The following is a 72,089-nucleotide window of genomic DNA, read 5'->3' as shown; positions in this document are numbered from 1 at the left end:
AGGGTCATAGTGGTTGATTGTTATACTAGTGAGGATAGTACAGTTGGAATGGGAGTGTGAAAAAGTAAATAATAGAAGACAGGAAGCAGGTGGTAAAATTGAAATAAAGATTCTATTAAGGAGTAAAAGAAACTTAATAGTAACCTGGTTTGGATTCTTGCTTGTTGGCTACCATTGCTTGGTGTCTAATGAATACTCATGTGTAGGGGAGTTTAAAACCCCAGATGGAGGCTCGTGCCTATCTGGCACTCTCAGGGGGGTGCCCATGTGTGCTCAGGTCTGATGGGATGAAATTCTGGTGGGACCAAGTAGAGTGTTGGGTCCTGGGGAGTATCTCACAGCCCTCTGAGGCACCAAGCAAATTGGGGGACCTTTAACCAGTACTGAGAGCCAGGGAGAGCTCCATGGGTGTGGAGATGGATTGAGGTTTTGCAGATGTTGGGCACTGGGTAGAGATTCTAGGAGGCCTGACACCCCCATAGAGACCCAGGCTGCCTAGGACCCATGCTGGATGTGAGACAGTCTCTGGTGGGTCCAGTGGAGGTGGTGGGATCATGAGCACCGTGTGCAGACTCAAGCAATCTCAGGGTGTCAGGTACAGATTCCAACAGGACCAATGTGAACTCTGTGTTCCAGATAGAGGTCCTAGGTGCCATAGGACCAACTTGCATCATCTTGAAGTGACTTGGGCATGCTCAGAACACTCAGTTGGGACTTAAGTGGACCCAGTATTGATGAGAGGAACTGGGTGGTGACTCCAGGCAAAAGCAGCTGTGTGGACTCTGCAGTTACAGGTCACTTGTTCATCCTCTCACTGCCTGAGGTTTGTCAGGTGGGGAGCGAGCTTCTCTTGCTCTTGGTGAACACTGGTAAGGGTGCTACAGGACTACAACTTTCCAGTGTTTAGAGAGGGGAAGAAGGAGAGACGGTCCATACACCTGGAGTTTATCCTGGGAGGAATCTCTGCAGTGCTTCTTGGTTCTCACTGGTTTTGGGAAAATTCTCAAGATGGTTGTGCATGGGATGGGCCCTCATATCTGGATATTTTGTTTGCTGTACAACTATCTTCTTTCAAATTGATTTTTCTGTATTAGGATTTGCATATGTTTGTCTCCTGCTTCCAGTTACCCGGGTGTTTGTTGCTCTCTGAGTCTCTTCAGTGTGACTCCTCTTCTATTCAGCCATGTTGGGTCCTCCTTATTTAGCCACTTAGAGTATGAAATTTGGTTAGTTGTGACAACATGGATGACTTGGAGGACATTATGTTAGGTGGAATAGGTCAGGCACTGAGTTACAAATACCACATGATCTCCCTCATTTATGAGAGATAAATCTAAAAAAGTCAACATTATAGAGACTGAGACCAAAATAGTGATAATGAGGGACAGAGAAGAATAGAGGAATAGGGAGAAGAGAGCTTCCTCAACAAGTACAAAGTTATAGTGAAATAAAAGGAATAAATTTTGATGTTTTATGCCATTCAGAGTGTAATTACTATTGCAGTATATATTTCAAAATACAAGAGTTTTACTATGATTATCATACAGAAGGTAGAATTTTAGAGATGAGGAAGGAGAACCATGAGAGGAGGGAGGGAAAAAAGAGGTGGGAAGTCAGTGAACACCATCAAAACGTATTACCTGCATGTACCAGCATAGCAATATGAAAGTCATTACTCTATAGCATGAACATGCAGTCATGAAAAATTATAAAATTTTAAGATAATGATTATTTACTCTTTGATCTTTACTCAATGTATACATGAACTAAAGTATCATATTGTGCTTCATAAATATGTACAAATAATACATGTGAATGAAAAAGTAAATTAAAAGAAACTAATAAAATTAATTTCTAACTATTTACACTGGAGTCCAGGGTCAGGAAGCAAAGGCCTCAACAAATAGCTCCGTGCTTCTTATCTTTTATCTGCCAGTTCATTCTGAGTCTTCCAAGGAGGGGGAAATGGCGGCTTGTGTAGATTCAAGAACTATGTTATCATACTAACCAAAGAATGAAAGACAAAAACTGTTCTGAACTTTGTTCTAATTAAAATTTTGACCCACAACTAAGTGCTTTGTCCTTGGTCCATATCTTATCTCTATGGCTCTAATGATTCGGTGCCTCACCATAAAGTTTAGTGTTTGGCACTAAAAATTATGACATAGTTAAGTACAGTTGGTCTTGGAATAAATTTCTGGCACTGCCCTTTGATCTATCTCTAAGATGTGATTTCATTTTCTTTTTAAAATATTTGCAAAAATAGTTGCCAACTGTGGTTTTAAAAATTAGACTAAGAACAAGAGCTTGCTTGTACCAAAATTGTTTAATACCCTGTGATTATCCTAAATAATATTTATATGATCTTATAAATGTTGAGAAATGAGAGGCACTAGTATCTATCAAATGAATCATGAAACTTTTCTATTATTTTTATATAAACCTGAAGAATGGTGAACTCTACCTCTTATTGTAGTATGAAAGTTGATGAAGGAGAGATATATATTCAAAATAGTCTTTTTTTCCATTACACAGGTTTCATAATTTTTTATTTCCTTTGTTATTTCAGGTTGGAATACCCTATAAAATTATGTATATTGAAGTACTTAGTTTTTCATCTCAACTCAAAATCTTTATAAAAACTGTGTCTTGATTTCAGATTTATTGATGATCATAAAATTATATCTATGTTAACATTGTGTGGTTTCTCAGGTTGCTGGTTCAGTCTTAGCTATTTTCAGATATGAAACATGCACATCTGAGTGGTTTAATGTCCTTTGGAAATAGCCTTTTTCTAACTGTGAGTTCATGGAGAAATTGCTGTCAAATGATACAAAGTTTCTTAATTCTGGCATTATCCTAGTAAAACCTTAGATGCACAAAGATCTTGGTATATATGATGCAGGAGGACATTGGGATGACTACGCATGTGGGATTTGGAGCAGCAAAGCAACCTCAGAGTCACTGAGAGAATAACAGATATGCTATTTTCAATAGGCAATTGCATAGGATTCCTGAGAAATACAGAAGGAAAAAAAATCCTGTATTAATTAAGTCATTTCCCCATATATTCAGTACTCACAGCAGTAATAAATAACACTGATGTACATGTGATTGCTTCCCTTACTGTAAAAACTTGTGCAAATTTATATTATCAACTTATCATGAGAAAAGTTTTTTTTTGAAAGGCCAATTTTCCTTATTTAATTGTACTTAAAATTTAATTAAATTTTTGGTGCAGTTTAGGTATATATGATGATCGCATTCATTATAGGGAATTTGTAACTATACATGATACACCTTGATTTGTATTTTTCTTTCTCGCACTACCCTCCCCTCCCTTCAATTCTACTTCTCCTCCTCATTCACAAAGATTTGTTTCCATTTTTCCTTCTTTTCTTTTCCTTTCATTCTTTCCCCCCTGCTTTCTCCCCAGTTCCTCTTTCTTTTTGGCAATGTCTTCTGATTTCACCATATCCCTTATACAGCCTGGTCCTTATTTACAATTTGAGTTGCTCAGACTAATGAGACAATATGATATTCTTTGATTGATTATTTTTGTTTTAAAAAACAACACAGAAAAATGCATAGAAATGATACAGAATTTCAAAAAAATAAAAAGTAGGGAATTAACAGTAGTTAATATAATGCATATTGTTATCTAAGAATTAGTTGTTAAGGTTATAAAATCTAGGCACAAAAGTGACCAATCAAACCATGACAGCACAAAGTGTTCTTTTTGGTGAACTAACAGAGATTAGTAGTATAGTTATCTATCTGGCGTACATATATATGTTTACAATTTATATATGTTTACCAATATACATATTAACTTTTCCTTTTTTCCTTTTTTCTTTTCCCCTATCCCAGTAGTTCTGTGCTTTTGAGTACTGTCCGTTCCTTTTATTATTGTAGTATCCATTGTGTATTTTGGATCTTATTACTCTTTCATATTTTTATTTTTTTTACATTAGGAAGACAGTATCATATTTATAAATGTGAGTTTGATTTATTTCACTTATAAATATGGTCTCAAGTTGCTTCCATTTACTTATAAAAGCCTCAAGATTATCCTTTTGATAGCCAAATAATATTCCATTGTAAAAAAACACCACGCTTTTTAGTTTAAATTTTTTTTAATTTAAATTTAAAAATTTTTGTTTTTATCTCTCTTCACTCTGTTTGTAATTTCTTTTTTATTTTAAAGAGGGTAAACAAAATAAAACCAATCAAAACAAACCAGTATAAAAGATACAGGATTTCAAAACATTATGAAATCTATAAGTTACCCAAATGCCTTTTGATGTCTTCAAATTATCTGTAGATATCTTCAGACATAATAAAAGTCAAACAGAACAGAATATAATAAAAACAAGAAAAACAAAACAATGAGTGCAATAGAGGATTTCAAAACAACCATATAGTAAATCCAAAATTGGTACCATAATCTATCTTGCCATTTTTGAAATAGCTGTCCCTGCTATCAGATTTGACATAATCAACAACAAAAAAAAAGAGAATAAAACGCAACCCAACAAAACATTGGAAACGATATAGGACTTCCAAAACAAGAGCATAGGTAATCAACAATGGCTGCAACCCTCTGTAGGGGATCCCCCCAGATGTCACACTTCGAACATACCACTATCCTCTGAACCCATGATGGACTACTGGCCCTAGACCTGCAATGTTAGTGAAACACCAAAGCACCACAGTTTCCAGTTGCATTTCACCTGCATAGCTATTGTTACAGCCTGTGTTTTTCCAGATAAGCCTGTTACTTATGGTGGGTGCGGCTGTGGAGTGATTTGTACTTCTTTTTTGCTAGCTCTTGTGTTGGAAATGTGTGACGTCTGTCTGTTTTAGTCCAGTGGTGGCCCATGCGAGGTGCTGGCCACCCAGACTAGGCTTGCTTGCTGGTGTGGTACCACGTCTTTTTTCATCCACTCTGCAGTTGATGAGCATTTGGGTTTTCTCCATGACTTAACTATTACAAATTGTGCCACTATAAGCATCGGTAAACATATATCACTGTGCCATGACATTTTCAATTTTTCTGGGAAAATACCCAGAAGGGGAATAACTGGATTAAATGGGACTTCTAATCCTAGTTTTATCTGTGACAGGATACTGGGGATCAAACATATGACCTTGTGCTTGCCAGGCAGGCACTTATGCCACTAAGCTAAATCCTTGGTCCTCCAACCCTAGTTTATTGAGGAATCTCCATACTGATTTCCACAGTGGCTGCACAGTCACACTCCCACTAACAGTGGAAAAGTGTTCCTTTTTCCCCATAGCCCCTCCAACATTTGGTATTAGGTGATTTCTTGATGGCAGCCATCCTTTCTGGAGTGAGATGGAATCTCAGTGTTATTTTAATTTGTATTTCTCGAATGACCAGAGATGAATATTTTTCCATATATTTATTTTCCATTTCTATTTCTTTATCTGAGAGATATGTATCCCTCTCATTTGTCCATTTTGGATGGGATTTTTGATATTTTCAGTTATTTATATGTTGTAGATAGAAGTCCTTTGTCTGAGGTGCAGCTTAGCCTTGAACTTCTAAGACTCTAGGAGGGTAAAAACTAAAACTTTTTTTCTGTATAAGGTGTCTTATCTATGGTATTCTGTTGTAGTGAAACAAAATGGAGTAAAGTGACTTGAATTGCTAGGGCAATTCACACTAGATCATGATGAATGATCCTTGTAATATCCTGTTGAATTTGGCTTGCTAATAGTTTCTTGGAGGATTTTTCATGTACATCATGGGTATTGGTTGACAATTTAATTTTCATGTAGAATCCATGTCGTATTTTTAAATATCAGCATATTGCTGTCTTCATAAAAGGAATTAGAAATGTTTCATATTCTTGAATCTTTTTGGAAGGTTTTGAAAAGTATTGACATTTGTCTTATAAATCTTTGGGAGGGTTCAGCAGTGAAGCTGTTGGATCCTAGGCTTGATTTGATGGGAGGCTGTATCTTTCAATGTTTTACTAGAGAAACAGCTGTATTAACAGGGTATACAAAAATATACAGATTTACAAGATTGGGTTGCAGTGGCCACCCAGAGTTTGTTGAGGAAGAGTGCAGAGGGTCTGTGTATACATCGGAGACCAAAAGATTTAGTCTGAGATCTGGAGCTCTTTGAAGTGTCCCATGTAAGTCTATCAGGAGCCTAACAGGTCTGCAGTGAAAGGCTAAAAACTCAATGCCAGAAGCTGAAGGGTCTGTGCTGCAAGTCAGGAGATAGTATGTAAGGGGAAGGAAAAATGAGCTCCTCTGAAGAAACGGAAGCAGATTCATCCTCCCTCACTTATCTTACACCATCCAAGTAAGGAGTCATCCAAGGGTATTTCTTCCACACCTCATGGTGTGGAAACACTGAGGTCAATTTAGGTAAGCTTCTCTTAATGAAACTTCTCAAATTGACACAACCAATCAAACATGACAAAGGCTTTCAAATTCCTTTTTAATTTTTTAACATTTTTATTTTAAAGAATAAGATCAAGCAAAATAAAACAGAACAAAGCCAAACAAAACAAACCAGTGTAAGTAACACAGGACTTCAAAACAATATGAAGTCAACAATGAAAAGGATACAAGACCTTAAAACAAGATAATAGGGAATTAAAAAAGACTGCCTCCTTCAGAAGGACATCCCCTATAGATGCTTTACTGCATATTGTCATCCTATCAATAGATGCTCAGACTACAGGCTTTAGACCTGCAAAGTCATTGAAACACTAAACACTACAACCATTAAATTGTACATTAGGGGAGGAGGTAAAGATGGTGGTTTGTAAGGCAGCAGAATACAGAGGCTGCCTGAGACAGACAACTCAGATGCTGGAATAAAACATTGTGGAGAGGTCCAGACAGAGGGAGATGGATCCTCTTGACCCAGGAGGAATCTAAAGGGAAAAAGAGGTGGCCAAACATGCATTCCTGGGGCTACTAGTGGAGCTGCTGTGACTTGCTGGCACCACCTGAACTTCTGCTGCTGTGACTCACCGGAGCCACAGTTGCCGCTGAAGTGGGAGGTTTGCAAGCCCAATGGAGAATGGAGCTGGCAAGGGACTGACCTGTGGTGAGTGCTGGAAATAAGACCCTCCCATGGGAAAGGGGCAACCCACTGGACGACATGTTGAAATTGGTCAGGATGGGCAGGAATAAGGAACAGCAGGGACTTCAGTCAGTTGTTCTCTTCCCAGATCAGATTGGTGGGATCTGCTTGGCCTGGGTCATGGCCTTGGCTAGGACCCAAGAAGTCATCCCAAACCAATTCTGTATGTGTGGCACACACTAATGCAGTAAAGGCCCCTGAAGGGTGACTGACCTGGAGGGAAGGGACCAGCATACACCCCCCCCTGTTTGCACCTTAGTGACCAACAGTGAACTGGAGAGGCCAGAAATCCTTAGCCAGTGTGCTTCAGAAGAACCATAACCAACACAGAAAAGAGCTGGGACTTCCTCTGTACAGCTATATGGAAGAAACCAAAAGCTTGACAAGAGGAAGAAATAAGCAAATGTCCCCAGCTCCCATATGTGAGAACATTGATCCAGGAGAGGTAAATGCAAAAGCGATTGAGGGTAGAAAATATGCAATATCAGACATGGTATCACTGGACAAAAAGAGATATCTTTGGGACCTCATGATGAGCTCAAAAGTGAAATATTTAATCAAGTAATGCAAAATATAAGTAGATTAATAAAAAAATGCTAAGCACCTCTCACAAAGACATTGATGGAAGGATGGAAAAACACAAAAACAGGAGAGAAACATTCAATGAAGAATATAAAGAAAACCTAGAATGTATGAAGCACATTGAAAGAGATTACCAGGAAATTAAAAACTCCATCAAGCTGGCAAAACTGCTTAAAAAAAACTAAGGAAAGACTATCAAAACTTGAAGACAGATCTGCAGTGTGTGATCATGAAAGGAAAGATCTCTTTAAAAAAAAAAAAAAAACAAGGAAACCGTGACAATACAAAGGCTAGAAAAATGACAGGATCTATAACAAGAATAAAGAATGTGAATGAAGAAGCAGAGTAAAAACAAACGATATCCAAAGGCTATTCACAGAAATAATTAAGGAAAACTTCCCAAGCACAGGAAAAGAAAATGGTATTCAGATGTATGAGACATATAGCACTCCAACCACCTACAACCAAAACAGAGCTACACTCAGACAATAATAATCAAGATCCCAGAAATTCAACACAAGAACAGGATATTAAAAGCTGTTGGAGAAAAGAAACAGATCACCTATAAAGGAAAACCCATCAGAATCATGACAGACTTCTCGATACAAACCATCAAATCAAGAAGAAATTGGAGTGAAAGAAAGTAACCCAGCCCAGATTGATGTACCCTGCAAAACTGTCTCTAAAAATTAATGGAGAAACAAGTTGCCTCCAAGACAAAGAGGAACTGGGGGAAATCACAACCACCAATCCAACCCTACAGAAAATACTGAAGGACATTCTAGAGTGAGAAAAAAGTACCAAGATTTCAGGAACAGTGGCTGAGAGGTCCCAATAAATGGGGCAGAAAGTGTAATGAAAGAGAAAAGCAGATAACTAATGGCAGAAAAATAGCATAGCAGAAATGACGCAGAGATTGGCTATAGTATCTAATGTGAATGGCCTTGATACACTAAAAAAAAGACAGACACAGGCAGAATAGATCAGGAGATAGGGCCCACTGAGACGCTCTGAAATTAATCTGAAAAAGGGTTTATGGAGTGAAAATCAAATATGAGAAAACAATGCTCTATGTGACAGAACCAGCGAGTAAAAGGGACAACTCAACCAGCACCTGCAGATAGCTTGGAAAGACAGACATTTGTAGGTAAAGGAATTCAACTTAAGACCAAGTCCAGGAGTTAGAAGGTTTGGTACCACTTAGGTAAATAGTAGGTTGTCCGCCAATCTAAAAACTGAGGGAGTTGTTGGGACCTAAAATGCACAGTACATCTGGTGGAACTGAGAGGAGAGGAATAGTCTAAAAAAAAAGAAGGCAGAGGATATTAATAGTGTATCAGGATTTAAAACCCATGTTACTCTCACCATTCTGTTTATATAGGTATTATATATAGATATATTATATATATATAGATATATAGATATTATATTCTATTTCAGTTTGTCTGCTTACACTAGATTTGAGGGCACAAACAGCTATCCCCAAAATATCAGGATATAGTATGGTAATCATCCTTAATTTCCTATTAACTTAATCTAAAGCCCTGTGTAACTTATATTGTTTTACCATGACTGATCTTATTTGAATCTGGTTTATTATATTGCTGTTTGGTATCAACAAATTTTATTCAAATCTGTTATGATTGATAGTATCAAGTCTGAGGATATAAGCAACTATACTGAAGATGACAAGATTCACTAGGATACCCATTCTGGTTTGATTATTCTCTGCTTTTGAAGTTTTATACTATCTACAATGTTTTGTTTTTATTAATATTTTTATGTACTTCTACTTCAAGTATACTATGCTTGATGATATAAACAATTCTATTGAAGATAACAAGAGACAACACAGTAACCATTGTAGAACACCTTGTACTGTGATTTTATCTGACTTTTTGTTTCATGTTTTTATAGGAATATATTTTGTTTTGTCTTGCTGTGTTTTGTTTTGTTTTTCCCTCTAATACAGAAAAAATAAAAATATATGAAGAGATTCATGTATGCATAGAACCTATAAACAGTTTATGAGAACTGCATGATGAAATGAACAACTACATTAACAAGAAAGAGACAGTAATGTACCCAGTGCTGATCCCATAGCATCATGATGTGAAATCCAGCAATACTAATATTCTTTGGTCAGAGTGACTTTAGCCTGTTTTGTTTTGCTTAATTTTAACATGCATGAAGGTATGGAATGCTATTTTGAAGAGAATGAAAGACACAATTGGACAGCCATTGTTGACTTCCCTGTTGTCTGATTTGAATACCTAAAACACATTCCTCATCTTGTTCAGATCACTTCTATACTATGTTATTTCATGTGAATTCTCTGTATATGAAGTTATGGTCAACTATTTGGAAGAAAAGAGACAATATGATAGATAGTGAAGATCTCTGATTGTCTTGCTTTGAAATTTATGTGTCTTAAATTGCTTTCTTATGTTCTGTTTTGTTCTATTCTGTTGTGTTCAGTTTTATCCTCTTTAAAATAAAATTAAAAAATAAAAATAAATAAGTTGTACTTTACATCAATAGCTATCATGGCAGCCTGTGTTTCTCCAGAATATAGCAGAGGAGAGAGGAGATTTGGCTCTTTCTGTTTCCCAGCCCACATGCTGGAATGGTCTAGTATCTGACTCTCCCTCAAGCTGTCAGTGCCTGGCACCAGTTTGCAGGGAGGGCTTGCTTCTTGGTGACTTTTTCTCTTACCTGCAGTCCACCAATGGTGCTGACTCATGGGAAAAGGCTGGAGTCTGGCCCATCCCCCAGTGGCCCACACATAGTGCCGATTTGCAGGGAGGGCTTGCTTCATTGTGACTTCTTGTTCTCATTCCCTGTAGTCCCTGAAATTTTAGTTTTTTTTTTATTAAGTCAATAATTGATGGTTTCCACTGTTACATTTCAACATATGTATACAGAATGAACTTTTCAAATAAGAATATTTTTTCTATGTTTGCAGCTTTTGCATTCTCTTCCAGATCTTCATCAAATACATGGGAAGTTATGAATTATATTCATCCTACCATGATAGAGAACAGCAGAGATTATTCCTTTTATCTAGCTGTGTTTTTATTCCTGGTCTACTCTCTTTCATCATTACTGGGACTGACTTCCCAATACCTGAAATTTAAAGGAGAGGTTTCATTTGGTTTCCTTTTTCAGTCTATGCTTGGGTGGATTCAGGACGGAAGGAAGTTGCTTAGATCATGACATTCAGGAAGAAGAGAGAGACTGGAGAAACCAGGGAGGAAATGTACTCATTCATGTTAAGCCCCATGTGATCTGCTTCTTCATACCAGGCCCTATGACCTAACAGCAATGAGGTATAGCTCCTCCACAATTCAGTCACCTTCCAGAGACCCTGGCTATAAGCGCATGATGTGGAGCATTCTCATTTTAAATGAGAGCACTTCAATTCTGGCCTTTAAAAACCCATGATCATGTCTTTGAAAAGGGTGATTTGCTTTAAACTATAAAGTATAGAGAATTATAAACTATAAGGTTGACAAAATTATTACTAGTTATAGACAGAAGGTGTATAATCAGCCCTCTTTAGTAATGTTGAGATTGATCCACAGTGACATGAGCTAACATATTGAGGTGATTTATATATGCATCCTGAGTGGAATAGTGCTCCTTCACGATTACTGTACCAAATGTTTTGAGCTGTACTGTTCAAAGGATTCCCATTCCTTGGACCTATAGACATACCTTCATGAATGTGAGCCTTAAAGAAAAATAAGATGTGTTGATTCCAAGTACTTACCCTGCTGAATCCTGACCTCAGATAGATTATATGTCATAATGCTTAGGAAAAAATATTAATGGATATGATTGAAGCAATAAAAAATGAAAACTACAAATAGTTCTGGCAATATTAAGAGCCAGTGAATATGTGCTGAAATTGAAACACATATTTGTAGAGGGAGTGTATAATGGTATAGTTCTTCTGGAAGAGTATGGCAGTTTCTATTAATGTTTAGTCTACTCTTAGAATATGATACAATATCTTAGTTTCTTTCACATGATGAGATCCAGTACCCAAGAACTAGGAGTTAAGTAAGAAAAGATAGGACCGGGGATATAGCTTAGTGGCACAGGCACGTGCCTGGTAAGCACAAGGTGCTGACTTTGATTCCCAATACAAAGAGAGGCAAAAAAAGTGTTTATTTTAGTTCACAGTTTACACAGGTTGGTTGGCTCCAAGGCATCACAGATAGCAGTTGGGGCATAGGAGAGGAGAAAAGTCTGTAAGATGAAAGCAGGGAGGAACAAGTGGAGGAGGAGGGAGACACATCCTTTCAGTTAGGATGCATCGTGAACCACCTCTTCCCACCAGGCGCCACTTCCCAACATCACTCCCAGCTGCAAACTCATCAGGGATGAATCCAGCGATAAGTGTCACATACCCATGATCCAGCAACCACCAAAGATACCGCCCTATGAATGTGTAAAGTTATAAACCATAACACCAAATATCTATATACAATAAAAAGTGAAAACATGTTCGTATAAAAATGTTTACCTGAATATTTATAGCTGTTCTTTTTAGAACCACTCCAAACTGAAACAGCACCAGTGTACATCATGAAGGAATAAACAAGTAATAGTATATCTGTTCTGTGGAACTCTACTCAGTGAACAACTAAATTCTATCTATGTTAACATGTATGGACATGTAGAGTGTTACACAGAAGGAAAGCAACCATTTTCAAAAGATTAGACATTATATGAACACTACCAGGACATCCCTCAAAATACAAAAGTGCAGAATAATGAAGTTGGTCAGTTGTATCCATGATACGTGTGTGGGAGAATCTGATCACATAGGAACAGCATGGGAAATTTTATTTGTGTAATGGAACCATTATTTATCATGTGTACAGTAGCCAAAAAATCAAACTACTCATTAAAGCTCATACAGATGATAAATGTAGCAAGATTTGTCACATATGTTAAGAATATGCCCTCTAAAATAAATTGTAATGAAAACCCAGGACAGAATAACTGTGTCAGAGGATAAAGAAAGCTATGATGACCTAAGAGTATATTTCAGGTGTATTTCCCATGCAGGAAACTGAGGCATGAGATTCACACACTTGTTTTCTCCTGAATGTGATACTATTTTGGACCACTGAGAACACTTTGATTATTTTTCTATTTAAAACATTGTAATTTGATTTTTATGTGTGTCATTTCATAACCACATAACCCAAAGTATATAATAGGATTTAATCCATTTTATTGCTAGTTTTGTAAAATATTTGAGAACCTGATCTGGGATAGGCAGTGCACATTTCCCTGTGTAACTCTGTAATAAGGATTGGATTACAATACGTACTGTGTTGTTCTACATGCTTATACATATATTTGCATTAATCAGAGCATAATCAACAATTTCCTTACACTACATAATATTTGATAACAATTTATGAGGGAAATTAAATGATTAGAAGAACAGTTGAAAGACTGAGTAAAATAATATGCTCTAGTATAGGAAGATCCATGCCATGACCAATGTTTCAGCCCTCACTAAACTTTAGGGATGTTATGTATGCACAACCGCAATGAGAGTAGAGTTAGGGTCATCATCAAGTTGTGCCACTTCCGGCTCATTAGGGAGTGGACAGATGTCCAGATGTCCCGAATCTTTGGACCAAAGTCTGAAGAAAGGTCTCAGGGATCCATAAAAATCACCTTGAGAAAAGGTGTAGATGTGGCTGTTGTCTGTCATGTTGTAGAAGGAGACTTGTCTATTTTCGTAGTCTAAGAAAATGCCAACCGTGCGAGGGGGCTCTTTTAGATTTAGTTGAGTCTCTGGCGAGGTGAGTGCCTCGCCATTATAGTACTCATCATTATAAAACCTAATGGCCCAGAAACCGTCCTCAGGTTTTATGTAAGTCCTCTCCTTTCTCATCACGTTACTCTGACATATTCCCAGGTCCCAGGCTGTACTGCTGTCAACTTTCACCTCCCAGAAGTGCCTCTCTGAGCTGAAGGACTGTTGCCCCAGCACGCAGGGAAGGGATTCAAATCTCAGCTGGTTCCTAGGAAGATCTTGAGGTTTCTCCCCCATTGTTACTCGTCGTCTTTCTTCAGACAATTTGAGGGCAGGATGGGCTGTCTCTGGGTTCAGAGTCACACTTGCTGCAAAGGAGATCAACCTTTTAATCTCTGAGAAGACTAGAGTGATCTTGTACTTAGAATGGTTTTGAAACCTGAGATGTCTGGGAGCAGTGAGGAGAATATACTGTCCCAAGCCTTCTGTCACCTGTCTCCCCACTTAGAGCTCACCCGAGACTGTGCAGAGCCTGAGGAGTGTAGTCACTCTTGGCTGGTCAGACTCACCAGCTTGGTAGTATTTTTTCCTCCAGTCTGAAAAGAGCATAAATATATATTATTATAACTTACATTTGAATTTCTGACATGACAAAATTTTTTCCTTTAAAATATTTTCTTTTGGTTGTTTTCCTGTTTGGTAATGTCTAAAACATATTCTACATCTCTTGTTTGAAATGTGTTTTCCACTGTCCATCATTAAATGTTCGCATAGAAAGTAATAGCTCTGGCTTGTACCTCCTGTGGTGTAGACTGCAGATATAGAATAGGATATAGTTACTGTCTTCCCAAGAAACAACGAAATCACACATTCTGCAGTCAGCTTCCTCCTACATTTAGGTGGGAGAATTATCCCACTCTGGCTGATGAACTGTGCACAGCGGTCATGGTACCATTCTCACACCTGAGAGTAAAGCAGATGAATTTCTCCCTTCTCGCTCTTACTACAGCAGCTTCTTACCCCAGGTCGGAATAGGCTGTAAGTAAATTGGAGAGTGTAGAAGACTAGGATATTAACAACTCCTAGTATTAAAGGCACCATTCTGAACAGTTTCCAGGAATATCCGGGTGTCTAGCTTATAATATGCATGAGTGCAGAATGCCCTACACTTGCCCCTGACAACTGTGCTTAATTCCCTACTGAGTAGAATCAGTCGATGTTTTACAAAACTCATAATTTCTACTGCCACACAATTTAGATATGCAGACTTAGAATGAAGTCCTGTGCTGATTGCTTCCAATTTGTAGTCTTGACTGAGTTTGGGTAACAGGAGTAGGGAAGCAGAGAAGGCTGTCTGCATATACAGTCGTTCATGACAGGAAGCAAGGAAATCTGGTTAAAACTGTATGCATTATGTGGAAAGCAGATCGTGTGACAGTGTCACATTGTTTATCTAGAAAAAGGTTTTAGGGAATCATTATTGCTCACTACATGCAGTGCTGTGTGCAAGCAGATTGGAAGGTCTGCATTGGGAAGCATCAGTACTTGGGTGTGAAGGCACTCACTGAGGATGTAATGGTACACTATTGAAAATAAATTACTTATAGCAAAATTATTCACTTTTTAAAAAATTATGAACTAATAAGACATCTCTGTAGTTGAGTGATTTTCAGGCTGTATAAAATTTAGGAGTTACATTATGAACAAAGATCCAAAAACAGTTCCAAATCTCTTTTTGTAAATAGAATTGTGCTAGAACCAGTCACAACAATTCATTCATTTATTGCCTATGGCTCTTTTCATGCATCAGGGATAGACTAGTTGTGATGGGGACAATAAAGCACATAAGCCTTAAAATACTCATTGTCTGCTCCTTCATAAAGAATTTGTGCCAACTCTTTGTAGACTAACCATAAGAAGAGACAGAGATTAAAAATACAGAAACAAATGTTGTAATTTGGTTAATGAATATAGTTACTTAAGGAATACACAAATTGAGATGATAGATTTCACAGCCATAAAGAGAGCACCTGTAAAGAGAGATCTGCAAAAACATCAATAAGGTAGGCAAATGTGTTTGTAATTGAACTTTGGATGTCATTGTTGATACATGACCTTAACTGGATGCCTATAAAATGGAGAAAGGTGACTTAGCCTGCCAAATCATTTCCCCAAAAGACTAAAAGTATTAGTTTTTCAAAGATGAGCATTTTAGAGTTCAGGGAATTTGGAAAGTCACACACCAAACTCCGAAACACTAATATTGGAAAAGTGTGATGCTTCACAGAAAATGGCATGACTCTGGATGGTAGGTCCTGTTACAGTCCCTAAGTGCCTGGTTCTGACTCTACCAGGTCTCTGCAAACCATGAATTCCAGTAGTGTAGATGCTAAAGGGTTTAAACTGTTAAGAGATAGAGTCCTATATATTAAATGCCGTAGGAATGCTTTAATAGCAAAAGTGCAGGAATGAAGCTCTCCAGAAACAGTTTCAAACAATCGTGTTTGGCTCTCTTTGCTGCTACTATCATGTTATGTGTGGGGTTGGGCAAGTGACTGTTAATATTCCTGAGTTCTACAAAATAACTACTGTACACCTTGGTGAGCTTTGATAGATTTCTGTTCCCTTGGAGGCTCCAAATACACAATTTTACACATATACTCAGTATGAAAAGTAGTTCTTTTGTATTGAACTTTTCCTTTGTTGAATATTTGACACCATGTATGTTTTTGGGTTTTTTTTGGTCTTTTTTCATTTTTATCGGTACCAGGCATCGAACTCACGACCACCTGCTTGCAAGGCAGGTGCTTATGCCGCTGAGCTAAATCCCCAGCTTTGACACTAGGTATGCGCATAGTAAAATGTGAGGAAGTCTACATAACTGCTTGAAATTTGAAGAAATTTCTAGAGCAAATACAATATCATGAACCACTGATAAAATGTAATTTTCCAAAGTACTTAATCACAAACTTTGTTCCTTCCATTGCTGAACCATGGATGAGTCCTAGAAGGCCAGTTAAAAAATATAATGAATAATGCTGAGCAGAGACCTTGTCACACATTAATTGAGAGAAAGACTATGAATTTAATCTCTACAAGTTGTTAGCCAAGCCAAAAGCATCAATAGAAGTAGCAGTCTCAATAGAAGGAACACAATTGGAATCTGTAGTATGTACTAGTTCATTTGTAACCAAATAGTATAAGGCATGCACAGGATAGGAAAGCATGAAAAATACCCTGGAAGAGAAGCATCAGTAGTAACTGTTTGAATTGGGACTCAGAATTAGGATTAACAAACATAAACTTCAAAGCAGAAATCATAAATAATGTTAAAGAATACTGAAATAAAAAAAGTATGGTACAATCACTGTTAAGTAGGGGAAATTAACACATATTTAATTTGTAGGGAAGGCAGATTCAATGGAGTAAACAAAATTTTATATTCATTTCTTGGTATCTAGTTTTATTAACTTTTACATGTCAGGAGAAATAGGTGAGGGAAAAACCAGATATTTTAAACGTTAATGTACTTGCTAAGTTTTTATGGAACAGAAGTTAGGTAGTATATATTTCTCTCTGCATTTCATAGTATGCTGTCTTACAAGATTATATGTCTTTGGATCAAGAGTAATTATCACAGGACAAAGTCACTCACCAGGGAACAAATATGAATTCTGCCAGCCTGCAAGTATACAAAATGAGGAGATATCGTTTATGTTTCTGCTTCTTGTCATATTAATTCCTCTTCTTTAAATTGTATATTATGCAAAAAAGGTAAAACAAAATAATACTAGAGTAACATTAGGTAGTACATTACATATTGTTATCTTCAAAGCAATTACTCAGTGTACAATATACGGGCATCAAATATTCTCTAATTGACAGTACCACAAAACCTTCCTTTTCATTGAATTGAAAGACACTGTTATATAGCTGAACTGAATTTTTCCTCTTTCCCATCCTTCCTTTCTCTTTCCACCATCATGTTTCATTTTCCCTTTTGAAGAATTTTTTCCCTTTTCACATTAAATATTGTACATTATAGACCTTATTAACTTTTTCCGTTTCTCACACTGGGAAGACAATACAATGCTTACAGTTGTGAGTCTGACTTAGCTCACTTATGAATATCATCTCAAGTTATTACCAGTAAATGTCTGGAATTAATCCTTCTTTATGGTCGAGTAGTACTCCAGCATATAAAAATGTCACATCCTTTTTATCCATTCTTAAATTATTGGGCATTTGGGGTGTTTCAAAATTTAGCTATTACAGACTGTGCTGCTATAAACATGGGTGCACATATTTTACTGTGGTATGATGTTTATAATTCTTCCAGGAAGGTACCATGAAATAGCTAGAGAGAATGGGACATCTAATCCTACATTTTTGAGGAATTGCCACACTGAAATCCACAGTGGTTGCATCAGTCTGCACACCTAACAACAGTGGAAAATGTTTATTTTTCCCCATTGCCCATCCAGATTTTGTTATTGATTGACTCCTTGATAGCATCCGTTATTTCTGGAGCAAGATGGAATCTCAATATTTTAATTTGCATCGCTCAAATGACTAACAATGCTGAACATTTGTTCATGTATTTATTTTCCATTTCTATTTCTTCATCTGAGAAGTGTTCACTCATTCTCAAATGCCCATTTTTGGCTTTTTTTGTTTTTAAATTCTTTATGTTTTCTAAATAGAAGTGCTTCATCTGAGCACTTCTAATTTGGCTAAAATTTTTACCATTCTTTGTGTTGTGATTTTACTTTTTTAATGATTACTTTCGATGTCAAAGAGCTTTTTAATAAGACGAGACCTCTGTTTCTTATTCTTTGAAGTATTTCTAGTGCAGTTTTTTTATGAAGTCTCTGCCTATACCTCTGTCTTGAAGATTGCTACCTGATTGTTCTTTTAGTAGATTTGGCTCATGAGAAGTGTTGGGTGACTTCTTGGTTCTTTTCCTGGCCCACAAGTGCTCCTGGCTCATGGAAAAGTAGATTTACTTGTTGGTTCTCTACTTGGTTCATGACTGCTGCTCTCTGTAGGTTGTTGTTTTTTTTATCATGAAGGAGTGTTTTTCCTTTTATTTTATCCTTGTCATTCTGTAAATATTCAGCTGCATTTTTATCGGTATCCCTATTCTTGCTCACAATAATTCCTTTTTTTAAACAATATTTCATTTTCTCATCTTAAAAATATTGTCTTTTTGTGAACAGAGAAATACAAATATTGACAAACACATAAGAATTTATAAAAACATAAGCTAAAAACAGCAAAGAAAGGAAATGACATGGCAAGGAAAAAACCCAAACAATGGAAAGAAATATGGAGAGTTTGAGGAATTATGATGGAAAGGAGGAAAAACAGAGAAATAAATGGAAAGAAGAAGACAGGAGAAAGAAAGAAAGAAGGAAGCATCAGAAAGGGATGAAGAAAAAAGACATAAAAATAAAAACACAAGAATTAGAAGAAAGGGAAACATAGAGGTTGAGAGAAATATTTAAACAAAAATGAGTGGGAATAGATGTGAAAAGAAAACTTACAAAATGTGCATAAAAGTACTTTTCCATGCACATTAAAATATTCCAAACCAGAAAAAACTGAAGTCCTTTTATTTCATCTTTCACTGCCAAACAGTGATTTCAGGCAATATTATCTTAGGCCTGATTTTCTGCACTGAGGTTAGGAGAGGTTAAGGCATTTTATTATTTATGGCATTGTAAGTTTGTGAGATCTTCTGAGGTACTTACCATTGTCAAACTGAGCTTTCCTATCATCTGAAAGGAAGGAGCACAAAGGTTTGAGTCTCTTAATGAGATAAAGACATATAAAGAAGACATGCATCTCTCTGAGACTCATTTACAGTCTTATTAGTGTCACACTAGCCAAGTCATTGCTGCTTTCGAATATTGATTCTCATGAAAGAAAATCAAGATGAATCATATAATATTAAACATTTCATCAAGATAGGCAGGCAAATTATTTCTAGCATTTTAACTATTATAGAGTGGCAACTTGGAATTTCAAAAGGTATTCAGGTAATGTGTTGGTTATTTTTCTTTCATTGCTGAGACAAAATACATGACACCCAAAGTCCAGCAAGGAAAGGTTTATTTACCTTACAGGTTTTTGGAGGATTCAGCCCATACTCAGCTGGCTCTAAGATAGGGTGGCGTGCCTGAGAGGCAGCCGTTCACGGTGGCAGCAAACAACAAGAGCCAAATTGCAGAAGAGGGAAAGCAGCCTCCTTCCCTCCCTTGCGTTGTATGCTGCTTCCCTGCCCCTGAGCGGGTAAGGCACTCACACCACCAATCCCAATAGCAGACACTGAACCAGTCACAAATGCTAGATTCAGCTTCCTCCATGATTGCATGAGGTTTGGAGGGGACCTCTGCACCCAAACCATCACAGATAAGCATAAAGATGAAATATGAAGTGAAGCAAGAGACTCCTTTAGACATGAGAGATATTTATAAATATTTTCATTGGAAAAATACAATTACCAATTTCCTTTCGCAGCTTTTCTGAAACACAAATGTGAAAATTAGGTTTTAACATCAAAGAATGAAGAAAAGCCTTGCTTGATAGGATTATATATAATTACATGGGTTAGTTTATTAAGATTTTAAAATCACTATATTCACTTTGAACAATACTTGAACAAAGAAAAGGAAAGAAAAGACATAACAAGTATACAGGGATAATTTTTCAGCTGACATTTAAGGAAGGAATGATCAAATTCTCCCATGAAGTATTTTTTCACCTTAAATTTGAAGACTGATATTTATAGTGTTGCCCTGTCATATGTCACCTGTGCAACTCTAGTTACAGTTTTTCACTGTTTTCCATAAATTAGGCATTTACTAAGACATTTAGCCAACTACTGAGTTGAGTGCTACCTAGGTCATGTGCAGTGTTGCTCCTCCAAGTGTAGAAGGGAGAGGGGAGCACTGGCATGCAGGTCTGTTAAACTCTAAAGGGGAGACTGAAACCCTGCGCCATGGTCCCTCACTCATGGAGTAACAGGCTGGGGAGGCAGCCTCCAGGGAGAGAGGGTGGATTTCTCTTCCATGGAACCACCAAAGGACTGCTCTTAATTACTCTCAGAATGAGGAGCTGGGCAAAGGAAGTGCTTTGAGTTTCAATCTCTTACAAAAATCTCATTCATCTAAGAGCCCTAAGAAGGAGTCATTTTTAATGTCCTGGACACAGCCAAAATGTAGTGCAATACAGAAACGGAAAGGTACATGTAAAAGGTGAATTAACTGGTAGGAGAATACAAGGAGATGAAGGAAGAAAAAAGGAAGGAAGTAGTGATGGCAGAGGAGGAGGAGGAGAACAGGATTGACTAATGGGTTTTTATTAGTGAGAAACCATAAAAATTGCAGAGATATTTGTAGTAAGAAGAAAGGAGGAATGCAAAAATCAAGCAGGTATAAATAAAGATAAGATTACATTTTGTACATAAAATGATATTACAGTTTATTATCCTTTTTCTTAAATTAATCTGAGAAATAAAAATATAGAAGAATTACAAGGAAACAAAAGGAGAATAAAATATAATGTAAAATCATTGATACATTAGTGTGTTGGCACAAGCCTGTAATTTCACCATTTGGAATGCAGAGGTGGAAGGACTGCCTTAGGTTCACTTATACAGTAATGTCCATGAAAAGAGTATCCCAGTAGCCCAAATCTGGAAGAATCCCTAAGTCCATAGTTTAATGATTAATAAAGACTGTGCATAATCATCCAGTGGAGTGTTAGTCACAAAGAAAACATAAAGCTCTGACTCACATTACAACTTGTCGAATGTGGAAAAGTCTATGCAGTTGAAACTAGGCAGCCACAAAATGTCACATACCCTGTGGTGTTGTAGATATGAGGTAAGCAGAGTGGATAAATCAATAGATAAAAAGCAGAACAGTGACTATCAAAGGCTGAGTGTGGGGAAGCAGAGCTGACTGCTCATGGCGCCCTGAGTGCACCGGCTACAGCGCTGGGAGCTACAAGCAGGTGAGAGTGGCGCAGCCCTGGTGTGTACAGGAAGTCACTGAATGGGCGCTGTAGAGGGGTTGTCTCAGCTCATCATAACTTTTAGTTCAATTAAAGCACCTGATCAGTACAAGCGATCATGAAATGAAATAAGACAACGTCAACTCAGTCAAGAAATGGCCTAACTTTAGTTACGTAATTTGTACACATGTGATGGTGAAATATCTACCTTTTTAAGTTTAAAATATCTTTTAATTTCCTGAACAAGTAGGTACACAAAAACTTGGCAGTTGAAAAAGCAAACAGGGGGGTTGGAGATTTAGCTCAGTGGCATAAGCGCCTGCCTTGCAAGCAGGCAGTCGTGAGTTCGATCCCTGTTACCGATAAAAAGGAAAAAGTCAAAAAAAAAAAAAAAAAAAAAAGCAAACAGGACAAAATTTTGAAAAAGATTAAATGAAAGAAAAATGCAAACTGAGTGCTAGAAGTGTGCTACAGGTAAAGTTTTATTTATTCTCAACCTTGAAGATGAAGATATCCATTACCTCTTTGCTACTGCTAAACATATGGCTCTATTGGCAATATCCTTGTGAGAGCAGATCAAGATTAGAAACTCACCATTTTCCGTTCTAAGTTCACCTGCGAAACAAATGAAGAATACTGCTGAAATCAGTGAAGTAATTTATAAATGCAATCAAAAATGATCAAATAATAGGTGTGGGATAAAGTGTATTAACTTTTAGAGAAGGACAGAAAGATAGATTGATAGAATATTTAAAGGATTTTGTTCTTAGAATAGATAAAACTCACAAATTGATACTTCTATAAAGTAATAATAAAAAACAAAAAGATAAAGAAATAGTGATATATAACTGTTGGAAAACTGTATTTTGTATATAAAATATTATTAAAACTCACCATTCTCTATTCTGAGTTCACCTGAGAAAATAAAAACATACAAAAATCACAGTCAAACATAAGCAAAATGATTCTAAGTTCAATGATATTCTTTGAATGCTCCTCTGTACCAGGCTTTATGAAAATGCTTTAAATGGCCTCATGTTTACAATCTACCATGCTCAGAAACTAAATTAGTAAACACATGTGGAAGACTAACACTAGATAAGAGGAAGGGCACACGTTATTAATTTTAACAGTTTCTTGTTCCCTAGATAATAATCAATGCAAGGGAGTCTGACATCAATGGGTCATTTTATTTATTTATTTTGGCTGGACCCTGAAGGAACAGGGACCACATCGGTATGTCTGTGGGAGTAGTGTGTGAAACCAGACACATCCACTAATATTTCTGTTCCTTCTCTTTTTGGTAGATGAATATTGTCATCAGCTACTATTATCAAGTGATGATTTTATATAACAAAAGATTATGTGTCTATAGCACCTGTGTAACTCCCAGCTTTATTGAAAAATAGCCTTTTATCTTCCATTATGAACATCTCTGACAAAAGCTGAGTTGATGATGCACTAATATTTAGATGTAAGTTCCTTTCAAGAAATTTTGACACCCTCAGTCTCTGGTTGTGGCTTGATAAACATTAAACTTCACTGTAGGATGATAATCTATAATGACAGACATTATTTTGAAGCACATCTTAGAAGCAGCCTGTGAAAGATTATAAGGGAAAGTCAGTCATTACAAAGAAGTATTACAGAGCCATGTTTTGTGTGCTGTGCAGCTTCCTGAGTAGTGAGGTTACATACCAGTGAAGTCCTGTGAGAAAACTCATGCCAATGTCTGTGATTGGCCCCATGACTAAACTCCACGGTACAGACTACAACCCAAACGCCTTTTACACAGATGAGTGTACAACCTGCCATGGGTTTCTATGGGAGAACTCTTTCCTGTTATGGTCCTCAAAAGTTTCTCTGCTATGTGCTAATACCTCATTTACTGTTTCCTCTAGTATTCAGCTACCTTTTCTGCTTATGTCCATTCACTCCCTTTTTCTTTGCTTTTGGTCATCTTCAAAATGAAATCCTTTCATTACCAGATAAATTTAAAAGGAGTAAAAATTAAAATTCTGTTTGCTAGTTATTTTAATTAATGTACTGCAATGTTTACTAAATAGTTCAATTCTTTTCTCACAGTTTATTTAAATATACATGAATATAAGAGAGAATATAAAGTGTGTTTATTTTTTAATTTTACAGGGAAAACTTTTTACTAGATCAAAAGTACTTTGTGTAAAGGAACACATTACCACGTTGCATTGTACAAGTAGTTAAAGTCCTCTGAAAATATCTTCATTTCAGGGAAAAATTCCTGTCTAGAAAAAATCTCCATTTATATTTTTAGTATTTTCCCACATTAAAAGTATTTAGTCAAACTGAAGTCAAAGTAGATCAAAATCTTACTGAAAAAGCTTCAGAGCATAAGCATCTTCAAATTGTACAATGTGATATTTTTGATGCCCATTGATTTTGGAGCGGGCGTTGTGAAAAGAAAATCAGGCAAAAGCAGTAAAAGATAAATTGATAAATTGAATGTAATAAAAATTGGCAAAGCGTGTAGATGACAAAGTACACTTTCAGCTTAATGACAATAAAATAGCAATTCATTTTAAAATCAAAAAGAGGGACAGAAGATGGGTGTGTCTGCCAAGAAGAGGGAAAAATGGTGACAGGCCCATGGAAAGGTGCCTAGTGTCTCTTGTGACCTTGAAGATGCAAACTGAAGCACGAATACAGCGTCTCACAGGCGCTCAGGAGGCTCTGATGTAAAATACACACATGTAAAAGTTTTATAAGAATGTAAATGAGTTCATATTTTGTACTTCATTACTGGGAAAGTTAACTAGTGCTGTTTTACTATCTCTTTTTTCTGATTGCTGTCTTTCATTTTGAACTGTTTATACATAGTAAGATTATTATATGAAAGAAATCATATGATTTTTAATCTTCTGATTCAGCTTTACTTCACTTGACAGTTTGGTCGCAATGTGCATCTGTTTTTCTTCAAATGACTCAAAAAAAGAGGCATTTCAACAGGATACTTTTCAGCACATATTCAAAAAGATACACAGTGACCCAGCAATTCCATTCCTAGTTATAGGCTTCTTCAAATCTGAAACAGGTGCTCAAACATGCCCTTGTGTGGGAGGGTCCACACGGGTCACAAACTGATGAAACCCCAGTGTCCATCATGGGGTGAACAGAGAAAGGCTTTCTCATAGGTGGTTGACTGGTACTGAGACTCAGATGTACTCGTTGAAAGGTACTCTACCATGCCAAGATTGCAAGAATTGATGTATATTACAACTAGATGAATTCCGAAAATTATGTACACATGACAGAAGGCTGACTCAGATGATCACAGACTGACAGAGTAATGAGGAAACCAGAGTAGGTAAATTCACAGAGATTGAACGTGGAACAGGAGTCATCAGAGCAACCACAAGTATCTTCTTGTAGGATGGAGGCAGTTTTGCATGCTGACTCTCAGAGCTATGTGAATGGCTGCAGAGCACTGCGAATGTGCAAAGTGTCGCTGGACTGTACACTGAACAGGAGTATTTTCGTTCTGGACGAATTTTACCTCAATAAACATACTAGTCAACAGAAGTGATCTTCAACTGAAATGAATGATTCTTCCATGGAATGGAGAATCGGTTTGGGTAAATTTCTTAATTTTTATGTTTTTCAAGATAAAACACTGTACTTTTGTTTAAAATACATTTCATTTTTCAAAACAAGCAATTAGAGAAAAAGTTGAAAGTAAACAGGAAAAATCTTCAATACATATGAAATTTAAACAAAATGCTAAATTAGTAGTAAAGGTGTACTAGAGACAATGTTTTATTTACTCTGTGACCTATGAAGATGAGGATACCTTTTGCTCCTTTGGTATTGCTTATAGTTTGATTCTATTTGGTAATATCTTTAATCAAAGTGGATCAAGAATTGAAACTAACCATGTTCCCTTTTAAGTATTTTTGCAAAACAAATGAGAAATATTGGTGAAATCAGTGAAATAACATACAAATTGCAATCACAAATGATCAAATATTAGGAGTCTTTGGAAAAAGTAAGTTAACCGATGGGGTAGAACATAGAGAGAGAGAGTGAGAGACTGAGTGATAGAGACAGTGAGATAGGGAGAGAGGGCAAAAAAGTTTGAAGGATTTCTAAAAATAAGAATATGTCAAAATCACAAAAAATCCCTTTTGAATGGAGCAAGGAGCTGTGGAGAAATTAGGAAGTGGTTACACATAACTGTAGCAAGATTGTATTTTGTACATACAATTTAAAATTTTATTAAAATTCACCCTTCTCTGTTCTGAGTTGATCTGAAAAATGAAAACATAACAATTACACATGCAAATAGAAAAAAAGATGATTCTAAAATCACTGATATTCCTTGAATGCTCCCCTGTACCAGGCCCCATGAGAATGGCTGGGAAGGAGCACCAAGTTTACCATCTACAGTGCTCAGCAGATAATTAGTAGATATGCTTGAAAGAGTAACATGAGATTAGAGGCAGGACACATTTCTAGTTGTTTTTCAGAGCTGCTTGCTCTATAGTTAGAAGTTTATGCAAAGTGAGTCTCTCATTAGTTTGTCATTGTTTTTATTTCTTTTTGTGAGGACCCTGAAGGCACAGAGACAGGAATAGGGAGATGCAGATCATGGTTGTGATGATACACTACTCTCATGCACTAGTGAGGTTTTATAAACAAAAAATGGGGAAGATGTGTTGGAAACAGTGTACAGAAATTTAAATTGTGTACATTCTTAGTGGAAAAGTGAAGTAGTGCTATTTTCTCTGTCTGTCTCTTTCCTATCATTTACCTTTCTTTTGCTCTTTGTGTATAGATTTAGTTTCCCAGATAGAAGAAACAATGAGACATTTTAGCTGAATTATGTCACTAACCATTACAGTCTCAGGGTGCATCTATTTTTCTATGGGAGACTCAAAAATAGTGGCATTTTTATGGGGAAAATTTTAGTAAAATCTGTATGCTCCAACATTTCCATTCCCAGTGTCGACTCCTTCAAATGACAAAGCAAGCCTCAATCATGTACTTGTACAGGAATGTCCATGAAAATAGTATTTACACTAGCCCAAAATGTGAAGAATCCCTAAGTCCATAGGTAAAAGTTTAAAAACAATTGCACATACTCACCCGTGTTAGTCAAAAGAAAAATAAAGTACTGACACCATTACAACGTGTTGAAGGTGGAAAATGCTATACAGGCGAAAGTAGGCAGCCACAAAATGTCATATACCCTGTAGTGCCCTAGATGTGAGGTAAGCAGTGCAGATGAGACAAAGCAGAAAAACAGAGGAAAAGCAGAACCGTGACTGTCGAAGGTTGAGTTGAGTGTGGGGAAGCAGAGCTGACTGCTAATGGCACCTTGAGTGCACCGGATGCTGCTCTGGGAGCTACAAGCAGGTAAGAGTGGCACAGTCCTGATGTGTACTGGAGGTCACTGAATGTGTGCTGTAGAGGGGCTGTCTTAGCTCACCATGGCTTTTACTTCAATTAAAGCAACTATTCAGTACAAGCATTCATAAAATGAAATGAGACAGTGTTAACTCAGACATCAAGAACTGGTCTTGCTTAAATTACATAATTTGTAGACATGTGATGGTGAAACCTATTAAATTAAAGAAAAACGCAAAGTGAGTAGTAGAAGTGTGCTAGAGACAAAGTTTTATTTATTGTAAACCTTGAAGATGAAGATATCCTTCACATCTTTATTATGGCTAAAAATATGGCTCTATCAGTACTATTCTTGTGAGAGCAGATCAAGATTAGAAACTCACCATTTTCCATTCTGAGTTCACTTGCCGAATGAAGATTATTGCTAAAATCAGTGAAGTAACTTATAAATGCAATCAAAAGTGATCAAGTAATACATGTGGGGAAAATTGAATTAAGTTTTAGAAAAGAACAGAAAGAGTATTTAAAGGATTTTTATTAGAATAGATAAATTTAAAAATTGATGCTTCTATAAAGTAGTAATGAAAATTAGAAAGATAAGGAATTAGTCATATATAACTGTAGGAAGGTTGTATTTTGTACACAAAAAGTTATCAAAACTCACCATTCTCTCTTCTGAGTAGATCTAAGAAAATAAAAACATACAAAAATCAAAATAAAATATTAACAAAATGATTCTAAAGTCATGAATACTTCTCCACTCTACCAGGCTTTATGAAAATGCTTCAAAGGACATCATGTTTACAATCTACCATGTTCAGAAACTAAATTAGTAAGCACATGTAGAAGATTAAGATGAGATTAGAGGAAGGACACGTTTTATTATTTTTCACAATTTCTTGTTTTACAGTTAAAAAATATGCAAAGTGATTCTGACATCAATTTGCCATTTTATTTATTTATTTTGGTCGGGACCCTGAAGGAACAGTGACGACATCGATGTCTGTGGGAGCAGAGTGTGAACCAGACACATCCACTAATTCTGTTTGTGGGAGTTGAATCCTGTTGTCACTAGCTACTATTGTACAGTGATGATTTTATTTAACATAAGATTATGTCTCTATAGCACCTGGGTAACTCCCAGCTTTATTGAAAAATAGCCTTCTATTTTCCGTTATGAACATCTCTGTCAAAATCTGACTTGGTGATACATTAATATTTAGACGTAAGTTCCCTTCAAGAGAATTTGACACCTTCAGTCTTCAGTTGTGGCTTGACAAACATTAAGCTTCACTATAGGATGATGAGCTATAGTGACAGACATTATTTTGAAGCACATCTATGTAGCAGCCTGTGAAAGATTTTAAGAGCAAGTCAATCATTACAAAGAAGTATTAGTGAGCTGCGTTTTGTGTGCTATGCAGCTTCCTGAGAACTAAGGTTACAAACCAGTAAAGTCCTGTGAGAAAACTCATGTCACTGGCTGTGATGACCCCGTGACTAAACTCCACGGTACAGACTAACACCCCATCGCCTTTTACACAGATGAATGCAAAACCTGCCATGCGTTTCTATGGGAGAATTTCCTACTATAGTCCTCAAAAGATTCTCTGCCATGTACTGATATGTTATTAATTTACTGTCTCCTCAAATTTTTCAGCTACCTTTTCTGATTATGTCCACTCACCACTCACTCTCATTCTCTTTGTATTGTTTGTTGTCATCTTCAAATGAAATTCTGATATTATCAGATAAATTTGAAAAGATTCAAAATTAAAATTCTCTTTGCTAGTTATTTTCATTAATATAAGGCAATGATTTCTAAATATTTCAATTCATTTTCTCATATTTTACTTAAATATATACTAGTGGAGCAATTAATTATAAGGTGAGTATACTTTTTAATTTTACAGAGAAATCTTTTTACTAGATCAAAAGTTGTTTGCATAAAGGAACATTCTTTCATTACCGTGTTGCGATGTACAAGTAGTTAAGGTCCTTTGAAAATCTCTTCATTTCTGAGAAACATTTCTGTTTAGAAAAAAAATCTCCATTGTATAAATGAGCCTCTACTTCATATTTTTAATATTTTCCTATATTGAAATTATTTAGTCAAACTGAAGCCAACGTAAATCAATTATCTTCCTGAAAAAGCTTCAGAGTATAAGCATCTGCAAATTATATAATGTGATATTTTTTGATGCCCTTTGATTTTGGAGTGTATGTTTAGAAATGAAAATGAAGCAAAAGCAGTAAAAGACAAATTGATAACTTGAATGTAATAAAAATTTGCAACGTGTATAAATGACAATGTATACTTTCAGCTTAATGAAATAAAATAACAATTCATTTTAAAAACAAAAAGAGGGACAGAAAATGGAAGTTTCTGCCAAGAAGATGGAAAAATGAAGAAAGGCCCTGGAAAGGTGCCTGGTGTCTCTTGTGACCTTGCAGATGCAAACTGAAGCAATAATGCAGCGTCTCACTGGTGCTAAGGAGGCTCTGATGGTCAAATACACACATTTAAGTGTCTTATAAGAACTGTAACCAAGTTCATATTTTGTACTTCCTTACTGGGAATGTTAAATAGTAGTATTTTCCTATCTCTTTTTTCTGATTGTCTATCATTCATTTTTAACTGTTTATAAATAGTTAGATTCTTATATGAGATAAATCATATGGTATTTAAGCTTCTAGGATTTACTTCACTTGACATTTTGGTCTCTAGGTGCATCTGTTTTTCTATAAATTACTAAAAAATAGAGCCATCTCACCAGACATTTTCACAGAATATTTCATCACCTTTTCAAAAAGAACCATAGTGACCCAGCAATTCCATTCCCAGACATATGCTCCTTCAAATGTGAAAACGGGTTCTCAAACATACACTTGTGTGGGAGGGTCCACAGGGGTCAAAAGCTGGTGAAACCTCAGTGTTCATCATGAGGTCAGTGGAGAAAGGATTTCACGTACGTGGTGAGTGATACTCAGACTCAGATGTACTTGTTGAATGGTACTCTGCCATGACAAGATGGCAAGTATTGATGTATATTAAAACTTCACAAATATGGAAAATCGTATACACCTGACAGAAGGCTGATACAGATGTTCACAGACTGGCAGAGTAATGAGAAAACCATAGGAGGTAAATTTACAGAGACAGAGAGTGGAACAGGGGTTATCAGACCAACCCCAAGTGTTTTCTCGTGGGCTGGAGTGAGTTTGCATGCTGACTCTTTGGGAGGTATGTGAAGAGTTTCACAGCACTGTGAATGCACAAAGTGTCACTGGACTGTGCACTTCATAGGAGTATTTTCGTTCTGGACTAATTTTACCTCAGTAAACATAGCTAGACAATAGAAGTGATCTTCAACTGAAATGAGTGATTCTTCCATGGAATGGAGAACTGGCTTTGTGTACATTTCTTAATGTTTATGTTTATCAAGATAAAACAGTGTACATTTGTTTAATAAACCTTTGATTTTTCTGAACAAGCCATTAGAGAAAAACTCGGCAGTTGAAAGTAAACAGGAAAAAATTTCAATACATATGAAATTTAATCAAAATGGAAAGTTAGTAGTAAAGGTGCACTAGAGACAATTTTTTATTTACTCCATGACCTATGAAGATGAGGATACCTTTTGCTCCTTTGATATTGCTTACAATTTGGTTCTATTTAGTAATATCTTTAATCAAATTAGATCAAGAATTGAAACTCACCATGTTCCCTTTTAAGTGTGTCTGCAAAACAAATGAGAAATAGTGATGAAATCAATGAAATATCTTATAAATGCAGCCACAAATGATCAAATATTAGGAGTATTTGGAAAAAGTAACTTAACAGATGGGGTAGAACATAGAGATAGAGAGTGATGAGGGAGGGATAGAGACAGTGAGATAGGGAGAGAGAGCAAAAATGTTTAAGGATTTTTTAAAATAAGAATATATCAAAATCACAAATCTTTTTTCAAGAGAATCAAGAAGGACTGGAGAAATTAGGAAGTAATTACACATTATGTAGCAATTATGTTTAGTACCTAAAATATTATTAAAATTTACTTCTCTGTACTGAGTTGTTCTGAAAAATAAAAGCATATGAAACTCACAATCAAACAGAAACAAAATGATTCTAAAATTACTGATATTCCTGAATGCTCCTCTGCCCCACGCTCCAAGAGAATGCCTGGGAAGGAGCACCATGTTTACCATCTGCAGTGCTCAGCACATAAATAGCAACTATTCTTGTAATAGTAACATGAGGTTAGAGGCAGGACACTTTTCTTGTTTTTCACGGCTGCTTGCTCCATAGTTAGAAGTTTATGCAAAGTGAATCTCTCATAATTTGCCTTGGTATTTAATTCTTTTTGGTGAGGACCCTGAAGGCACAGGGACAGAATTCATAGGTTTGTGGAAGTAGAGTGTAAGACAGATACAGTAACATTTCTGATTCCTGTGTTTGTAAAGAGTCTGTTGTCCTAAAATTTAAGGGTGATTTTATGTAACAAGATTCTCGTATCATGTAACTGATATGTATCTCGTGATACGTATCTTGTATCACGCAGTATCACGTAACTGTCAGTACTACTGAAAAAGACCTTTTCACCTTCAATTATGAACATCTTAGTCAAAAGCTCTAGTAATGCAATGATATTTGTACGTAATTTCCCTTCAAAGGAAAGGTGAGGCTCCTAGTCTCTGGCTCTGGCTTGATGAAAATGAAGCTTCCTTGTGAGATGATAAGCAGTGAGACAGTACTTCGGGCACTTCTAAGTCGAAGCCCATGAAAGATTTTAACAGCAACTGAATTGTCAGAAAAATAAAGAACTGGTGAACTGCATTTGTATGCTGTTCAGCTTCCTAGAGTATTAAGATTATGCAACAGTAAACATTTTGTGAGAAAATTCACCTCACTTGCTGTCAGTGGCCCTGGCACTAAACCCAACATTGCAGCCTAAGGCTCTGTACTCTGTTACATTGATGAGTGCAGATCCTGCTGTGAGTACATATGGGAGAATTTACTCCCTCTAAGTAACTCATGTCATGTATTGGACATGGTTCCTTCAAGTAGTCTGATTTTGCTGATCTCTCATTCATTTTGTGCTTCCTATATTTTTCAACCATCTTTTCTAGTCAAAACCACCCACTCTCATTCTTTTTATATTATTTGTTTTCATCTTCAGAATGATATGCTCATGTTATCAGAGCAATTATGAAAGAGTAAATAATTAATTGTGGTCAGTGCTCATTTTTATTAAAGTACTGCAATTATTCCTAGATATTTTAATTTATTTTCTTGCAATTTGTTTTATTATGTATTAGATGAGAATCTATAAGTTATGTATATTTTTCATTTTAGAGAAAATCATTTCAATACAACAAAAATACTTTGCTTTAAGGAACACTCCTCTATTACCAAGTTGCTATGTCTAAAGAGTTAAATATTCAGGTCTTTAGAACTTTCAGAAAAATTCCAGAGTAGCAAAAACATCTGCACTATTACTCCATGTAAATGATCCTATTATTAATATTTTAAATATTCTCATATTGTTAGTATTTACTCAAAACAGAGGCATAGTGGATCCAATATTTTGATGGAAGAGCTTTGTAGTATAAACATCTTCAAATTATACAAATGGGATATTTCTTGATGTCTTTTGATTTTGGAATGGATTTTTTAAAATGATAAAGAGGTAAAAGCAGTTAAAGAAAAATTGAGAATTTATCATAAAAATTTGCAAAGTGTATAAAGACAATAAACTGTTGCAGCTTAAGTACAATGAAATAACAATTGCTTTTCAAAACAAAAAGAATGACATAAATGGATGTTTCTTCCAAGATGGAAAAATGGAAAGATGCCCATGAAAAAGTGACTAGTTTCTCTCATGGCTGGGAAGATCTGAATAAAAGCCATGATACAATACTTCACAGATACTGAGCTGGTCGTGATACACACACACACACACACACACACACACACACACACACACACGTCTTATAATTGCTGCAGACAAAGTTAAATTGTGTACATGCTTAGTGGAAAACTTAAATGGTGTTATTTTCCTAATCCCTTTTCTTTGATCGTCTAACATTTATTTTGCACTATTTTTACGTATTGAATTCCTCACATAAGAGAAATCACATAATATTTAAGCTTTTTTATCAGGTTGGAATACATTTCAGCTATCTTAAAATAAGCATACACTCTGCCATATGATGCAACAATTCAATTCCCAGTTATAAGCTACTTCAAATGTGAAAGCAGGTGCTCACACGTGTACTTGTGTGGGAGGGTCTACTGCAATAGTATCCCCAGTAATCACAATCCCCAGTGTCCATCATGAGGTGAATGGTGCAAGTGTCTCAGATATTCGAGCTGACTGGTACTCAAGCTCAGACACCCCGGTTAAGGGTGCTCTGCCTTGAAAAGATACGAAGTTTTGGTATGAATCTTGGCAATTATGTACACATGAAAGAAGGAGGACTCAAATGTTCATGGACTGTAACTTCATTAGGAGGAAACCAGAGCAGATAAATTCATGGAGTCAGAATCAGAGCAGTGACCATCAAAGGTTGACTGCTGTAGGAACCAGAAGTGCCTTCTCAGGGGGCCTCAAGATTAGAGACTCATAATTACTCTCTGAGAAGTAAAGATGAAGATTGCACAGCACTGAATGTGCTACTGTTACTGAGTTGTACACTTTAGAATGTATATGTTTTGGATTAACTTTAACTAAATAAAGATAACTAATGAATAGAAGCTATCTTCAAATGAAATAAATGGCTCTTACATGAAAGCAAAGACTGCCCTTGTTTAAGTTTCTTAAGTTATGTTGTCAAGATAAACAATGTAACTTTTGTTTAAAATACATTACTTTTTTTCTGAGCAATCAATGAGTAAAAAACTTGCCAGTTGAAAAGCCAACAGGAAATATTTTGAATTTATATGAAATTGAAGCAAATTGCAAGCTGCGTAGTTTCACTAGAGGTAATGTCTTATTTATTCACTAAATGAGGAAGAGTAAGATACCCTTTGTGTCTTTTAATTGCCTAAAATATGGTTCAACTTAGTAATATCTTCAATCAAAGTGGATCAAGAGTTGAAACTCACCATTTTCCATTTTATCTGCAAAACAAATAAGAAATATTGATGAAATAAGAGTAGTAATGATAAATGAAATCAGACTGGATCAAGTATTATTTGCCTTAGAAGCTAACTCAGCTAAATGATTGGGAGAGACAGAGAATAACAAATGGTTAAATAATTTTCATCTGTTAAGATCTAAAAAAATCAAAGATATTGATACAAAGGAACAAAGAAGGATGAATAAGTATGAAAGTATGAATAAATGATTACAGGAAGCTCAGATTGTGTTCATAAAATGTGATTAAGCTTTATCTTTGCTATCCCTACATTTGCCTGAAAAATAAAATCATACAAGAATCAGAATGAAAGAAAAGCAAAGCAAAAATAATCCTAATGCACTGACATTTATTAGGTGCTTCTCTACTCCAAAATCTATGAAAACACTTTTCAAGAAGGGTCGTATTTATTATTTATGGTGCTTAAAATTAATTATTAAGCATAGTTGGAAGAGCAAGATGAGATTAGAGGAAGGACACACTGCTTGTTGTTCTTGAATTTGCTCTTCCACGTTAGAATTTTAGATAAAGTAAGCATGACATCAATTTGCCATTTTAATTATTTATTTTTGGTTAGGTGCCATGGATAATCTCTGCCATTATTGTTCTGTCTGTGGGAACACTGTGAGTGTGACAGAAATGCTAATATTTCTGTTTCACATGAATGTATCAGAAGAATCATTTCACAATTAAATACTACTACAAATGATCATGTTATACAATAAAATATTTTGTTTTGTTTTCCTCATTTCCTTTGTGACTGAGCATTATTTAAAATTAGCAGCTATTTTGGAGAAAACAAGATATCATAATAGCTAGTGCTGTTTTAGTACCATCTTGTTTTGAAGTCCCATCAAGCTTTTATTCTTCTGTCTCCATCAGTCTTAACAGCTTGTATCTTATTGGATTTTATTATATGTGATATTATAAGCAGGAACTTTTATAGACAAGGAGATTATACAGAAACCATTGTTCATTTTCTGTTGGTTGGTTCTTAATATTCTGTGATAATGTCATTCTCTTGAATGGTTTTACATTGTCTGGATATGTTTGGTGCTACAGTATACGAAGTTATACTCAAAGATTTCAAGGAAAGAGACACTATGGTAACTATTTTTATGTCAGGATATCTTGTGGTGAAACACTATTTTGCTTAAATGGTTATGTTTTGACCTGTGCTGTTTTGTTGTTATGCCCTCTTTTATCTCAATCTCCTTTTTTAAATTACTTACTTTTTTATTTTTTATCTTTTTAATAAAGGGAAAAATAAATAAAAATAGCAGGATACATTATAGTAACCTACTTTGATTTCCTATTAACTTGATTTGAAACGCTGTATTGCCCTCCCCATCTTGTTTTGACTGATTTTCCTCTATTCTGCTTAGCTTGATAGTACCAAGTTCGAAAGTATAGGCAACAACTGTGAAGACAATAAGATTCATTATGATACCCATCCTATCTTCTTTTGAAGTCCTGTAATGTCTCTAATGTTTTGGTTTTATTATTTACTGTTTTGTTCAATTTTATTATAACTTATGATATAGGCAATTCTTCTTAAGATAGCAAGAGGCTGTATGGTAACCATTGTTGATCACCTTGTATTTTGTTTTTACATTATCTATTATGTCCATCCTTTTGATTTGACTGACTTTGTTCTGATATGTTGCATTTGGTTTTCTCTTCAAAAAAAGTAATAAGAACTGTGGAAGTAATAAAACCCAAAATGTGTAATTGTCATTGTACAAAGGAAAAAAGAAAGAAAGTGCTCTAAAGGTTATAACTGCATATATGTGTAAGTGTATAAGATAGATACCATATTACTGAGTTTTGTTGGATCACTGAACAAAACTGTTTGCAGTCTCACTGTGTGAAGGTCCACTTTGTATGCTTTAATTTAGTAACTTGAACAACTATTTCTAAAATGAGAATATGTAATCTATTAACTAGTGATTTCTTACTGTTTATTTTTTAAATTTTGTATTACTTGTACCCTTTTTCTGTTTTTTTTTCTTTTTCTCCTTAATTTAAAAAAAAAAGTTATGGCCATCAAACCAGCTGTATAGAATGTTCTGAATCACATATTAGAAAGAGTTAACAAAGACCACTAACACATGGACACCAACAGAAAAAGACAGCAGGCAGGAAAAGCAGTTAAACAGAGGAGAAAGATAGGGAACAAACAACAAGAACAAATAGGAAAAAGAAAAGCCAATAAATGTCAATTATAACCATCAACATAAATGGTGTCAACTCACCAATCAAAAGAAATGGGCTGGCTGAATGGATCAAAAAGTAAGATCCAACAATATGATGCAATCAAGAAACATATAACCCAAAACGATATTCATAGACTAATAGTCAAAAGATGGATAAAATTCTCCATGCCATAAGACCCCAGAGAAAAGCAAGTGTAGCTATTTTATTTTTAGATAATGCAAACTTTGAGCCAAAATTGATCAAAAGGGACGAATTAGGTCGTTACATAAATGTTAAGGAAATACCTGCAAATGAAGAGATAACAATCGTAAGTCTACACCAAACACAGGTTCATACAACTACATAAGAAAAATATTAACAGACATGAAAAACCAAATAAACATTAACACAGTTGTGGTGGCAGATCTTAATACCCCACTCTCACAAAAAATAGATCAACTAGAAAAAAAATCAACAAGAGATACTAGAATTAAACCAGCTTGTGAATACATAGACTTGGTAGATATGTATGAAAAGTTACACCCCAAATCATCAGAATGCACATTCTCCTCAGCTCCACATAGGCTGTTCTCCAAGATAGCCTACATAGTAGGTGACAAAACATGTTTTAATAAATGTAGAGGAATTTAAATCATCCCACGTATATCTGAACACATGCACAATGAAAATGAATGACAAAGGAAATCACAAAAATTACGTTAACAAATGCAAATTAAACGATAACATTCTGAACAACTATTGGGTCACAGAGGAAATTAAAACAAATATTAAGCAGCATGTATAATTAAATGATAGTGCTGATACAACCTATGTTAACCCATGGGGTGTGAGAGAAGCAGTGCTGGGAAGGAAATGGATAGCGATGAGCTCACACAAGGAAACAGAACAAGCTCAAGTAAACAGTGTTGAACCTGAAACTGTTAGAGAAAGAACAAATCAAACCCAAATGTCATTCACAGCCTGGAAATTAAAGAGATAAGAGCATAAATTAAGGCAATAGAGACTAAGAAAACAACACAATGATTTATTTTGTACTCCTCCTTGTCCAATCTGTCTATTTGTGCATATGTCATTACTTGCAGTTAATGCATAATTTGGTCTCCTTTCTTGATCAAATCTGTCAGTTTGAGCAACTCTGCCAGTTTGATCAAATCTTGAAGTTTGATCCAATTTGGAAGTTTCTTGTCATATCTGTTTTGCATTCTAAATGCCTTATTTTCTTGAGTAACCATCTCATTTCCTAGATTAGAAATTTTCTGAAGTGATTTCAGTGAATAACTTTTAACACTGTTAGCCTCTAGCTCAACCCCTACAAAAGAAGTAGCTGTATGAGCTGATCAATATGTTAATTTTCTTCAACATATTAACAGTTTCACTATCCATATTTAATTAATAACATATCTAATAATGTGTAGTTAATAGCACATTAAACTTTGCCTCTTGCTTCATATGGTAGGCAATGTTTCTATAATTATTTAAGTATGGACAATAAATACTGAAAAATATTTAGACTATTGAACTCAGAAAGAAAACCTGAATGTACTGCCTACTTTCCCTTACTTTTATTTCTTAGTTTTAAATTATTTAAAAAAAATCAATAACTTTGCTGATCATGTAAGTGACAAATGCATTGCTACCTCCAATAGCTCTGTTGTAGCCAACCCTCTGACACTGGGTCCTAAGTCCAACAAAAATTACTTAGGTTACATTTCAGGGAATTAAACAACATTTTTGCTGAAGTTATGGTCTTTTCACCTGGGCCTCTTTATCACGGTTTGCAGAGGTGTCCAATGGATAACTTTTGACATCATAAAGTAACACCTTCACCTTCTTTTGATTTGAGAGCCAAGACTATCTACATTGAGTGCTATTTAAAAGTATGTACTAATTCCTGTCAGTTGACTAATCTTCCAGCGTCTGAGTCCTTTCAGATTTTCATTTAACTATTCTCCCCATGAGGTTTAAAATTGCCCTTGGACTCATGAATTCCATTGTCTTTTTTGTCTGTGCTTGAGTCTCTTAAGTATATTTTACAGCTCTGGCTTGGTGTTCATGAAGTTCTTTAGTGTATCCTTATGGTTGAAGGGCTTTATTTCTACCTTGGTTTTGAAGTACATCTTTGAAGGATATAATGAATTGGGATCACAATTATTATTTTTTATTCATGCTGATATAATCTCACCTCAAACTCTTCTGGACTTTATGGATTGATAAGAAATCTACTTTTATTCTGATGTGTTTGCCTGTATAGACTATTTAGCTTTTCTCTCCAACAGCTGTTCATGTTTACAGTTTGTTCTGGGTTTCTGACAAATTGACTACGTTGTACTATGGGGAAATTCTTTTGCTGTTATGTTTCGTTTGAATTCAAAATGTCTCTGTTTTTCTGAGTAAAAATGTCTTCCTTAAATATTGGAAATTTCCTGAAGTGTTTTCTGAATAAATTTTTATGCTACTGGCCTCTAATCCACCCCCAACAAAAAGAAGTAACTATGTCAGGTAGTGGGTATGTTAATTTGCTTCAACATAGTAATCACTTTGGATCTATATGTAACCTGTATTTTCAAGTTGTAAAACTCAAATAGAAACAAAATTTATCCTTAACAATTTTTATGGGTTGTGTCTGATATCTCTCTAAAGTCTTATGTAGTTATAAATGGGCCTTTGCAGAGGTGGCCTGGCCTAGAGTGTGGTACCTGATTGCTACATCATCCCAGGATTGGCTTAATTCTGGTTAGGATTAAGAGGTTGAGTGCTACGTCTGCCCAAGACAGGTAGCCCAATATAGACTACAAAGGGCACAAAGAGGCTAATGTGAACTTGCCTGCCTGCCTCCTTGCTGTGGACTATTTCTCTACTGTGATGTCTTCCTTCCATACCACCCTGCCTAGTATAGATTGAAACATCTACAAATTGTGGGTCAAATAAATCTTGCCTCTTTTAACTTTGGGTGGCGGGTATTTCTGTCTTAGCAATGAGAAAAGTAACTGAGACAACAATAACAATTGCACAATCTCATATAATTAAAACTATTTCTCTATATGACTATGAATACTTTTACAGAATCATTAAGTGGGAATGAATTCGGCCTTTTCTTTGTTTGCCAGCATATTCAATATTAAAACAGTTTACACCTTTAAAATACTTCTGGTTAGAGTGTTTAAATTTGATTCTTTAAAATCTCATCTATTGTTTGCAATTCTAACAGCTGAAGGGAATGAAGAATTACGGTAATAGTCATAAGGTTCACAAGTATATTAAGTGCTTTCATCTGTTCAGCATTTATATTAATTATTCATACTATGGATTTTGATGTGTACTTACAGTCTTTATGGACTGTACATGTGATAGATTTCATTTTAGCAAAATCTTTTTTTTAAAATGTTGTGTGCTGCAATTAAATTTATGACTTCTCTCCAAGGAGAATAGTAAACATTCATGTGAGATCTCCAGATCCTTGACTTAAACTCTCCTTTGCTAATGGGAGGCCCTTGTTCTTCTGTTCCAAAACCAGGTCAAAATTTTCTGAGTAGTGTGCAGTTTCCTTAAGGAATCATAACTTTATGTACTTACATTTTTTGCAACATCTCTTCTTGCACACATATTGTGAACAAATAAGAACACATATTGGGAAGCACATGATGAGAGCACCAAAACATATAGTTTTTATTTTGAAGTTGAAATCTGGAAAATAAATACCAGAGAATTTTCTTATTAAAATTCTGGCCCACCTTATTGTGGTCTCAAAATAGGCATTTCTTTCAGTACATCGAGTAAACACTGGGAATGCGACCAATTTTCAGACTGCACGCCAGAGTTGAGGATCCTTGTTATTTCCAAGAGATACACAGGGAGAGAGTTGGACATTATTTTTATTTTAGAGCAGGACAAATGTTAGATAAATGCTTTTTCCCACAGGCTGTGTGAAGTTCCTGGACATAGACACCTCAGGGTAAATGGAAGAATCCCTGTCATGTTCCACATGTGCCCTTATCACTTTGTTGCTGTTTCTGCAAACAAAATCCAAGGCAGGAAGTAACAATTTATGGTACTTGGGTCAAATCAATTGTGATATGCATTTTAGGTTCCCGTAATATCAGAATAGATTTTATATTTTAAATGATTGAAAGAAATGATGACATTACTTATATTTCATGGCATAAAATTATATGAAACTCAAAATTTATTGTCTATTAAATCCAACCATCCAGGAGAACTGAGTCACTAACGTGAAGAATCCCATAGTGCAGGGGGATAGTACCCATACCCATGATAGCTTAATCTTGATTCACCTGTATATCCATCAATGTATGAGCAGATAAAGAACTTGTGGTCTTTACACAGAATGGAGTACTACCATGTCACAAGCTATGATGAACTTGAGTCATTGTAGTCATATCAATGCCCTTTGGTATAATAATGTCAGAGAAATAAATCAGTCACACATTTAAATAATTAATGGTTTAGTTTACATGAGAAAGCTGAGACCTAATTAATGAACATTATAAAGTTTATAGTAGGTAGCAAGATGTATCCTAGTCAAAAGGAAAGACAGTTGAAAAGATGGAGGGTGGAGAGTGAAGAAAAATAGAAAGTGATGCAGCCCAGAGGGAAAGGGGAAAGGACATAAAAAGAATTAATGTATGTTACATCTGAAACAATTCGCCAAAATAAATGTAATAGTATGTAGTGCAAATGTGTACTAAGAAAAAAATTTAATAGAATTCCAATCATGTAAAAAAGTTAAAATTAAAAGTTGAATAAAAATGATAATGTCTATTGGATCATGGATTAATTTACTGTTGAATTATATGCACACATTATGCAATGAATCTACCACTAATGAATATCACTATACATTGACATCACCTGACAAGCCCTTATAACTATAAGCACAAATTATTCTAAAGTAATAAAATTTTAAGTGAAATCATAACATTAAAATTTTAGGCTAAATTCTGACAGTTAAAATTAAATATCTCATTAAGAAAATTTTCTTTTGAAAGTATAGAATGAGGCTGCAATCAAAATGTTTTCAAATGTCTCACTTTTTAGTCAAATGAAAGAAATTTTTTATCAGTAGTCTTTTCAATTGTATGGAATGAAGCATCCAAAGAAATATGTACTGAGGAAACAGACCTTGGTGTCTTTTTTATTTTAAAGAGAAAAAATAGAGCTCTTTTGAGGATCACTATGTAAAATAACAACCTTAGTTCCCTTGCTACCATCTTGTTTTTTTTTTTTATTTAAGAGGAAAAAGAGAAAAACACAAAACAAAACAAAGCAGTGTAAGGTTACATATAATACAGAACTACAAAAAAAAAACATAACAGTAAGAAATCACCTGTTAATAGATTACATATTATCATCTTGGAAATAGTTGCTCAAATCACAGTATCAAAGAATACAAAGTAGACATTCAAACAGAGAGACTACAAACAGCTGTGTTCAATGATCCAAAAACATTAATATAGTCAGCTATTTAACACCCCTAAACACACTTGCTGTTATATCCGTTAGAGCTCTTTTTTTTTCCCTTCCTCTCTTTTTACAACAAAATTTACACATTTTAGATTTTATTACTCCTTAGTTCTTATTACTTTTTGGGGGGGGGGAGAATAAAGTCAAATATGGCAGAACAAAGCTGTCAGTCAAAACCAAGGATAGACTTAGCACATGATGTAGAACAGAGTACACAGTTATTAACAATAGTTATCAACGTTGTCTCTTGTTTCCTTAAAAAGATTTGTCTATCTCATTAGATATTATAAAGTTGGACAAAACAGTAGAGAACAAGACCAATAAAACTTAGACATTGTAAACATTACAGGACTTCCAAAGGAGACAATAGTCAAACCAGAATGGGCATCTTAGTGAATCTTATTGCCTTCAAAGTAGTTGCCTATACCCTCAGACTTGATACTATCCCACAGAATGGAACAGAGTCTAATCAGTCAAATCAAGATCGTGGGAGCATTACAGGACTTCAAAACAAGTTAATAGGAAATCGAAAAGAGTTACTATTATATATCCTAATTTTTTTAATTTTTCCCTTAATTAAAATAAACATAAGAAATAACTAAATAATTTTTTAAAAGAATAATAGTTACCATAGTGTCTGTCTTTTTCCTTGAGATATTTGGATAAAACTTCATATACTATAGCTTCAAATATTTCCATATCAAGAAGCCCAGAATAAAGCCTTTCTAATTAATAAGTGAAAATTTTATAAGGCTTCAAGGCCACATAATGGGGAATCATGATTGCCACATATTTTCATATATTTGAATCATTACTTACATTAGGGAAACTATTCGGTATTCATACATGCGAGATTGATTTATTTCACTTATGAGTATGGTCTCAAGCTGCGCCCATTTATTGATAAATATCTCAATGTGATCCTTCTTTATAGCTGAATAATATTCCATTGTATAGAAATACCACAACTTTTTTATCCATTCCTCAGTTGATGGACACTTGGGTTGTTTCCAAGATCTGGCGATTACAAATTGTGCTGCTATAAACATAGGTGCACATAAATCACTGTGGTATGATGCTTTCAGTTCTTCTGGGAATATGCCTAGAAGTGGAATAGCTGGAATAAATGGGATTTCCAATCCCAACTTTTTGAGAAACCTCCAGACAGACCTCCACAAAGGCTGTACCAGTCTACACTCCCACCAACAGTGCAGGAGAGTTCCTTTTTCCCCACATCCTCTCCAGCATTTGTTGCTGTTGGTTTTCTTGATCCTGGCCATTCTTTCAGGAGTGAGATGGAATCTCAGTGTGGTTTTAATTTGCATTTCTCTGATGACCAATGATGATGAGCATGTTTTCATATATTTATTTGCCATTTGCATTTCTTCATCTGAGAATTGCGTATTCATCTCAGATGCCCATTTTTGGATTGGATCTTTGAATTTTGGAGGTCTGAGTTTTTTTAATTCTTTATATGTTTTAGACAAGAGTCCCTTGTCTGAGAGAGAGTTCACTAAAATCTTTTCCCAGTTTGTGGGTTTTCTTTTCACTATGCTGGAGATTTCTTTTGACATGCAGAAACTTTTTAATAAGAAGTGGTCCCAGTTATTGATTCTGGGAAGTGTTTCCCGTGCGGTTTGAGTCCTGTTCATGAATTCTCTACCTACTCCTATGTCTCCAAGGTTTCTACCCACTTTGTCTTCCAATAGATTTAGTGTTTCTGTTTTAATATTCAGATCTTTGACCCATTTAGATTTTAATTTAGTACATGGTGATAGACATGGGTCTAGCTTTAGTTTTCGGCAAATGGAGAGCCAGTTTTTCCAGCACCATTTATTAAAGAGACTGTCGTTCTTCCAGTGAACCTGCTTGGCTCCTTTATCAAAGATAAGGTGGTTGAGTGTGTTTGTAGTTGTGGTTGTATCTTCTAATCTATTCCATTGATCTTCGCCTCTGTTTTGATTCCAATACCATGTTGATTTTACTACTGTTGCTTTGTAGTATAATTTCAAGTCAGGGATTGTGATGCCTCCTGCTTTGCCTTTGCTGCTTAGAATTGCCTTTGCGATTCTAGGTCTCTTCTGGTTCCAGATGAAATTTAGGAGTGATTTCTCTAGATCTATAAGGTATGTTGATGGTATTTCTATTGGAATTGCATTGAATCTGTATAAGAGTTTTGGGAGAATGGCCATTTTCACAATGTTTGTTCTTCCTATCCATGAGCAAGGGATGTCTTTCCATTTTCTGAGATCATCTTCAATTTCCTTTTTCAGTGTATTATAGTTTTCACTGTATAAGTCTTTCACTTCTTTCGTAAGAGTAATTCCTAAATATTTCATTTTTTTGCTTGCTAATGTGAATAATCCAGTTTCTCTTATTTCCCTCTCTGTGATTTTGTTGTTTGAGTATAGGAATGCTATTGATTTCTGAGTATTGATTTTGTATCCAGCCACATTACTGAATTTATTTATTGTATCTAAGAGTCTGTCAATGGAGCTTAGGGGGTCTTCTATGTAGAGTATCATGTCGTCTGCAAACAACGACATCTTAACTTCTTCTTTTCCTATCTTTACCCCTTTTATTTCTCTTTCTTGCCTAATTGCTCTGGCTAGTACTTCCAGTACTATATTAAATAGGAGTGGTGATAAAGGACATCCTTGTCTTGTGCCTGATTTTAAAGTAAAGGCTTTCAATTTTTGGCCATTTAGAATGATGCTGGCTGTTGGTTTGTCATAAATGGCCTTTATTATATTGAGGTAAAGACCATCTATTCCAATTTTCTGTAGAGTTTTTATCATGAATAAATGTTGGACCTTATCGAAGGCTTTTTCTGCATCTATAGAAATGATCATGTGATTCTTATTTTTGGCTTTATTGATATGGTGGATTACATTTATTGATTTGCGTATGTTGAACCATCCTTGCATTCCTGGGATGAATCCCACTTGGTCATGGTGTATAATCTTCTTGATGATTTGCTGGATCCTATTTGCCAATATTTTATTGAGGATTTTTGCATCTGTGTTCATTAGGGAGATCGGTCTATAGTTCTCTTTTTTAGTTGGGTCTTTCTCAGGTTTTGGTACTAGAGTAATATTTGCTTCCAGGAACGACTTAGGAAGGATTGCTTCCCTTTCAATTTCATTGAACAGTTTGAGGAGTGTTGGCATTAGGTCTTCTTTGTATTTCTTGTAGAATTCTGCAGTGAATCCATCTGGGCCTGGGCTCTTCTTGGTGGGTAAGGACTTAATTACATTTTCAATTTCAGTAACAGAGATTGGGTTATTCAACAGTTTTACATCCTCTTGATCTAGCTTTGGCACTTCATATGCTTCTAGGAATCTGTCTATTTCTTCTGTGTTATCAAACTTTTGAGAGTAGAGGTTTTCGAAATAGGTGTTGATGATCTTCTGTATTTCTATTGGGTCTGTAGTGATTTCTCCTTTTTCATTTCTTATTGCATGAATTTGAGCTTTTTCTTCCCTTTTTTTAATAAGGTTGGCTAGGGGCTTATCGATTTTATTTATTCTTTCAAAGAACCAACTCTTTGATTTGTTGATTCTTTGGATTGTTTTCTTAGTCTCTATTGCATTGATTTCTGCTCTGATTTTTATAATTTCCTCTCTTCTTTTGGCTTTGGGCTTGACTTGCTCTTCTTTTTCTAGCTGTTTGAGGTGTAGCATCAAGTTATTTATTTGTATTCGTTCTGTTTTCCTGATGTGGGAACTCAGTGCAATAAATTTTCCTCTCAGGACAGCTTTCATTGCATCCCACAGGTTCCGGTAAGTTGTATCTGTATTTTCATTTTCTTTTAGGTATTGTTTGATTTCTTCTTTAATTTCCTCTGTGACCTACTGATTACTCAAGAGTGTGTTATTCAGTTTCCATGTGTTTGTGGGATTTTTGCAGTATCTTTTATCATTAATTTCTAATTTCAGAGCGCTATGATCCGATAACATGCAAGGGATGATTTCAGCTCTTTTGCACTTGTTTAAATATGTTCTGTGAGCTAATATATGGTCTATTTTAGAAAATGATCCATGTACTGCTGAGAAGAATGTGTATTCTGATGTTGTTGGGTGGAACATCCTGTATATGTCTATCAAACCCATTTGTTCACAGGTATGATTCAGTTCTGTTATTTCTTTGCTCATTTTCTGTCTGGTTGATCTGTCCCTTGGTGTCAATGGCGTATTAAGGTCTCCTGTTACAATTGTGTTACTGATAATTTGAGTTTTCATTTCTGTTAATAATTGTTTTATATAACTTGGTGCTCTGGAGTTTGGTGCGTATATATTTAAGATAGTTATCTCTTCCTCTTGGAGTTTTCCCCTTACAAGTATGTAGTGACCTTCTTTGTCCTTTATGGTCACTGTTGGTTTAAAGTTCACGTTGTCTGCAAACAGAATGGCTACTCCTGCCTTTTTCTGGATTCCTGCTGCATGAAGAATTGTTTTCCATCCTTTGACTTTCAGTCTGTGAGTATCCTTCTGGGTTAGATGGGTTTCCTGTAAACAGCATATGGTTGGATTTTGTTTCTTGATCCATTCTGCTAGTCTGTTTCTTTTGATTGGTGCATTGAGACCATTTACATTAATGGTTATTACTGTTAAATGCTGGTTAATTGTAGGAATGTTATCTCTCTGCTGTTGCATCTTTATCTTTCTGTTCTGTTTAATTATTTGCTTTGCTTAGTGGTTTTTTCCTTTGTGTATCTAAACTGTCTTTCAATATTTTTTGCAGGGTCGGTTTGGTGTTCATGAAGTTCTTCAGCTGTTCTTTGTCATGGAAGTATCGTATTGCACCATCTATTTTGAATGATAGTTTTGCAGGATATATCAGTCTTGGTTGGAAATCATTTTGCTTTAGGATCTGGAATATTTCACTCCATGCTCTTCTTGACTTTATCGTTTGTGCTGAGAAGTCTGCTGTGATTCTGATAGGTTTTCCTTTATAAGTGATCTGTCTTTTCTCTCTGACAGCTTTTTGTAATCTATTCTTGTGTTGGATTTCTGGGATGGTGATTATTATATGTCTGGGTGTAGTTTTATTTTGGTTATGAGTGTTTGGAGTTCTATATGCTTCACTGATCTTGATGTCAGTTTCTGATCTCATGCTTGGGAAATTTTCAGCTATTACTTCTCTAAATATCCTCTTGACATCCTTTATGTTGTCTCCCTCTCTTTCATTAATCCCTATCATTCTTATGTTATTCTTCTTTGCATCGTCTTGCAGTTGTTGAATTGTTGTTTCCTGATTACTTGTTATTTTCAAAAGATCTTTCCTTTCCTGTTCACTAGCTGCAATCATGTCTTCAAGGTCTGAAATTCTATCTTCACTTTCATTAAGGCGGTTTTTACAACTTTCAGTGGAGTTTTTTATTTCCTGTATATCTCTGTGCATCTGCATTATGTATTCTGTTTGTTTCTTATATTGCTCGTCTAGGGATTCTATCTTTTTGTTTAGTTCCTCCAATTTTTTATCTGTGTTTTCTTTAGATATATTTAGAATCTCTTTCATTTCTTTTATCATTTCTTCTTTTATCTGGGAGATTATTTCGAGTTTGAATTTCTTTAAAGCTTCCTGGAGTTGTTTGTCAACTTCAGTAGCTATTATGTCCGATATATGAGGTGGATGGGATATATTTTCTTCTATATACATTGCTCCTAGGGTTTCCTGAGATGGGCTGGAGGTTTGAGGTTGTAATTTGGTCTTTCGTTTTGTCATTTTGTATATTTCTGTGTTTCAAGTGTTATTTGAAAGCTTCCTCAGGATCTGTTGAAAATCCCCTTCTATGCTTGGAGCTACTGAGACTCTGACACCGCACTACCCCAAGCCATTGGGCCTGAAGAACCAGTGTCCCTCCTCTGCCTGCTCAGAACTCCGCAGTTCCAGACAAGCTGGGCCTCAGGGACACTGTGCGCCCACCTGCCCCTTGGAAGATCCACAGCTCTTCAATTGCAGCCGGGTTAGGGTGCTCTCCACAGGCCGCAGTGCCTCAGGAGCCTGTGATCCCTCCCTGCTTGCAGAGATATCCACAGTCCTCTAGGCAAAGGAAGGGACTTCTGCAGGCACTCCAGATCCGGAACAGTCTGAGATTTGGGCAGACTGTGCTGGGCACTCACCACAGGCTGAGGTGCCTCAGGAAGCTGCAATGCCTCCCTGCTTGCAGAAGTATTCAGTCCTTCAGACAAAGGAACGGGCTTCTGCAGGGACTCCGGATCCGCCCAGCTCCTCCTCTGCAGGAGATGGCTAGGTGCGGCTGGGCTCGGGGGTTAGTGTAGGCCCGCCCATCCATCAGGAGCTCAGCAGACTTCCAAGTGTAGCCGGGGGGGATGGGGAGGCAGCTGTAGTGGCCTCTAACCCACTGCTCCACTTCTCTGCACCCAGAAGCCTGGGGGGTCCGGAACAGTCTGAGATTTGGGCAGACTGTGCTGGGCACTCACCACAGGCTGAGGTGCCTCAGGAAGCTGCGATGCCTCCCTGCTTGCAGAAGTATTCAGTCCTTCAGACAAAGGAACGGGCTTCTGCAGGGACTCCGGATCCGCCCAGCTCCTCCTCTGCCTACCATCTTGTTTTGAAGGCCTATATTGTCATTGTTTTGGGCTCTTTGCTCTTGTATTTTTGTCTTTATTTATTTTGTTTTTCTAGTAATTTGTTTTGTTTTGTTTTTTTCCCCTCAAATACAGAAAGAATAGGTCTACATGCAGAGGCTTATACATGTGTAGAGCTTTTCCTAAACAGTTTATGAGAATCGATTATATTATATGTGATGAAATGAACAGCTACTTTGAAGCAAAAGAGACATTATGGTATTCACTGCTGATTTCCTATTGTCATGCTGTGAAATCCAGTAATGCTATGATTCTTCATTTAGAGTGATTTTAGTCTGTTTGTATTGTTTAATTTCAACATACATGAAGGTATAGACAACTATTTTGAAGAGAACAGGAGACATTATGGTAGTTATTGCTGATTTTCCTATTGTCTGGTTTTGAAGGCCTGTAATTCCTTCATTACTATGCTCTGATCAGTTTTGTACTATTTTTTTGTATGAATTCATTGTGTGTCAAGATATAGACAATTATTTGGAAGAAAAAAGAGACATTATGGTAGCCACTGCTGATCTCCTGTTGTCTTGCTTTGAAATCTGTGTCACTTACACTGTTTTTTTCTGCTCTCCTTTGTTCTATTTTCTTATGCTTTGTTTTACCCTCTTGAAGATAAAAAATAAAAAATAAAAGTAATAAGTAATAAAAACAACAATATAAAATTGCAAAATAAATCATGACTGATCTTAATTAATTGTGGTTTGTGTGATTGCTGTTTGATATTGACAGATTTTATTCAAAACGTATATGATTGATTGTATCAAGTCTGAGAGTATAGGCAACTACATTGAAGATGACAAGACTGCGATCCATATTCTCGTTTGATAACTGACTGCTTTTGATGTTTAATACTATATGCAAAGTTCTGTTTTCATTACTGTTGTGTACTGATATATTCAATTATACTATGTCTGATGATATTGCTAATTCTACTGAAGATAACAAGAGACAACACAGGAACAATGGTAGAACTCCTTGTACAGCAGTCTTATGTGTCTCTTTTGTTTCATGTGTTTATAGGCATATGTTTTGTTTGTCTTGCTTTATTTTTTTCTCCAACATCCTAGTGATTTCTTATTGTTTGTTTTTTCTTTGAAAGTATGTATTATTTCTACCTGTTTTCTGTTTTGTTTAGTCTTTCTTTAAATAAAAATTTTTAAAAAATTGAATAGAAGACAATAGGAGAGTAATGGTTAATACATTGCATTATTAAGACAATAGGAGAGTAATGGTTAATACATTGCATATAGCTATCTTTCAGAAAGTTTCTCAGATTATAAGACATAGTCATGAAAAATTGATCAAACTATAAGCACAAACTTACTTTTCAATGAACTAATAGAAATTAGTTGTTAAACATTTTTATATATATATAAATATCTTTATTTTTCATTTTCCATTCTTTCTTTTCTCCTTTTCCCATCCCAGTTTCTCTTTCCTTGAGATACTTGGATAAATGTCTTTACTCAGTTATAAAAAAACACTCATTTTCTTTCTAACCTTGAATCTGTTCTTCTGTGATTAGTGTTCTGTACAAAACATGCATATTTAATATAAATATTACACATGTAAAATAATAGATCTTACGTCTGAAAGTAGTAAATAATATACTGAGATGATTTAGTTTGAAGGAACACTGCCTTAAATAATTAAGAAAACTTCCAAGAAGTAAAGTAATTGTGATGCATCTTTACTTGCTCTGATGGTTGTTTATATTTCACTGTTTCCCTATGCAATAACAATTCTCTAATAGTGTTTAATATTTGAGAGAAACTGGCAGGCCTTTAGCACCGTTCCAGTTACAATTTTACCTCAAGGATTTGTATCTGTGGTTTCACACCCAATCTCCTTCCTCCAAAAGGAGGAACTTTATATATCAGTAAAATATTTCTCCCAGTATCACACTATAAGTGATAAGCTAAAGTTCAATAGCAGTGACCTCTTCTTAAGCCTAAAATCTCCTTAGTAAAGCTAGATGCAAAAGTCCTCAGTAGGACTCTGGCAAGCAACATAGAACACGTCATCAAAAAGATTACATGCCATGACCAAGCAGGATTCCTCTCAAGTATGTAGGCATGATTCAACACAAACAAATCAACAAATATAGTTCACTACATCGACAGAAGTAAGCACAAAAGCTTTGTGATCATTTCAATACAGGCACTAAAAGCACTTGACGAAGTCCAATACTCATTCATGATAAAAAATCCTATGGAAAGTCTTTATCTCAATATGATGAGAACCATCTATGATAAGCCAGCATGAAGCCTTTGACTAAATGGACAGAAACTGAAGGCATCCATTCTGTAATTGGTAACAATAGATGAAGATGCTCACCACCACCAGTCCTGTAAACATAGTTCTGGAAAAAATTATCCAAAAGCAATGAGACAAGAGAAATTAGTTACCAAATAGCTAAAATAAGACACAAAGTCAATATTAAAGATCAGTAGCATTCCTGTTTACAAATAACAAACTCACTGAGAGAGAAACTAGGAAAACAATACCTTTCACAGGATCATCAAGGAAAAATGAAGTACTTGGGAATCAATATAGTGAAGGAAGTGTAGGAGCTTCCTATTAAAAAATGCAGTACTCTGAAAAAGGAGGTCTAGCAGAATGTTAGAAGATGAGAAGGAATTCCCTGTTCTAGGATAGGCAGAAAAAACTACAGTGAAAGTAGCCATACTTTCAAAACTGATATACAGAATTCATGCAATGTGTAAACCAAAACTCAGAGAAATGGTGAAAACAACCCTAAACTCCATCTGGAACCAGAAGCTATTGAGAATAGCAAAATCAGTTCTGGGCAACAGAGGCAAGGCAGAGGGCATCATAATCCCTGATATGAAATTATACTAACAAGTCACATTGGTAAAAACTGCAGAGTACTGTCTCCAAAACAGACTGAGAATCAGTGGAACAAAATAGATGATGTAGAATCAACTCCCAAGTGGACTGCAGCACTGTTCATTATGGCTAAGTTTGGGTAAAAATCCCTAAATGTCCATGACAGAAAAACTGATACATACTATGTGGCATATGCGATAGTTTGGTTTCAAAACAAAGGCAATTCTGCAATGTGTAACCATATGGAAGATCTCTCTTTTTGTATTGCCAATAATCCCTTGGAATCACCTCACTAGATCAGAGCAAATGGAGACTGCACATTTACTCTCCAAAGGAAGTCAGCAGACTACAAGGAGTCCAGAGATAGAATCACATCTCTAAGTAGAGAAAAACTGTATGCATTTCTCATGAGTATAAATTTAATACTATGCTTCTGATGGCCAGAATTAAATCTCTTCTTTTTATAATGGTCTCAGTTAGACTTCTGTGCTCTTGCAAACTTAGTTAAATGGATATTTCTCCAAACATAGAAACATAGCAAATTTCTGTTTGCCACATTAATGATTTCAATATTTCCTATGAATCAGAAGCATAATCACAATAAGCTGGAATCTGCTGTTTCTAAACCTTCATTTAGTACACATTGAAATGCTTTTTCTGTGAATATTAATAGCCCCATACAAATCCACAATAATATGCTTTTTAACGAAATTTTTGTTTCATTATTATGTTTGTGTGTATTAGGCATGAGTGTAGATTTTCAATCTTGCCAAATTACTTTGCACTACACTTAGAGTATAGGTATCACATTTCTTAAGTGCCAGTTAGTGGTTATATTTTTAAAAAAGTGAGTTTCAGCTGGCACAGTGGCACAGCCTAATTTCACCTGATTGGAAGGCTAAAGCAGAAGGATCCCAGGTTCATTGCCAGCCAGCACAATGTAGTGAGATCACTGTCTCAAAATTTCAGAAGGTTTGAAGCTAAAACTCAACATTAGACTGCTTATCTAGCATGCTCAAGGCACTAGGTACAACCTCTAATACTGCACATAAATAAGCAAAGTAAGAAAAAAGGGAAGGAAAGAAAGAAAGAAAGAAAGATTTAAAAAAGAAAAAAATAAAGACAGAAAATAGGAAACTTTCTAATGACATATAGAAAAGTTGGAAGTATGATCAGCATGATAGTCAGAATTGTGGAGTAGAGGAATAAAATTCAAAATATGTGGGAAACATTCAGCAAAGGCCAGCAAAGGCAAGAAGCAGAGAAACACATGGAGAACACAGGCTCCAAAAGTTAGAGCGGGCTCGTGGAAGCAGGATGAGGTGAAGAGCTAGTAATGTCTAATCAGGGAGCGATTAGTGAACTGAGAGCTCCTTGGCAGAACCTAACCAGACGATGAAAAAAACGAGGAGTCACGTGGCCGGGCATGAGTATCTCCCATGCAATTCCAACTTCATGCTCTGGGGCCTGGTCTTTCTTTGTGACATAATACTTTTCTGAAAGACATTAACTTAGGCTCATACATACATTTACATAGGCACAAGTAACAGCAGTAAGTAAAATAAAACTCACATTTGTTGATCTGTGGATTCACCATTTCTGGGAGAGTCAGTTTAAGGTCCAATGCAGCTGCCCTGGGAATTCCAGCTATTCCAAGGGAATTCCAGGGGAATCCGATGCCTTTGGGGCCCTTGTATAGGCACAGAGAGGGTGTTGTACCACCCGAGGCAGAGAGAAGCTTGTCTCACAAGCCAGGTTTTCCTTATGAGATCTGTAGCCAAATGGGATATGGAGGGTGGACCCTGGACCTCACAGGAGAATCATAAAACCATAATTCATTGCAAGGGTTCATGTGCTCATTTGAATACATGTGCAAATAAACACTTGTGTGCACAGATCTCAACTGATAAAGACAGAACACCTTTCTGTGGGATTTTTTTTCTTTGTCAAAATGAAGCCCAGAAGACTGTGCTGAAGGAGGGAGAAGCTTTGTGTTTACTTGTAATTGAAACTGTGCTAAGGTGGCCGCAGAGTAAGCATTTGACTCTGGGTTCCTTTGTTTCTTCCCAAATTACCCACTGATTCAAGCCCTCTGTTCCAAGATGCTTCTTCTGCAGATTTATTAACTTTCTATTATCAAGTCCCTCATCTTACTGTACTTATTTATCATACTGAAGCTAGATTCTGCAAAAGTATATTTTTTTGTCTTTTTGAGATGGAGTCTTGCTAGGCAGTTCAGGCTGGCCTTGAGCTCCTTTGTAGCCCAGGCTGGTCTTGATCTTGCAATGATCCTCTTGTCTCAGCCTTCCGAGTGCTGGGATGACAGGTGTGGGCCAGCACACCCCAGAAAAATATACTCTTTTGTCTTTCTATAGTTTATATTCCCCACGAGGCTCTCTTCATCATTTATCATTTGATCACATGAATGCTATATTTTTGTATGAAATGCCACCTGCCCCAGCCTGGGGAACACTCTTCCTGGCCTGGGGACCAGGCCACGGTTCCCTGCCGGGTCCAGTGAGTGGGGCCACCACAGGGAACCTCATCCCAGGCTGGTGGAACTCTCTCCCACACTTGGAACAATACTTGAAGCTCAAAAATACAGGAAAATGACAAAACAAAAGACCAAAATGCAATCTCAAACATCCAGCCTATCCCAGGAAAGCCTAGGAGCCATGTGCAGAGAAGAAAACAAATGCCACATAACTGAAATACCTGAAATAATTATAACTGAAGTAAAGAAGCAACTCTGGTAAGCCTTAAAGGAATTCAAACTAGAAATAATCTCTCAGGTAAAAGAAGAAATGATAGAAGAAATTCTTGTATGAAATGCCACAATGGAAACCAGTAATTTCTATAATTAATAAGTACTAATAAAATGAGAATAATTTCAGTCTGTTCATATCTATATCTTTCAATTTTTTGAGATAAAATTTGCATGAATAAAATATACTACTTAAATTTTTAAAATATTTATATTATACAACATCACAATCACTACCCTTTCCCACAAGTTTTCCCCACCCCAGTAGACACCCCATATGAGTTAACAGTTTCTCTTACTCTCTTCTTTCCTGGTGAACATCATCTATTTTCTGTATTTACTCATTGGCCTATTCGTGACATTTTGTATAAACATGATGTTTGTATCTAATTTCTTTTACTAAGCATTCTTTTAACACAGTTACATATTTTTCCATGTATTAGTTTACAACAATCCTTTTTGTAGTGAAATAATTTGGCATTGTATGAAATATGCCAATTATTGTTAGTCTATTTATCTGATAATGGACCATTGGGTTCTTTATACATTTTGGCATCATAAAAAATAGTGCTCTGAACATTTACACATTTTTTTTGCGAATCTATGCTGTTGTTTAAAATATTAGACCAGGGTCTAATATGAACCAGGGTCTTCCAAATCCTACGCAAGCATTCCTCTACTGAACTATGTCACCAAGGTCATAAGCTCTGAAATCTCTTGGATACATACATGACTTGAGTGGAATTGTAGAATCATATGCAATTCTATATTTAACATTTTTGATGAAATTCCAAATTATTTCACATGGTTCTTCACAATGATCTTTTCCTCACCAGGCTTATCTCCCTTTTTCTTGGGGGGGGGGAATGTGGTCTTACCTTGTGGTTTTGATTTAGTTTTCTCTAGTGAATAATGAATGTTGTGAAATGTATTTTCTATGCGTATTGCATATTTACATATCTTATTGGAAGTAATATTTATTCGAGTCCCTACATTACTTTTAAAATTACTTCCAACATGATAAAGCTAGTTTACAAAAATATATGCAATTTGGTAAATATAGATATATGTAAATATTCAAGTTGCCTCAACATAATTAAGGTAATAAACATATTCATCACATCTAATAGTTTTCTCATGGCTTCTCCATATTTGTGGGGGCACTTTAAAAGGACACTACACTCTTACTAAGCTTTTTAGTGTGTGACAGCTTTTTAAAAACTATTGGATACTATGTTATACAGCAGACCTCTGGAAGTCACTCATTGTTTGACTATAGATTTATGCCCATCATTAATATCCCTCACTTCCAATCACGTGGTGTTCACATCTCTATTGTGTACTTCTGCATCAGTGGCTATTTTAAAATTTGGAAACTACCCTAATACATGGAAGGTAAACAAATGACTATGGGTACCAGGGATCAAACTCACGACTGCACACTTGCCAGGCAGGTGCTTACAGCACTGAGCTAAATCCTTGGCCAACAAGTGAGTTTTGAACAAGCTGTGTATCAAGAAAGGAATCAGGAAGGTTACTACTTGTTTCAGTGTTAGAAGGACATAATTTTCTCCAGAAAAGTATGCCAATCAGAAAACTCCAGAAAAATACAACAAAGCAGAGCCATACTAGCCAGGGTAAAATGAACCAATGAAAGTCAGTGTCGGCTAGCTGTAGCACTCCCAGGAATATTTCCCACAAGAGTTAAAACAGCATCCTCTAATATCTTGTAATTCCTATGCTTATTTCAGCAAAATTCACTAAGCTTAGTTGTAAAAACAACCCAGAAGCTATCATCAGGTGAGTAGAGACAGAATAGGTGATGCATACACACAATGGAATATCATGCAAGCATAAAGAAGGATGAAACAATTGTTATTTACTAGAAAATGAATGTGACTGGGGATCATAATGTCGAGTGAAATAAGCCAGACTCAGTTAAATATTGTATGTAATTCTCCTATGTGAGAGCCAAACCTGCAGATGGCTGCAGCCCAAGTCAGTGGCTGTACTGCCACCTATGGGAACCATGATCCAGGCCTCCCAGCTGAGCTGCTCCCCAATCTGTGACCTGTGAGATAGTATGTGTTTGGTCTTCCATGATGCTAAAGAGAAAAAGAGAGAGACTGAGAGAGACAGAGAGAGAAAGAGAAACAGAGACAGAGACAGAGAGAGAGAGAAAAGAGGTGAGAAACAGAAGTAAAAAGGCCTTTTATTGAGGGGACAGGAAGGCTGCTGAAGAATGCAGGCACCCTCTAGAATCTTTAGGGGGAAAGAACTGTGGGCTTTATTTGGAATTGGACAGGTGCCGAGTTAAAGGGGTGGGTGGAATGACATTAATGCTGACAGGAGGAGTCATTGCGCATGTGAGAAAGCAAGCATTTTGACTTGTGGGTTGCAAGGAGACACTGTCCAGAGCCAAATAGAGCCTTCACATGGGAAAAACCAATCAATACACTTTTGTTATTTTAAGCCTCTCAGTTTTAGAGTACTTTATCACTCAATAACAGTCAACTAATTCACTAGGACTGTGTCATAGAAACTTGGCTCTTTTCTGGATTACAGTGCTACCTGTCTCACAGCATGCATGGAGGATTGGGTCCAGATGCCACCCAGGTACAAAAATATATGATTCTCACATTCCTCATCGAAAATGTAATATTTGTACAACTTACATCCAACCTTCTATATATATATAAAGTCATATAAAGTTACTTCTAAAATCTAATGCAATGCAAATGCTCTGTAAATAGTTGTTTGACTTACAGATTTAAAATCTTATTTAGGATATGAAAAACATCTGTACTCGTTAAGCACATATAAAATTTTTTTAAAAAATCATAATGTGTGTCACGTTGATGGAACCCACAGTGTGGGATCTGTAGACATTTAGAGCTGACTGTATTCACATTCTTCCATAGAATCTGACACATGCACCTATATCTCATAGTAGAAAGCACAGAATTGACTGCTTTGGCCATCAAAATTAACTTTTACCTCCTCTGACACCAGAATCTGCTACTATTTCAACAGCACTTACTGCTAAGGCATTACCTGAGCTCATAATTTCATTGCTGAATCACAGATATTTATCATGTTATAGAGAGATACTTCTTATATGTGAACTTTTGCATCCACTAAGGATAAGTCCCTTATCCTAACTGTCTACTTAAGAACAAAGTCAAAGTAGAAAGAAATTGAAAAGTGGAATAGTTACCTGAGTTCTTATGGGACTATTACTTATTTGTGCCTTCTATCTCATTTTAGCTTTCTCTTTGTTACAAATACTTTCATGTTAGACAGGATAATTTTGGACATCATGTGTTTTATCTTACGAATTTGAATTGTATATTGGAAATCAAAAGGGCAGAACGTGTTTTGAAGTCTTTTTTCTGCATAAGTGAAAAGGAAAATTTTCTTCATTTTTCATTAGGAGTCATGCTAAAGGGAGAAAAATTTTCTCTATTTTATATAACCAATTTAATGAGAAGGAAGAAACTAGCTCACAAAAAATGTCTTTACCCACGCTGTTTTCAAAGACTGTTCACTAAAATCTTAGGGCAGAACTTTTTATTACTCTTGCTTGAATCAGTTTTTTCAGCAGTGACAATAGAAAGCTTCTCCTTTTCAAGTTTCTTACCTTTCACACTTTAGGGAGTGAAGATTTGTATCTGGTTACTTCCCCTACCTTCTAGAATTAAAAGCATTAATTCTGACAGAGGAAGTCCCTATGCACCTGGATTGTTCTTTAGTGACATGCATAGCCCTTCTTATTTCCCTTGGGTGGAGTGAAAAGGAAGGAAAAAGTAGTTTACTCTGGAGAACTTCAGACTTCTTGCCTATCCAAATCTTACAAAAAAGTAGACTTTTCTCAAACCCTGCATACTCTACAGAAACCTTGGCATTTTTGCACTCAAACCTCATGTCTTTTTGAGAAGTACATGTTTTGAATGATAAGATTGTATGTGGCATAAAAACGCATTTGGCTCTTCAGATAGTTTGAAGTATGCGCTCTACTTTTTGATCACCTGTTCTCCATTCCCACTCCTTTCTAGAGTAATCTGGAGGGCTCTGCAAAAAGGGCTACTGCCAGGCCTCATCAAAGACCGATCAAAAGGAAATTAGCCACTGAAAGAACTCACAACTCAGAAATGATGCGGTTATGGATTAAGAACTGGTGGTCAACTTAACTCCAGCTGGATTACATCAGCATGGCCCTGAGCAAAATGTTCCACCTGAGGAAAGTTGCCAGCATAAACTGGTGGAGAAGGTTAAGATGTTGAGGCATTAATGCATTGTTGTGTTGAAACATTGTGGGTTCTCTGATGAGTTGCTGTTTAAGCCGTTGGTTCTCCTGGAGAAGTTCTGGTCCTGACATCGACATTGCTTCCTGATTCCAGAGGGGAAGACATGTGCCACTTGTTATGCAGGATGAGCTTGTCATGATGGCTTCCTGGCATGTATCCGACTGTGCTTGTCATTGGAGGAGCTTGGAGTCTCCATGTCGTTGAGGATGGCTGTGGTGCCTTTCAGGACAGCCCTGGTCTTTGTTGTGAGTGTGACTTCGTGGCTCCAGCATAGAGCCCTCATACCACCAGCACAGCTCCTTCACCCACTGGCATGGACTTTCTGGCTTCCATCACTGACCTTTGGGCCTTCCCAGCATGGATCTGTTAAAGAGACTGGCGTGAGTCCTTGTGGGCTCGGGTCCTCCAGCTTTACTCCTGGGAGGCAGTCATGAGGTCTGGGTTTTTATCTGGACTCATGTGGCACATTGCTGTGGGATTTAGGCCCTTGACTAAATATTCTATGTCTTTGGTGTTTCAGATAGATTTCCTGCATTTTCTTGTGTTATATCCCAGTGACCATTATGTAAATAATATTGTAAACTGCATGTCCTGATTCTAATTGTTCTCTGTGTATAATCCACAACTGCAACAGATACTCTCTTCAATAGTGACAGGGAAATTTTATTTCCATCTGCAGAAGAATCAAATTGGACCTCATCAGTTACAAATTAACATGGATTAAAAACTTAAACACGAGTCTTCAAACTAGGAAAGTACTAGGAGAAAAAAATTGCTCAAATGCTTCAGGACAGGGATCTGGGGGAAAACTTTTGGATATAAATCAGCAAAAACTCAAAATTTAGGAAATGGGATTACATGAAACTAAGTCTTCTGCACTGCAAAGAAAATAATCAATAGACACACTATACTATGTGCAAAAATGTTTACAAATTTTGCATGTGCCAGACGGTTACCATATAGAATTTATGAGAAAATAGCATTAGAGAAAGCCTACTTAAAATTAGCCTAAAGACATGAATAGATATTTTTCAAAAGAAGACTTAGTTAGAAATTGTTAAAAGACATATGAAAAAGTTATTCTACATTATTAAACATTAGGAAAATGAAAATTAAAACCACACTGGGGTATCTCTTTACTCCAGTAAGAATGGTTATTTTCAAAAAGAGTAAAGATAATAAGAACTTCAGAGATGCAGAGAAAGAGGAAATATGACCCACTGTGTATCTGAGTTAGTACAGTCTTTATAGACAATAGTGTGGGCAATCTTCAAGAAATTACAGTGGAACTATGTACTACTGAGTGTGTACCAAAGGAGCGGGAAGTACAGTGACATGCAGATATTTGCATTGCCTTGGGTTTTTCAGCACTATTAATAACAGCTAGGATATACAACCTAAAAGACACTAGATGCATGAAAGGATCATGGATGGATGAACTAATTTATGCAATGTGGTACATAGACACAATGAAATAGTCATTTATTTTTTATTTTAAAAAGAAAAAAAGCACAGAAAAATCAAAAAGCAATCAAGCAAACAGACAACAACCAAAAAAGCCTACCTCAACAACAACAACAACAAATACCAAATAGTAGTTATAAAGGATTTCAAAAGAAGATGATGGAATTTAGCAACAGTTGTTATATTGCAGTATTCAGTCATTTAACACATGAAATCTTGCCATTTCAGACAACATGGGTGACCTTGAAGACATTTGATTCATGAAATAAGTCAGGCAGATAAAGACAAATACTACATGATCTCCTTCATGCATAGAATGCAAAAACGTCAATCTCAAGGAACCTGCATGTAGAATAGTGTAGATAATTAGTTGCAAGTTTGAATCATGTCTGCTGTATTTGTATCTGGAATGTTTTCCAAAGCTCACCGTGTTAAAGACTTATTCTGTAGCTCATGGTACTACTGGTACCATGAAGGTAGAACCGTCAAGACAGGAGGCCTAAAGACACATTACATTATTGGATAAGTGCCCTGCAAGGTGATATTAGGACCCTGGCACCTTTCTTTCTCTTTTTGCTTAGTGGTTACAATAAAATGATCTTTTCTTCTGCCACACACTTCTGCCATGACACACTGCATTGGTCCAGACAGCTTCAAAACTCAGGGTATCTGAAGACACGATATGGACATAAACTTGCCATCTAATGGTGCATGTGTGGAGCTGCTGATCTGCACTTACACATGGGGAGCCAAAAGCATGTGGGGCCTAGGATAATGGGTGTTTCCTTACCAAGAACACTGGCCTAAAAAGGGAGCAGAGGGGCATCTTTGACAAGTGTGTAAATAAACACATTGCAGTGATTGAGCAGTCTCTTCTCTCATTTGTAGGAAGGGCTCCACCTGACCCCAGCTTTCTGTCTCTGTTTACTTTCTTCATCCTCTCATTGTTCTTCCCTCCCAGGAATTTAGAGAGCTCTGGTGGATCCAGCGTATGATGCCTGAACACGAGCTGGGGTAAGAAGAAGTAGGACATGAAGGAATGCTTCCCAGTCAGCATAGAAATGGACAAATATATTTAAGGCAGTATTCCTTCAAACTAAATCATTTGAGTATATTACTTTATTACTTTCAGATGTAAGATCTATTATTTTACATGTGTAGCATTTACATTAAATATATGTGCTTTTTACAGTAGACTAATCACAAAAGAACAGATTCAAGGTTAGAAAGACAATGAGTGTTTTTTAACTGAGTAAAGACATTAATCCAAGTATCTCAAGGAAAGAGAAATTGAGACGGGAAAAGAGAAAAGAAAGAATGGAAAATGAAAAATAAGTATATTTACATATATAAAATATTTAAGATAATTGTATAACTAATTTCTATTAGTTCATTGAAAAGTAACTTTGTGCTTATAGTTTGATCAGTTTTTCATGACTATGTCTTATAATCTGAGCAACTATTTCAAAGATAGCAATATGCAACATATTAACCATTGCTACTCTCCCATTGTCTTGTTTTAAAATTTCTTAAAAAATTTTATTTAAAGAAAGACTAAACAAAAGAGAAAAGGGGTAGAAATAATACATGATTTCAAAAAAAATAAACAGTAAGAAATCACTAGTTGATGATTACAGATTGTCCTCTTACAAATAGTTGTTCAAAATACTAATGTGGAACATATGAAGTAGGGAGTCAAATAGTGAGATTGCAACCAGTTCTGTTCAACTATCCAACAAAAACTTATAAATATGGTTATCAATTCTATACACTTGAACGTACATGAAGTTATCCATATCTTCAATTATGTTGAGATTGAACAAACCCAAGCAGTCTAATATCACTCTGAACAAAGTATAATACTATTCATGGGTTTCACATTATAACCTACCTAAGCTCTGGGTACTTTAGTGTCTCTTTTACTTCAAAGTATCTGTTCATTTCATCATGTGTCATAAGATCACTTCTCAGTTCTCAGTTTTTATAGGTTCTACACATGCATGAGTCTTAACATGTATCTCTATCCTTTCTATATTAGAGGGAGAAACAAAACAAATCAAGACAATACAAAACATATGCCTATAAACACATGAAATGAAAAAGACATGTATGACCATTGCACAAGAAGTTCTACCATAGTTCCTGTGTTGTCTCTTGTTATCTTCAATAGAATTGGCTATAGCATCAGACATAATATAATTGAATGTATCAGTATATAACAGAAGTAATAAAAAAACTTTGTATACAGCATAAAACTTCAAAAGCAGGCAATTATCAAACCAAAATGTGTATCATATAGTCTTGTCATCTTCAGTGTAGTTGCCTATAGTCTCAGACTTGATACAATCAATCATATCAGTTTTGAACAAAATCTGTTGATACCATGCACCAATGAAACAAATCAGATTTAACTAAGATCAGTTATGATTTGTTTTGAAATTTTGTGTTGTTGTTTTTATTTTTCTTTTTTTTATCTTAAAGAGGGTAAAACAAAACCTAAGAAAACAGAAGGAAGTAGATCAGAAGAAAACAATGTAACTAACACAGATTTCAAAGCAAGACAACAGGAGATCAGCAGTGGCTACTGTAACGTCTCTTGTTTTCTTCCAAATAGTTGTCTGTATCTTCACACGCAACGAATTCATACAAAACAAAATAGTATAAACTGATCAGAAGACAGTAATGAAGGCATTACAGGCCTTCAAAACCAGATAATAGGAAAATCAACAATGACTAACATAATGTCTCCTGTTCTCTTCAAAATAGCTGTCTATACCTTCAGGTATATTGAAATTAAACAATACAAAACAGACTAAAACCACGCTAAACAAAGAATAAGAGCATTACTGGATTTCACAGCATGACAATTGGAAATCAGCAATGGATACCATAATGTCTCTTTTGCTTCAGTGTAGCTGTTCATTTCAACACATATAATATAATTGATTCTCATAAACTGTTTAGGAAAAGTTCTACACATGTCTAAGCCTCTGCATGTATATTTATCCTTTCTGTATTTGCGGGAAAAAGAAACCACAACAAAACAAATTACTAGAAAAAGGAGAAACAAAAAGGACAAAAATAACAATAGTAAAGGGTGGAGGATGAAGAGTTAACCTGAGGCTCTGGCCCCCCTCGTGACCTGCAATAAACAATAGCCCCTAGTATGCAGGACAGAGACGGGACCGGAAGGCCCGGATCCCAGCGTGGGAAAATGTTCCCCCCTCTAACTGATACTGTGTGACTTGGCTTTGTTTGCAGGGTCATGGGGAGGTGGCCGACCTTCAGGTGGCCGACCTTCAGGTGGCTAGAAAGAACAAACATAGTTAAGAGCATCCTTGAGCTAATTGGAGTGCATTCTTGGGCTAATTGGATTCCTCCTGGGTTAGTGTGGTTAGAAGAACTGTTTTCGCTTGTTTTAACTTAGAGAGTAGAGATAAACTTTATAGTTGGTCACAAATCTTGTCACAAAGAGTGCTTTTTCAAGATAATTGCCTTTACTCTGTGAGCTGACCTGGTTTTACTATATAGGAGCCTTGGAATAAAGACTTGGTGTGCAGTTGCAATCTTTGTTTCTCTCTGCTTCTTCTCTGCACTGCTCCCCCCGTGTCCCGATCTTAGTGTGTGAGTTTGAGCCTCTTCCCGGGATCCCGAGTACACTAGACACTCGTGACAGTAAAGAGCCTCAAGCAATGATGATATAGGCCTCCAAAACAATGTGGTATCAACAGAACTAAGGTTGTTATTTTACATAGTGATCTTCAAAAGTGCTCTATTTTTTCTCTTTAAAATAAAAAAGACAAGGTCTGTTTTCTAGGTACATATTTATTTGGCTGCTTCAGTCAGTACAATTGAAATCACCACTGATCAACAATTTCTTTCGTTTGAATAAAAAGTGAGACATTTGAAAACTTAGATTACAGCCTCATTCTCTCCTTTCATAAAGAAAACTGTCTTAATGAGGTATTTAATTTTAAATGTCAGAATTTTGCCTAAAATTTTATTGCTTAAAATTGTGTTATTTTAACATAATTTGTGCATATAGTGATGAGAGTTTGTTAGGTGATGTCAATGTATAGTGATATTCATTAGTGGTAGTTTTATTGCATAATGTGTGCATATAATTCAACAGTAAATTAATCCATGTTCCAATAGACATTTGCATTTTTATTCAAATTCTAACTTTAACTTTTTGGACATGATTGGAATTCTTCTTAATTTTTTTTCTTAGTACACATTTGCACTACATACTATTACATTGATTACAGGGAATTTTTCCAGCTGTAACATACATTAATTCTTTTTATATCCTTTCCCCCTTTCCTCTGGGCTGCATTACTGTTTATTTTTGTACACTCTTTACCCTCCATCTCTTCACTGTCTTTCCTTTTGGCAAGGATCCATCTTGCTACCTTCTGTAAACTTTATAACATTCATTAATTAGGTCTCAGCTTTCTCATATAAACTAACCATTAATTATTTAAATGTGACTGATTTATTCCTCTAACATTACTATATCAAGATGCCTTGGCATGACTACAGTGACTCAAGTTCTTTATTCCTTGTGACATGGTAGTATTCCATTCTGTGTAAAGACTGCAAGTTCTTTATCTGCTCATATGTTGATGGATATACAGGTGCATCAAGATTAAGCTATCATGGGTATGGATGTGCCACTGTCATATGACATATTTAATTATTTTGGGAGAATGATGCAGTGCCACAATAGCTGAGTCACTCAAAGCAAGGTTGCGCTATTATTACTATCCCACTGCAGTATGGGATTCTTCATGTTAGTGACTCATTTCTCCTGTATGGTTGGATTTAGTAGACAATAACTTTTGAATTTCATATAATTTTACATCATGAAATATAATTAAAGTTCTCATTTCTTTCAATGATTTAAAATGTAAAATCTATTCTGAAATTATGGGCCCCTAAATTGACCCAAGGACCATAATTTGCTACTTCCTGCCCTGGATTGTGTTTGCAGAAAGAACAACAAAGTGATAAGGGCACATGTGGAACATAACAGGGATTCTTCATTTATCCTGAGGTGTCTGTGCCCAGGAACCTACTACAGCCCATGGGAAAAGTTTTCTCTATCATTTGTCCTGCTCTAAAATAAAAATAATGTCCAACTCTCATCTTGTGTGTCTCTTGGGAATCACAAAGACCCTCAACTCCAGGTGTGCAGTCTGAAAATTGGTTGTATTCCCAGTATTTACTCGATGCACTGAATGAAATGCCTATTTTGAAACCACAATAAGGTGTGCCTGAATTTTAATAAGAAAATTATCTGGTATTTATTTTCCAGATTTTTATTTTAAAATAAAAACTGTATATCTCAGTGCTTTCTTCATCACATGCTTCCTGATACGTTTTTTTATTTGTACATGCAAAAATTGTAAGTACATAAAGTTATGATTCCTTAAGAAAACTGCCTATTACTCTAACAAATTTTGACCTTGTTTCTAATTACCAGGATAAGCGCTTCCCATTAGCAAAGGAAAATTTAAGTCAAGGATGTAGAGATCTCACACGAATGTTTACTATTCACCTTGGATGAGAAGTCATTAATTTAACTGTAGGACACAACATTTTAAAAAAAATTGTAAAATGAAATCTATCAAATGTACAGTTCATAAAGACTCTAAGTACATATCAAAATTCATAATATGAATAATTAGTATTAATGATTAACCGTTAAAAGCACTTAATATACTTGTGAACCTTATGACTATGACACTATCTCTTCATTCCCTTCAGCTTATAGAATTGCAAGTAACAGATGAGATTGTAAACAGTCGTATTTCAACTCTCTAAACAGAAGTCATTTATGTTTTTTATTTAAAGAAAAACAAAACAGTAAAAGAGTACAAGTAATACAGAATTTTAAAAAAATAAAAAGAAATCACTAGTTAATACATTACATATGGTCATCTTAGAAATAATTGATCAAGTTAAAATTTAAGCATACAAAGTGGACTTTCAAACAGTGAGACTGCAAACAGTTGTGTTCAAGGATCCAACAAAAACTTAGTAATATGGTCATCTATCTTATATACCTAAACACACTTGCAGTTGTGTCCTTTAGAGCACTTTCTTTTCCTCTTTTTTTTTAACAATAACATTTACACATTTTGGGTTTCATTACTCCCACAGTTCTTATTACTTTTTTTGGAAGAGAATAAAGCCAAATATGACAAAACTACGCTGTCAGTCAAAATAAATGATGGACATAGTACATGATGTAAAAACAATACAAGGTAATCAACAATGGTTACCATAATACTTCTTGTTACCTTAAAAAGAATTGCCTATATCATCAGGTATAATAAAATTCAACAAAACAGTACAGAACAAATTCAATAACACCTAAACATTGGCGACATTGCTGAACATCAAAAGAAGATAATAGTCAAACCAAAATGGGCATCATAGTGAATCTTATTGCCTTCAAGGTAGTTGCCTATACCCACAAAATTGATAATATCAAAAATAACAGAATAGAGTAAAATCAATCAAAACAAGATGGTGAGAAAAATATAGGGCTTCAAATTGAGTTAATAGGAAATCAAAAATGTTACTATAATATATCCTCCTATTTTTAAAAATATTCCTTAATTAAAATGATAATAATAAAAAATAAATAATATTTTAAAAAAGAGATTGAGATAAAAGATGACATAAGAACATAATAATATACGTCAAAACAGGACAATTTAAGGAACATAGTGTTTCACCGCAAGATAACCCCACTAAGTAGTAGTTACCATAGTGTCTCTTTCCTTGAAATATTTGAGCATGACTTCATATACAATAGCATCAAACATTTCAAGAGAGTGTGAAACCATTCAAGAGGATGAAAGTATTACAAGGTATTTAGAACCACCTAAAAAATGAATGATGGTTTCTATACTATCTCTTTGGCTATAAAAAAATTTGTTTATACTATCACATACAATAAAATCCAATAAGATACAATGTGATAAAAGCAATGGAGACAGAAGAGCAACAATTTGATGGGACTTCAAAACAAGATGATATTAAATCAGCACTAGCTATTATGATGTCTTGTTTTCTTCAAAATAGCTGTTCATATCATCACAGACAATAATATCAAACAACCCAGAATAAAACCATTTCAATTAATCAGTGAAAACTTTATAAGGCTTCAAAGCCATATAATGGGGAATTATTACTACCATATACTTTTATGGATTTGTATCATTTCTTACACTAGGGAAGCTATTTGGTATTCATACATGTGAGTTTTATTTATTTCACTTATGAATATGGTTTCAAGCTGCGCCCATTTATTTATAAATATCTCAATGTGATCCTTCTTTATAGCTGAGTAGTTCTCCGTTGTATAAAAAGACCACAAATTGTATCCAAACCTCAGTTGAAGAAAACTTAGGTTGTTACCAAGACCTGGCTAGTACAAATTGTGCTGCTATAAACATGCACATATATCACTGTGGTATGATGTTTTCAGTTCTTCTGGGAATATGCCTAGAAGTGGAATAGCTGGAACAAATGGGACTTCCAATCCCAGCTTTTTGAGAAATCTGCAGACTGACCTCCACAAGGGTTGCACCAGTCTACAGTGCCACCAACAATGCAGGAGAGTTCCTTTTTCCCCACAGCCTCTCCAGCATTTGTTGTTGGTGGTTTTCTTGATCCTGGCCATTTTTGAGGAGTGAGATGGAATCTCAGTGTCGTTTTAATTTACATTTCTCTAATGACAAATGATGAACATTTTTTCATGTATTTATTTGCCATATGTTTCTTCATCCGAGAAGTGTGTATTCATCTAAGATGCCCATTTTCGGATTGGGTCTTTGTAATTTGGGGGTCTGATTTTATAAAAATTCTTTATATGTTTTAGACAGAAGTCCTAGGTCTGAAGGAGAGTTCACTAATTTTTTCCCAGTTTGTGCATTTTCTTTTCACTGTGCTGGAGGTTTCTTTTGACATGCAGAAACTTTTTAATAAGTGGTGATCCCATTTATTGATTTTGGGAAGTATTTCCCATGTGGTTTGAGTCCTGTTCATGAATTCTCTACCTACCCCTATGTCTTCAAGGTTTTTGCCCATTTGTCTTCCAATAGATTAAGTGTTTCTGTTTTAATATTTAGATCTTTGATCCATTTAGATTTTAATTTAGTACATGGTGATAGGCATGGGTCTAGTTTTAAGTTTTCAGCATATGGAGAGCCAGTTATTCCAACATCATTTATTAAATCGGCTGTCATTCTTCCAGTGAACCTGTTCAGCCCCTATATCAAAGATAAGGTTATTGAGTGTGTTTGTAGTTGTGGTTTTATCTTCTAAATTATTCCATTGATCTTTGGCTGTGTTTTGATTCCAGTACCATGTTGATTTTACTACGGTTGCTTTGTAGTATCACTTCAAGTCAGGGATGTGATACCTCCTGCCTTGCCTTTGCAGATTAGAACTGTCTTTGCAATTATAGGTCTCTTCTAGCTTCAGATGAATTTTAGGATTGATTTCGAGAGATCTATGAGGTATATTGATGGTATTTTTATTGGGATTGCATTGAATCTGTATAACAGTTTTGGGAGAATGGCCATTTTCACAATATTTATTCTTCCTATCCATGAGCAAGGGATGTCTTTTCATTTTCTGAGATCATTTTCAATTTCTTTTTTCAGTGTATTATAATTTCCTTGTATAGGTCTTTCACTTCTTTTGTGAGAGTAATTCCTAAATATTTCATTTATTTTGCTAGTGTGAAAGATGTGTCTACACTTATTTCTCTGTCAGTGACTTTGTGGTTAGTGTATAGAAATACTACTGATTTCTGAGTATTGATTTTGTATCCAGCTACATTACTGAATTTATTTTATGTAAAAGTCTTTCAATTGAGTGTTGGGGGGTCTTCTATGTAGAGTTTCATGTCATCAGCAAACAATAATTATCTTCTTCTTTTCCTATGTTTACTCCTTTTATTTCTCTCTTTTTGTCTAATTGCTCTTGCTGGTATTTCCAGTACTACATTAAATAGAAGCAGTGATAAGGGACATACTTGTCTTATGCCTGATTGGCCATTTAGTGTGATACTGGCTGTTGGTTTTTCATAAATGGCCTTTATTATATTGAGGTAAAGACCATCTATTACAATTTTCTGTAAAGTTCTTTTCATAAATGAATTTGGACTTTATCAAAGGCTTTTTCTGCATCAATGGAAATGATCATGTAGTTTTCACTTTTGGCTTTATTTATATGGTGTATTACATTTACATCTGTTGAACCAAACGTGCATGCCTGGGATGAATCCCACTTGGTTGTGGTGTATAATCTTCTTGATGATTAACCGCATCCTGCTTGCCAATATTTCATTAAGGATTTTTGCATCTGTGTTCATTAGGGAGGCTGGTCTGTAGTTCTCTTTTTTTAGTTGGGTCTTTCTCAGATTTTGGTACTAGAGTAATATTTGCATGCAGGAATGGCTTAGGAAGGGTTGCTTCACTTTTGATTTCACTGAAGAGTTTGAGGAGTGTTTGCATTGGGTCTTCTTTGTATCTCTTGTAGAATTCTGCAGTGAATCCATCTGGGCCTGGGCTTTCCTTAGTAGATAATGGCTTAATTATATTTTCAAGTTCATTAATAGAAATGGGGTTTTCAGCAGTTTTACAACCTCTTGACCTATCTTTGGTACTTCATATGTTTCTAGGAATCTGTCTGTTTCTTTGTGTTATCAAACCTTTGAGAGTAGAGGTTTTCAAAATAGGTGTTGATGATCTGTATTTCTATAAAGTCTGTAGTGATTTCACCTTTTTCATTCCTTATTACATAAATTTGAGCTTTTTCTTCCCTTTTTAAAGAAGGTTGGCTAGGGGCTTATCAATTTTATTTATTCTTTCACAGAACCAACTCTTTGATTCATTGATTCTTTGGATTGTTTTCTTAGTCTCTATCGCATTGATTTCTGCTTGATATTTATAATTACCTCTCTTCTTTTGGCTTTGGGCTTGACTTGCTCTTCTTTTTCTAGCTGTTTGAGGTGTAACATCAAGTTGTTTATTTGTGTTCATTCTATTTTCCTGATGTGGAAACTCAGTGCAATGAATTTTCCTCTGAGGATGGCTTTCATTGCACCCCACGGATTCAGGTAAGTTGTATTTTTGTTTGCTTGTAGGTATTGTTTAATTTCTTCTTTAATTTACCCTGTAACCCACTGATTACTCGAGTATATTATTCAGTTTTCATGTGTGGGATTTTTGTAGTATCTTTTATAATTAATTTTTAATTTCATAGCACTGTGATCTGATAACATGCAAGGGATAATTTCAGCTGTTTTGCATTTATTTTGTTCTGTGGGCTAATATATGGTCTACTTTAGAGAATGACCCATACACTGCTAAGAAGGATGTGTATTCTGACGTTGTTGGATGGAACACTTTGTATATGTCTATCAATTTCATTTGTTCACAGATGTGATTGAGTTCTATTATTTCTTCCCCAATATTCTGTCTGGTTGATCTGTTCCTTGGTGTCAATGGTGGGCAAGGTCTCCTGTTATAATTCTGTTATTAATTTTATTTTTCATTTCTGTTAATAGTTGTTTTGTATAACTGAGTGCTCTGGAATTTGGTGCATATATAATTAAGGTAGTTATCTTTTCCTCTTGAAGTTTCCCCTAACCAGTATGTAGTGACCTTCTTTATCTCTTCTGATCATTATTGATTTAAGGTTCACATTGTCTGCAAACAGAATGGCTACTCCCACTTTTATTTGGGTTCCTATTGCGTGATGCACTGTTTTCCATCCTTTGACTTTTGGGTTATGAGGGTTTCTTGTAGACAGCATATGGTTGAATTTTGTTTCTTGATCCATTCTGCCAGTCTGTTTTTTAAATTGGTGCCTTGAGACCATTTACGTTAATGGTTATAACTGCTATATGTTGGTTTATTGTTGACATGTTATCTTTCTGCTGTTGCATCCTTATCTTTCCGTTCTGTTTAATTGTCTGCTTTGCTTAGTGGTTTTTTTTCTAAGTGTATCCAAACTGTCTTTCAATATTCTTTGCAGGGTTGTCTTGGTGATCATGAAATTCTTCAGCTGTTCATTATTATGGAAGTATCTTATTGCTCCATCAATTTTGAAGGACAGTTTTTCAGGGCACATCAGTCTAAGTTGGAAATCATTTTCCTTTAGGATCTGAAATACTTCACTCCATCCTCTTCTTGACTTTATTGCTTGTGCTGAGAAGTCTGCTATGATTCTGATATAGTTTCCTTTATAAGTGACCTATCTCTTCTCTCTGACAGCTTTTAATATTCTATTCTTAAGGTGAATTTTTGGGATGGTGATTATTATATGTCTGGGTGTAGTTTTATTTTTGTTTATGACTATTTGGAGTTCTATATGCTTCTCTGATCCTGATGTCGGTTTCCAATCTCATGTTTGGGAAATTTTTAGCTATTACTTCTCTAAATATCTTCTTGACACTCTTTATGTTGTCCCCTTCTTTTTCATTAATCCCTATCAAACTTATATTGCTTTTTTTGCATCATCTTGCAGTTGTTGAATTGTTATTTCCTGATTCCTCGTTATTTTAAAAAAATCTTTCCTTTCCTGTTCACTAGCTGCAATCTTGTCTTCAATATCTGAGATTCTATCTTCACTTTCATTGAGGCGGTTTTTACAGCTTTCACTGGAATTTTTGATTTCCTGCATATCTCCATGCATCTGCTTTATTTCTTCTGTTTGATTCTTATATTGCTCATCCAGGGATTCTATCTTTTTGTTTAGTTCCTCCAGTTTTTTAACTGTGTCTTCTTTAGATATGTCCACAATCTCCTTCATTTCTTTTATCATTTCTTCTTTTATCTGGGAGATTATTTCTAGTTTGAGTTCCTTTAAAGCTTCCCAGAGTTGCTTCTTTATTTCAGTTGCCATTATGTCTGATATTTCAGGTGTATGGCATATATTTTCTTCTATGTACATCGCTCCTAAGGTTTATTTGGATAGACTGGAGGTTTGAGATTGTAATTTGGTGTTTAGTTTTGTCATTTTCCTATATTTCTGTGTTCCAAGTGTTTCAAGTGTTGTTCCAAGGCCTATCCAGGGTCTGTTGGAGATCCTCTTCTATGCCCTCATCTCCTGGGACTCTGGTTACCAGGTCCCCAGATTGTGAGAGGGTCACTGGGGGTGGGCAGGCTGGCCCACACCCAGCCACTGGAACTGATGGTGCCTGCTCACCCAGAACTCCAAAGTACTCCAAGCACAGCTGGGAATGGGGAGGCCACCACAGGCCAGCCTAGGACCCACCACACTGGTCCAGTGCACCAGGCAGTCACAAAGTTCCCTCCCCAGTGCTGTC

At 35.7% G+C, this 72,089-nt stretch overlaps 1 protein-coding gene and 1 long non-coding RNA gene across 2 annotated transcripts; both read right to left on the bottom strand.

Annotated features, from left to right (window-relative positions):
- Positions 1-13,135: 13,135 nt before the first annotated feature.
- On the bottom strand, positions 13,136-31,100 carry LOC134473782 (butyrophilin subfamily 1 member A1-like). Its single transcript, XM_063239300.1, has 10 exons — positions 31,040-31,100; positions 30,621-30,641; positions 27,565-27,585; positions 22,413-22,433; positions 22,113-22,133; positions 20,006-20,026; positions 19,253-19,279; positions 17,155-17,181; positions 14,069-14,095; positions 13,136-13,867 (listed from the first exon to the last, which is right to left on the bottom strand). Exons 1-10 carry the CDS (start codon positions 31,098-31,100, stop codon positions 13,269-13,271), a joined length of 846 nt encoding a protein of 281 aa, XP_063095370.1. The 3' UTR covers positions 13,136-13,268.
- Positions 31,101-33,798: 2,698 nt separating this feature from the next.
- LOC134473745 (uncharacterized) lies at positions 33,799-52,910 on the bottom strand. Its single transcript, XR_010044160.1, has 4 exons — positions 52,772-52,910; positions 39,831-39,941; positions 36,296-36,541; positions 33,799-34,023 (listed from the first exon to the last, which is right to left on the bottom strand). It is a non-coding gene; the product is annotated as an uncharacterized LOC134473745 (long non-coding RNA).
- Positions 52,911-72,089: the final 19,179 nt, after the last annotated feature.

Source organism: Cavia porcellus, unplaced genomic scaffold (genome assembly GCF_034190915.1).
Source record: "Cavia porcellus strain 051 isolate PalLab524CR breed Dunkin Hartley unplaced genomic scaffold, mCavPor4.1 scaffold_28, whole genome shotgun sequence".
Taxonomy (NCBI): domain Eukaryota; kingdom Metazoa; phylum Chordata; class Mammalia; order Rodentia; family Caviidae; genus Cavia; species Cavia porcellus.
Note: the sequence above shows the minus strand (reverse complement) of the source record. Positions and strands in the feature narration are given on the sequence as shown.

What these genes read in the sequence shown, in the direction of transcription:
- LOC134473782 (XM_063239300.1), bottom strand. Translation starts at nt 31,100, where the DNA reads ATGGTGCTCCTTCCCAGGCATTCTCTTGGAGCGTGGGGCAGAGGAGCA. An exon ending in AGGAGCATTCAGGAATATCA is followed by an intron (nt 30,642 to 31,039) that starts GTAATTTTAGAA and finishes TTTGTTTTGCAG; the next exon opens with ACACACTTAAAAGGGAACAT. An exon ending in GAAAGCTCAGTTTGACAATG is followed by an intron (nt 17,182 to 19,252) that starts GTAAGTACCTCA and finishes GTATACTTGCAG; the next exon opens with GCTGGCAGAATTCATATTTG.